General features: G+C 39.6%; 2 protein-coding genes across 5 annotated transcripts; one reads left to right on the top strand and one right to left on the bottom strand.

Annotated features, from left to right (window-relative positions):
* The first annotated feature begins 24538 nt into the window (after positions 1–24538).
* LOC120729471 (protein arginine N-methyltransferase 8-B) lies at positions 24539–51308 on the top strand. The gene is made up of 10 exons (XM_040025046.1): positions 24539–25428; positions 29098–29343; positions 30457–30612; positions 37433–37496; positions 39225–39367; positions 40507–40594; positions 41803–41918; positions 45284–45434; positions 49153–49274; positions 49733–51308. The coding sequence occupies exons 1-10, from the start codon at positions 25360–25362 to the stop codon at positions 49814–49816; spliced, it is 1239 nt and encodes a 412-aa protein (XP_039880980.1). The 5' UTR covers positions 24539–25359; the 3' UTR covers positions 49817–51308.
* Positions 51309–52530: 1222 nt separating this feature from the next.
* Positions 52531–68610, bottom strand: cracr2aa (calcium release activated channel regulator 2Aa). Of its 4 annotated transcripts, none has more exons than XM_040025044.1 (19): positions 68424–68610; positions 67278–67417; positions 65681–66076; positions 64117–64228; positions 63856–64036; positions 61593–61739; positions 61254–61344; positions 61051–61146; positions 59853–60040; positions 59294–59365; positions 58210–58255; positions 57973–58052; positions 57515–57860; positions 57253–57385; positions 56901–56982; positions 56531–56645; positions 56278–56379; positions 55547–55623; positions 52531–53889 (listed from the first exon to the last, which is right to left on the bottom strand). In XM_040025044.1, the coding sequence occupies exons 3-19, from the start codon at positions 65888–65890 to the stop codon at positions 53802–53804; spliced, it is 2166 nt and encodes a 721-aa protein (XP_039880978.1). In that variant the 5' UTR covers positions 65891–66076; positions 67278–67417; positions 68424–68610; the 3' UTR covers positions 52531–53801. The 4 variants fall into 4 exon arrangements, with proteins under 4 accessions (XP_039880978.1, XP_039880979.1, XP_039880976.1 ...); XM_040025045.1 differs by having other exon boundaries at positions 67278–67388; XM_040025042.1 differs by lacking the exon at positions 67278–67417.
* Between the last annotated feature and the right edge of the window lie 3479 nt (positions 68611–72089).

Raw genomic sequence — 72089 nt, 5'->3', positions numbered from 1 at the left:
TAAGAAACTATACTGCGTACTCATTTGGGCTTTGAGGGAAACAGTGTCTCCCAGACCTTTAGACCTTTTTGAATGCTGACAGCTCTTTTTTTCCTTATATAGTGTTTTTAGTGGTATAATATTAATACATATGTGTGTATGAATAAAGGTGTCTGTTGGTAAGAACACTTCTTAGTTCCATCTACAAAATTTAAAATGCTACAAGGTTTTCTGAAAAGTCAAATGACACCTGAGCTAAGTGATAGAAATAATAAGAATGAATTCATATAATTTGTTTTTGTTAGCACGTTGCAATAATAACTTGGTCATTTTGACTCTCCTAGAATATGTAACTAGGGGGGAAAGATTATGGGCTTTTAAATCCCTCATACAATTCCTTTTTCTCATCGTACTGCCATGAGCCAAACAGGAAAAGAGCGGATGAACTTAGTGTTACCTCACTAATGATATCTGTGATCAAAGACGTAGGCACTAAATATTTTACACATGGCATATAAAGAGTAGGAATGTTCCTTTATGAGAACAATCTATTCTTCCTGCTTGGCTGTGCTGTGCGCCTGTGTGTATGTACATGTGTGTGTGTGTGCATGTGTGTGTGGCAGTAAAACCTAGAGCAACGCCTCCTTTGTGGGTCGTAACTGCTGGTAGGCCTGCAGGTTTGACAGTCTGTGCTGACAGAGCTACAGCTCTGTGAGTCTCTCGTATCAAAGGCGTCTGGACCTGAAGCTGTTTTCTCAGCTCTTGCGTTGTCTGCTCTCTGGATCCGTGTTTGCTTTACTTTCTCGCACCGTGTTATCTTCCCAGCACCATCTAGCCTTTCATTCTGTGCACTCGTAATCAGTCCCTGTGTCACAGCTTTTCATCTCCCTCTTTCTGTTTCTCTTTCTTTATAGTTCCCTTACACGGTATAAACTATAGTGAGAAATCTGCTCTCACTCAGCTGTAACGCTGCGAGACAGTCCCAGCTTTCTAATTTCCTGACATGAATGCTGATGACTGCTGTGTGCACCAACCCACCAGGCTGTGGGAAAACAACCTTGAAGCATTGCACATTTCCAAAAATCACACTACACCCTTTTGTCATTTGGATCTGAACAAGGAGCAAAACTGATTTATAGATAATGAAACTGAAATTAAAAAAAAAAGCTCAGATGATGTGACTTTGTCAGAGTGAGAGAGACAGAAAGAGAGAGGGTGAGAGGTTAAATCAACCTCATTGTGAAATGTTGAAGTGGCCTGACTCATATCACCTCGGTAACAGGGCAGAGAGAGTGTTTGTTAAAGCTTTAACAGAGATGCAAGGCATAATCATCCTTAAAAGATCACTGTAATATCAACATAGACAGGTCGGATTCAAAACGAAAACATAAAAGTCTTATTTTTCCTACAACAACCAACCAACTAACAAACCAGCCAGCCAAACAAATAAAGATGCACACATATTAGAGGAATGCTGCAGACGTGACAATGAGTCAGCTGAAGAATGAAACCTAGAACTAGAAATTGAAAAATGATCGATTGAGTCCACTAAATCCACTTAGACACTGTTAGAAAACTAAAAAACAGTTAGAATAGAAAGACTCTCGAAGCACTACAATACATTGGGCTATTGTTTAACTTCAGTTTAATGAACTACTGCAAACTATAAAATGTCAAATTAATCATATTTAATTTCAGTGACATATTACATTACAAACATTAAAAGCACTGTAAGCAAAAAAGTAATTAAGGGTCTAATAAGGTCTGAACAAAGGTCCAGGTCTTCAGAAGAGTTAGCTCAGGCTGGTAAGACAGAGTTCTTACCTCGGCTTGTGTCCATGAAGCATGAAGTCCAGTGCTCCTGTAGATATTTATGAATATTTGTCCCTGTGCATTTATCCATCCAACCATCAATCTTCTTCCACTTATCTAATTCAGGGTCGTGGGGGAGCTGGATGCTATTCCTGGTGCCACAGGGTGAGAGGCGGGATACATCTTGCCAGTCTGTCCAGGATTTACCCTGCAGGGTGAACACATAGAGAAATAGAGTCAGACTAATGATCACAAACACATTCACACCTACAGGCAATTTAGAATCACGAATTAAGCTAATCTTGTGCTGCAGGAGGAGTTCCCAGAGAGAATATGGGGAGAACATGCACACTGTGCACAGAAAGCCACTACAGTACATCACTGTACTGCACCTTGTTTATTCCTACATCTGTTGTTTTTTATTTTTAGACAAAGGAGTGCTTTCAGCTTACACTAATGCCACTTTAATTCTAATGTAGAAAAAAAGAAACTTACTGTCATCAGAATGTGCATAATGTAACTAAAAATATCACTGTACTGTGTTATCAGAAAGTGTTAGTGTGAAATATTTGCCTGAGGTTGGCGTGGTGCATTAGTTAGGACTGCTGCCTTACTGCAGGAGGATTCAGAGTTCAAACACCTTACAAAACTGATTATAGATTTCCTAGTTACAAGTTTGCTGCATAGTTATGTAGCACTAATCACATAAAACAATTATACTATCAGTGTGTCCTAGCATGGGGGATTTGCCAACCTGTCCACTAATTAATTACAGTGGGATAAATCTCCCATTGAGGTATGAACTCTGCTGGTACCGTGGACACTTCACCGTCTTCTGTTTCACAGTCATAGTACAGACAAAAGGATAGAAGCCACGGGATCATCAGAGAGATGTTTTATTTAAGAGATTTTCCTCTGACTTAAAGAGAGTTCATCAACTCTATGTGGAAATATTTTAGTAGACAAACACAAGGCTGCATCCCTGAGAGAGTTGTTGCTAACATGGCTGATGGATACAAAATTTTACCTGCACTCAGCTAAAACCCAGCATCACTGGATAAGTGAGGCTTTATGAAAGCTTAAAGGTTTATTTTGAATGGTCTTGACAATGTGCGTGCTGAGAGGCATTTTTGTAACTCTTTTTCTTTTGCACACACACACACAAACACACACACACACACACACACACACACACACACACACACAGTGATGGCTGTGTACACATGGGGCCTCACAGAATGGCTCTGTTTTCCTCAAAGGCTGATGAGGCATGATGTAAATAAATTACGAAGCCATTAACTTCATTAAGAACATTTGATTAACAGTGTTTGAAGCAACTGCAGTGAATAATAATGAAAACATGACACATAATATGGTATTTAATACATGTTTTTATCCACTTATATTCATAGATATAAGTGGGTACTCCAGCTTCTTTCTATCTATCTATCTATCTATCTATCTATCTATCTATCTATCTATCTATCTATCTATCTATCTATCTATCTATCTATCTATCTATCTATCTATCTATCTATCTTTTGGAGATAGATAGATAGATATTGTGGAGACGAGGCATTTAGTGCTCTGTCGCTTCTTCTTGGTGCTCCCCATTAAGACATTTAAGTTTGGGTGAAACATGCAAAAACAGTAGAATGCATTTAAAAGTACAGTGTTTTAGATAAATACACACTGGAAAACTACAGAGAGATGTCCACAGCACATCCCTGCACTTGTGCATATTTCATTCAACTTGTCTTTTGAACTCCTGTCTTTTAAGGTTTGAAATTAATGCAAACACTTAATGTCCTCTATCGTTCTGATTTTTTCACTGGTGCCACTCACCCCAGTGGCATTTTGTGAAATTGTGATCAAATATAACTAGTTTGACTGCAGACACATGACTTAAAACTATTGGGTCGGGGATAGCTCAGTAGGTGGATTTGACAGGAATAGTCAACCAAGAAAATGCAGGGTTCAAATATGTGGTCAGTCTATGCTGTGATCTCTTCCTAATCCTAACCAAGTATTCTTGTTACTTAAACCCAAGCAAACAATTTCATTGACAAGGCAGTTTTGTACCTACAATTTTCACCAGTAGACTTAAATCTGCAAACAACTTTGAGTCCAAGTTGTAAATCCTTATTTCAAAAACATCTGGAAATGCAGCCAATGGTCACATTTTCCTCTGCTTTTCATTTCTAAAATTTGCTACACCACTTTGCGCTAATTACACCGTTTTTTTCAGTCAACCTTTGAGGCAGGCTGTCAGCACACAGGAAATGAAAACAACCCATAAGCCAACATCCCAAGATCATTTACTCCCGCTCATTACAAATGTGTAAAATGCCACATAGAAGCTGAACACAATTTATCGAATGTAACATTAGTTATGACTAAAAGTCTCCGTGCAAGTGCTCATATGTTTGTATGTGACCATGAAAATAGAAAAGAAGTTCTCAGTGACATCTGTGGACAATGCTCGAGTTATTTGTCATTGACTGAGCTCAGTAGACGTCTCCCTGCTCCCTCTTCTGTTCACACGCTCTAAGTGACACACACACTATTGTCATTTGCAAAATGAATGTGACAGGACATCCAGACTGCTAAATCAGTTTTTCATCCACTGTGCCAGAAAGAGAAAGGTCTAAATAAACCACAAATGGAGACTGCCCCAAGGAAAGAGAAACAGACGGTGGGGTAGAAAGGAATGGAAACCGATAAAGGACAGATTTAATCACAACGTGTTTCCACAAGCTACCAGGTGGTGCTGAGGCGAATAGGAATGGGTGGATGATAGATTTTTGCAGTGGCTGTGAGGAAAACTCAGAAAAGAATGATCTACTCCCGAGGACACAATTGTAAGCCTTTTTTCAGATTCGAGATTTAATCATTAGAATGTGTTCGCCCTGCCCTGGATTCAACTTCATGGATGTTTAATAAAAAATAGATGTGTAAAAATGCAGTCATGAGTTTTAATGAAATTATGAGCAATCCAATTACTAGTGTACTAGTACAAGTGTTTTTAATGCCAGGGGCAGGATTTCCTTTTCATTAATGAAGAAATTGATGTGGAACTGTACGTATCTGCTTGTCTACCAAAAAATTAGATTTGAACAGGTACCCAGAGGTTACCGATTGTAAATATAGTTCATAATTTGGACTTTAGTGAGTTGTTCACTTGGCAGTAAGTCAAGAATCATTCTTCCAGTTCTTCCTCTGTTATCTCCTTTTATGTGTCTGCCCATTCTCTTGGTCTAGTTTAAACCTTTTTGGCAATGACGCCAGTTCCATCTGTACTCTCCAATCCTCAAGGGCTTCTTCTTGTAATGAATTTGTTTCCGGTGGTTTTTAGACTGAGCTTCACATCAAGAATACCAGCAACCAGCTAGAAAGCACAATAACTGAAAAGGAATGTCGATAAAAGGGAGACAGAAAGAGAAAAACCAAAGTTGTTTTTCATTGTGGCAGACCTTTTAAAGATGTGCAGTGTAATATATGGCAAGATGTACAGAAGCCCACACGAGCTTCTAAAAATGTCAGTCTTTTCTTTTGAAGCCTAAATATTCACCCATTTACTTATTCCATTACAATCATGTGTGCTAACCTACAGTACACAAGTAAATAGCCAGGCTTAAGTAGGCTTACGTTGTAACGGCAGTCTGACGAGGGAGGAGCGGCTAGCAAGTGGCTGTCATTGCCAAATAAAGGCCTAGTGTTTTGCCTGCCTGACTAGTTATCCAATTAACTTTCAGACTGCACACCTGCTAGACTTGCTGGCCACTCCTCCCTTTCTGTGTGGAGTTCCACACAGAAAGACGCAGGAATTGAACTCAGGACAGTCTTGCTGTGAGGTAACAGTGCTAACCACCGTGCTGCCAATGTTAAGGACGTGTTTGTATTAAATGAAACGAAACAGGAAAGCATTGCAACAGCAGATTAATTGACGTAGAAGATGCAGTAAACTGTTTTTTTACCATGCAGTGGTAGGAAAATTCATCTTCTGTCTCTTTTGCAAAGTCAAGAGACTTTGTTTTGATCTGTAGGGATTTAGGTGAGAATAGTTCTAACTGCCCCATAGAGACCCAGTATAGTTTGATCAAGGTTTTTTGGAAAGAAGAAGAAGAAACTACTTTGTCTAAATCATTCTTGTATTCTTGTATCTTGCATCTGTTGTGACATGCAGGCAACAGGTTGTTATCGCATTTTGAGTCAATTTTCACAAAGCAGTGATCTTTAAAGATTGTCGTGGTTCTTCAATGACCGCCCTGGAGTGCTGTACTCTCCATGTTCACCAGGGCGGCATCCTGTGGTTCACCTGACCTCCACCCACGCACACGCGGCTCATCACGACTGATGAATCGAAACTGGATTTAAGGCCATGTTGGAGTGCTGTTCCTCGCTGGACCTTTGTTAGTTTAGCCCGGCTCGCTCACTTCCCTAGTGCTTTACTGACATCACCCTCCATCTCCCCGGACCTGCGCCTGTTTTCCCTGGACTCGACGTGGAAGAGTGTGAGTGCGGTCACGGTGTTGGACTGGACAGCCTGATTCTTGGTATGCTCTGATTGCAACTGAAAACATCTAATATGAGCAACTTTTCTTACACTTCTCACTCTCCCAATCCACCACTTTTCAGATAAACACAGTGCTAGACACAAACAATAAGAACTGCAAGAAATGATTAAAATGTGATCGGCAAACAGCTGAAAATTGTTTGTCGGGATGATAAGACTGGCATTAAATCCCAAAGATCTAATAGTGCAACACAGAGTTGGGAGAACTGACAGTTGGCTGGATGTGTAAGAAAACTTGGATGTATAACTTTAACTGAATATGAGTATGCATATCCAAACTGTTGGAAAAAGATTAAATGTGGAGGCACATACCAACTTGGCAAATATGCCAAAAACGTTGCAACAATCACACTAAAGTTTTAAAGAAGATAAATAACTGTAAGTACCAATGGAATACCTTGGCAGTATTGTGAACTCAAAGGTAAAACATCTTTGTTGTACTGAGGGGCAGTTTGTTCAATGTAGAAAAGAATGGTTGTAAAATGATATGATTTTGAATAACAGGACATTGTATTGATATTCCAAAGTTGGGTATTTGTTTTAATATGCAGGTAAATATGCAGCTCCAAGCTCCTGTCTCTGTCTAACAAAATCAAATAACTGTGAAATCATGATAATGAAATGTGGAGGGTAAGAGGCAACAGATTGGATCTGTCTTCTGTCACCACGAGTAGGAAACTGGACTGTTGTAAAATCCCGTGTGATAGATCCAGAGGATGCATTAAAGTTCACTCGATACCAGAGTAAATTTCTATTTAAATAAGGAACCCTTTTAAAAGATTGTTTCACCAGAGTCCTAGACAGCGAAGACTGATGGTGCAAGACTCAACATGCTCTTCATCTCAGAGTCCCAAGATGAAGAGCATGTCGCTTTATTCACCCCAAATGAGTGTGCCGCATCGGTTTGCCAAGGCCTCACAGAGCCAAAATGGCTGACTGATGCCTTGCCGCTCATTATGATTCAACAACATTCTTGGAAAGCATTCAGTCAGCTAGAATTAGCTGCACAGCATACCTTGTTGCACACAGTGAACACAGAAGAGCTTCCTACATGTTCCTGTGAAGCGAAGGTGCACGTATTCACCCAACAAAGATGTTATGGCGCTGGTGAAAAACGATCAGTTTTCTGTTACCCGAGCACTTTTGATGTTCTGGACAAATTACAGACAATATTCACTTGAAATGGGAACCAGGCGTTGGACACAATTGTCCTTTGTAATTACGTGTCACAGGAGATAACAGACCAAACAACATTTTTTGTCAGATCTATTCAGGCATACACCAACAGAATTAGAATTCCCTTTTAACAAGAGGGGAACAATAACAGCGTTGACGTTCACACGGTGTCAATGTGGAACTGCAGAAGTGACAATTAGGTGAAGAAATGAACGGGAGCAAGCTGTCTCATCACACCCGTGTTTATGTGTCTCTTTTGCCTTTAAAGATTTTGATCTCTCGTCTGCTTTTCGTTCATTGTTACCTTCCTATTTCGCATTTGTGCTTCAAACTCACTTTTTCACTCTTTCCATCACTGGATCTTCTACTCGATCCCTCGCTGCCACCTGTCCCCCTCCTTAACCCCCCTCTTTTCCCTCTTCTACCCTCTCAGACTAATGGAGCATATAACAGGCTTGCTAAAAATAGCCATGCTGCAAAGTCAGTTCATTTTTTTCTTTCTGTCTTTTTCCCTTTCCAATGTTCCTATTTTTTTTCTTTTCCTTACCTCCCTCAGGAGGGAAATGAGCAACGGGGAGAAGGCCTGTCAGCTCATTTATCAGGTGGCAGCCCACGTGTAGCTCTCTGTGCTATCGGGGCTGAGCGGCTGAGGCTGTGGGACCGAGGGCTGGGGACCAGGCCCCTGGCTGCCTGTCAGGGTTGTTGCTATATGGCCATAGGGCTTGGGGGATTGAGTGAAAATGAATGAGCAGGCTGTGTTTATGGGGAGTTGTATGCACCATGAACATCACCTTCTGGTCAGGCCGGGGGCCTTAAATCTCTGGGCCAAACTGTTGGCAGACAGTGTGCTAAGAGAATACATCACAAGGTGAGAATGACTGAGATTCACTGGAGGAGAAAAGCCTCAGGCAGGTACATGAGTAAGGACACAAATTTATCCTTTTTATCCTATCGACTGAGAAAAAACAAAACAAAACAAAAAAAGCTAAAAAAAAATGTATTAAAGGGAAATTTTGATTAATAACCTTTAGGCCTTAAACCTTTAAGGCTTAAATATGTTATTTTACACAAAACCCAGGTTAGTTGGAGAGCTCTCCATTGTAGTCTACTGTAAACAAGCAGTGTGGTTTTGTGTGCAAACAGGGGTTATTACTGATATTTTGACATTGCTTTTGATTTATCTTCACATATTTTAGTGCTGGTGATCTAAAATGCATTTTCAAGGTTATCTTCTTTTGCACCTCTGGACTGCTTCCTGCTCTGCCACTACTTTTAAATGGATGACTGAAAATCCTATTGTGATGACTGCTCATACCTGTGATATCTGCTGAATTGTCTGCATTGCATCAAAAAGGTATTCCTTTAAACCAATTTTATTTTACTACAAAGTAGCAGGAAGCCAAATCTGAAGAGTAGGGCTGATTGTAGAAATGGACAGAGCATGCATCCCTTTTCATCCCGCTGGTGCTTGCTTAGAATAAACAGCACATTTAAACAGAAAAAAAGAAAAAATGTATGTCATCAATATATAGCGATGGAGAAGTGTTTTTACTGCATGTATATGCAAAATTGCAAAATGTTCTTGATGTCTGAAAGCAAAATAAATGTTTTATGGTCACGAGTAGCTAACTCAAGCTCATGGTTTAGATCATAGATGTGTTGTCAGTGCTTTGAAAGATTCCCTGAACAATGGCACGTTTACTTTATAACGTTTATGTAAAAATTCATGGTTGAAACATCACAGAAGCTCAGGGAGGAGACGGGAAGCATCAGAGGTTAATGATGCTAATCGCGGAGTGATGGCCAGCTCATTACAACCATCGTCTGTGTGTCTAATGATTCTGTGAATATCCTTCATCCTCCATATCTTTGCACAGTGTAAACAGAAATGGTTTCCCACACACACAAAGCATCACACACAGATACGAATGCACAAACGCACAGGAAGCAGAGCTTTCTGTGTGGAAATACCCCAGCACAGTTCAACACATCAACCCTTGTTGTGGGTCAGTGGGAGTTTCTGTTTTATTGCAGAGTCAACCGGCGGCAAAGAGCTCATGTCGAGAGAACAGGAGAAAAATCTAATATATTTAAGAAACTGTCTCATGTTCAATGAAACTCTTGCACACACACATTCACACACTATCTATTTTTACATTGCAATAAATTCACATTAATTAGAAAAGGATTGAAAACTCCTGGAAATAGCTTTATGCAGAAGATGGAAATTGGATTCCTTCCTCTTTTCCCTGTTCTCTTCTTGATGGTGAACATTAAAAAGCACTCTTTCAGAGATAAGAGTGGAGCATTACTGTCTGTAAAGTGACGGATGCACAGTCATTGAGGAAGGCAGTAAAGCCTGCGAGTTAATGGTATTTGTCTTTTCAAAAGCCTCCTGTAAAAGTTTTAATTCATTTCAACTAATATTTTTCTGGCTGATGATGTAGTTGTAAGATATTTCCACTCATTCATCATGTCTTCAGATTTTGTAGCTGTATGGTGCCCCGTGTTTTCTCAAAGAAAGGGAAGACTGCTTCAGCGACTCTCTGTGTTGTCTCTGCTGTAAAATCATCCAGTGATGCTGCCACTTTGGCAAACAGGCATGGCTGTTACAGCAAATGAGCCGCCGTCATTCCATCGCTTACTTCTGTCTGATGGATTTGTTCAACTTAGCAGGAATAATCGGAGCAGCAGCTACGGAAGCAAACGGGGAAATGTGTGTGTGAGCTAGTCCTTCGTGTTAGAGGAGATGAGAGAGCATCTGCCGTGCCCTAGCTGTTTCTCCGCGTCCTGTGAAACCATGCATCAACATGGAGATGACACAACGAACGCTACGCTCACCCCCTTCTGAGCCACCTGCCTCCCTCTTACCCCGCGGCACCTGGCAGATGCTTTAACAGCCAAAACGATGCAGAGCGAGAATCACAATGACTAAATCTGATGCGATGAAATGGGGAAAAAATCACATCCTGAAACATTTCTGAATGAAGGGCGATTAAATGTATAGCCAGTCAGTTTGGGGACTACACTGGCTTCTTTGCAGTTCATTAGATCACACAAAGTAGACAATAATAGGGGCGGGCGAAACGAATGGAGCATGACTGCACATCCTTAAATGCTGTCGTCATGTCTTTATCTTTCCCAACAGAGACACAAGTAGATGAGGCAGAGAAAAGACATGAGGAGTGAGCTCTCGAGGCAGCGGACATTTAAAAAATGGGACGTCCTTACTTACAGCTGTCATTTTCATGCGGTATCAAATAAACATGAGGTGTGGCACAGCTGCATCATTTGTTTATTGCTTTACTACAGCAGATAAACACAAGTGTTCAGGACAGCTTAGATATTTATGGATGCTTTTAGAGTTTAACTTCACAACAGGCCATAATGTGACAAAATACTACTGTTTTAGCTCAATTTTAACAAACATATGAAAGAATATAGAAGAACTATTTTTATTAATTATCTCAAATAAGGAGAATATTTCCCCAATAAATGCACAAGCGTTTCTTTAAATAAGGTAATTTGGCTTAAGGTTTTATGTAACATAGGATTATAAATAATTAATTAATTAAAAATACATTTTTAAGCTTCTAAGTGGCTGTTTTGTTGTTCTCCTACAGGATAAACTTAAGCAGTGAGCTCAAACATTTTTCATCAATATTTTAAATATTCAACAGTCATTTTCACAAACACAAACGTCTACGCGGCACCTGGTGTCAGTTAGAATCAATTTCCTCCAACCACAGAGTGAATTCAGATGCAGCTTAAAAGCTTTTCTCAGAACTTTAATCATATTACAAACAAAGTGCATTATCCTCAGCAGGTAGCAGCGGGAAGTGGAAGCACTCAGTCTGAGCGCTTTGACTGAGAGATCACAGCTCACTGTCTATCGTCTCTTTCCCCCCTTGCAGTCAGATAGAGTTTAACCTGATTAGAGAAGATTGGTAAGATTGGTTAGGCGCTACTGATGGAGAAAAAGCGCTTGGAGCTGTTCTTGCCGTCAGCACCACTTTCTAATTAACTCACGTAGACCCGCGTGCTCCCGCATGTGTCTAAGACCGGCTTTAGGCTCGATTCCAGCCCAGACGTTTTGTCTGTTTGTGTTTGTGTGCTGATACCCGATCCCCACAAGACTGTGTTGGTTCTTTCCTGTGTGTCTGAAAATAAGCCAGACAACAACAACGTACCTCCAGAATGTAGCACATAACAATAATATGTATGTCTTTTACCTTTGAAGCTTGAGCAGTCGTCTTTTTCTTTCTTTTTTACCCTACTAGAGTAATCAATGGAGCTTTTCTGAGTGGGTGTTTGTCTTGTATAATGGAAATTATACTTTGCTTGCTGGACTTAGTGATTAAATTCCTCATAGACTAATCCAATCCAACTGAATGACTGTATTGTATATAGCATCTGACATATCACACTTAAAATATGATACATTTGTCAGAACTTTTGCAGGGTCATCATTTTTGTGATCATGATTTTAACTGAGTTTCTGCAAGGTTAATAACACAACGAAGCCGAGACTGAAGTTGGCTACAGTTTGATTCTGCAGTTCAGTGGAAAAGTCATACTTTAACCTTTAAATTCATAGATAAATGCATCTTAGTAGGAGGGGCAGAGAAGCTCTAACTGTCACCACAGAAGAAAATATCAACTTATTTTTAGCCAGTTCAGGTCAGGTGGCCACTGCTTCACAGGGTGCACTCTTCTTTTATGAGAACAGTTATGTGCAAGCAACGTGGCCTTATCACTGAAGTTCATGGTGCCAGAATCAGATTTAAGAGCCAAGGAGTGGCATTCTGATCCTGCAAGATAAATGATCCGCTGTCAGGTAAACCCTGAGATCGCACGCTGTCCGCTGCAAAGGAGAAAAAGATAAAACTCTGAACAACGCAGTAAAATCCGGCGACAATATCAATACAAATATCCCGAGGTAAAATGCTCAAAATAGATAACATGCACATATTTAGTATCAAACTTTCATCTGAATTCAAACAAATATGAGCCTTTACGATCACATTATGAATCATCAATCAGCACCAATATTAACAGTCTGTGTGTTATAGTCATTGAGGCTTAAATCAAGGAGAACTCGACGAAATGACAGAAGCAAATCCCAAACCTTGTTATGCAAACACAGGACTCGGGAATACAGAAGGACTGCAGACAGCTTTCGTCAATGCCCTCCGAGGCCGGGCGTCTGCTCTTCTGATCTCCCTGATCTGAATGTCAAATCCATAATAACGTTTGCTTTCCATCACCCTCTGTCATCTGTAGTCATCAAAGTCATGCAGATAGCAGCCAGTTAGCTCTTATCTTGCTGCACCACACCTGGGCCCTGATATACAGCCCTCATCGCCACTTCTTCTACGGGGAGACGCGCATCAATCAGTACACGCACCAGTAGTTCTAACTCTCACCAGGCTTTATTACCACTTCTGTCAAAGGCTCCAGATTTGGAAAGTTTATAAAATAACACTTTTATATTTGTCATTAATTATCACCAGAGATGGGCAGTAACGCGTTACTGTAATCCGATTACTTTTTTCAAGTAACGAATAAGGTAAGGGATTACTATTGCAAAAAAAAGTAATTAGATTACTGTGGCTTTCCCTTAAGCACGCTGCGTTACTAAACCGTCATTTTGTTTGTGAGAGCGTCTCGCGACGATGACGTAAGCGCGTGCAACATCCGTGTGCAGATCAACAACGGATAATATGGAGCGCGGGGGTGAATGCGACCATGCATCACTTAAAGCTTGGAAGTACTCACCTTACATTAGCTTACATTAGCATCACTGTACACTCTACATGGGAAGAAAACTTCTTTCTACGGTGAAAAATTAAACTTCAAATCTGAGCAAGTACCGAGCACGCTGCCACGTGAATGTGAAATTCACAGAAACCCCCGGAGCCCCCCACTGACATGTGGCACCGGGCAAACCGCGACGGGACTCAGTGACGCTGAAGCTTTGATTTTATTTATTTTTGCTGTGTTTCACTTGCATCACATTAAACATAATTTTATTTTATATGCTGGAATATGCAGAAAATAGGTTTAAATGTTAAACAAATTTCTTTTTGCATATAATTTAATTTTTTGCTTGATGCATAAAGTTAATAGATTAAAACTAATAAAACAAGTTTTAAAAATAGACTTTTTCCTTTGATTCAATTTTATATGGTGGATTATGCAGCAAAAATAGAATTGGGCTGAAAGGTCTGGTAACTAAGTAATAAAGTAACTAATTACTTTTGAAAATAAGTAATTTATTATTAATTTAGGCTCTGATATTTCCAAATCTGATACATATATAGATTAAACCTGCAAGTACAATTCTAGGATAGCTTTCCTTTATTTGAATCAACACTAATCCATAATTGCTTTTAATAATCCATCAAATGAATCTGAAAGGACGTTTAAAAAAATATTAAAGTCACTTTTGCCAGTTGAGCTTTTTGCCTAAATTAAACACTTTTTACCAAAGCACTAAAAAGGTTTTCAGATTCTTGCTCATTTTGTGTTAAACATGTTTGAAATGTAGCTCTTGGTCTGTTGCTATATTAGCAAAGTTGGGAATTGGAAAGACTTGTTCTTCCACCTGCCTGCAGATGTCCTTCTTCCTCTTTGACGTTTTCCTTTAAAAACAGTCTTACGTTTTATAATATGACTCCACTTTGAGAGGGAACCACTCTCCCTGATGTTCATCTTCTTCATTCTCTATCCAGGCCCTCTGCAGTTGGTGCTTTGCTCCCAAGACTCCAGCAATAATTAATCAAGTCACACAGGAAAGCAGCATTGCTGATGGAAAGCTAGCTAACTGAGAAACAGTTTGGATCTGCGTTTTCAGGCAGCCTCAATCAATCTGCCATGTTTTGCAGATGTGTGAGAGTAATGAATATGAATTGGTGCTCCAGAATGAATTAGTTTTCAGTCTTTATATTGGCAGAAGCCCTCAGGAGGATGTCACCTGCAATGAGCCGTTTTATAGCCCCCCTTGCTCCTGCATACCAAGTAGGGCCAACTGGTTGTTGGAGACTGATGGATGTTCATATACGTTGTTGCAGGTTTTACACCATACTGACTGTGTGTGATAATCACGGTTTAAATGAATGTTGATTATTTTAGCTCTTTTGTAGGAGAAAGCACACCAAAAGGTGAAACTCAGCGATTTGGGTGTTTATTGTAAACTACAGTTTAAGGCAGACGGTTGTGTTATATACACTGACTTACAGGCTGATGTAACCCGTACTGCTTTTCTAAATGTTTAGGTTGCTGCATGTTAAGCCTGGGGACATAACACCAAGGTTTACATCACAGCAGCAGCTAAGAGTTGTAGCAGACATGGCGAGCGCCTGCTGCTGCTTCAGGCTCTGATGAACAGGAGAAATGTGTTTCACAGCCTGGCTTTGGAAGGATTTATGCACATTTTACTGCATAGATGCACACGTGACCAAATAAATGGTGCCAGTCTCACCTGACAGTTAAAAGTCCAACAGAGGGGCCGATGGCGCGATATGGCAGCCTCGCTTCTGTCAGTCTGCCCCAGGGCAGCTGTGGCCTCCACCAGTGTGTGAATGTGAGAGTGAATGAATAGTGGAATTGTACATATATATATATATAAATGCAATCCATTATTATTATATTGAGTCAAAACTGACGCTGATTGTGGCAATTACAATACTTATCGTGCTAGAAGAAAAAAGTAAAACATGCAACATCAATGGAAAGTTTTTATTTCCCTAAACTATGATATGCAAGATGTGGCCAAGACAAAATTTAGAAGATAAGAAGTAGGATTTATCCATGAAGAATGAGGGTGTAGCAGAGGTTTATTCTTTCATATAGGTTTGAAGTATTGTTATGTATCATTCCAAAACTTGCTCTCTGCTTTAATCTGTTTCACTACAGTTTTTCTTTGCTCGATGAGGCTCAGAGGCTCAGAGGTCAGTGGTGATAAAGCTAATGACAGAAGATTTTCATAGCTCGTAAGAAGTAAAATTTAAAAAAACCAAACAATCTGAACTAAAGTAAACTTCACTTTTAGTTTAAATTTTATTTGCACTGACAGTCTGGTTAATCGCTGATATTTAAACTTGAGTATTTCACGAAAAATATCAGCTCGTTTTGAATTCAGTGGCAACAACAAAAGGCTGGAAAAGTAAGTAGTACTAAAATGGAACAGCTGGAGGAAAGATTTTATGACAAATTAGGTTAAGTGGGAACAAGTTCGTAACACGAGTGGATATAAAAAGAGCAATAAGACAGAAAGACAGAATTTCTCCGATGGAAAGCTCAGCAGAGGTTGACACCAATCTGTAAAAAGAAATGCATCTACAAATTGTGGAGTAATTTCATAATAATGTTCCTCAACATAATTCTGTGAAGGGAGAAAGCTATGTGCATGAGGGACAGGGCTAAAAATCCATGCTGGATGCCCATAATAGTCAGGCCCTCAGGCAGCACTGTCTTTAAAACTCCTGTCATGGAAATCGTTGCATGTGCTCGGGAACAAAGACAAAGCCCTATGTGAACATGATGTAGGAATGCTGCCAGTTAACATGGGAAACTGTGGGCAGACAAACTTAAATGAACATTAAAAATGATTTCCGGGAAACATGTTTTGTCATCGAACTGTTGAAACGTTAAAACCTCACCTCAGCTAAAACCTCACAATAGTTGCCCCATTGGGTAACAGATGTGCATGCAGTAAAAAAGTCAGCTGACGTCCTAAAATATCTGCGCAGCATTATAGGGAGGCATCGGGCCCATTGTTGGGATCTACAGTGGCCCATTTTCATGCAGCTACTGTTTGGGTCATTAAATATGGATCATCTCCCTAGCGAGTGTTGCAACTGCAGAAACTTGCGCGAGAGAGGAAAACGGGAGTTAGAAGGAAAGAGAGCATAAATCACAAACAATTAACCCTCTGTTGCCTGGCAACAATTAGATGTCAAATGATAATGTTAGATCATCTCTATTTCCCCCACTTAGTTTAGCTTAGTGCAAACTATGTTGTATTCTATTTTAACTCTCTTTTCAGTTTGTCTGGGTGCTAAAACTGTGACTTTTAAGGTAAATATTATCATAAACACACAAACTAATAAATAGAATATTTAAGAGTAGAATTGGAGGCAGAGCCTTCAGTTTTCAGGCCCCTCTTCTGTGGAACCAGCTTCCAGTTTGAATTCAGGAGACAGACAATATCTCTACTTTTAAGATTAGGGTTAAAACTTTCCTTTTTTTAAATTAAGCATATAGTTAGGGCTGGATCAGGTGACCCTGAATCCTCCCTTACTTATGCTGCAATAGGTGTAGGCTGCTGGGGGACTCCCATGATGCATTACTCACTATGTGTTAATAGACCTCTCTGCACTGAATCATACCTGTTATTAATCTCTTCCACAGCATGTCTTTATCCTGTCTTCCTTCTTTCACCCCAACCAATCACAGCAGATGGCCCCGCCCCTCCCTGAGCCTGGTTCTGCCGGAGGTTTCTTCCTTTTAAAAGGGAGTTTTTCCTTCCCACTGTCGCCAAAGTGCTTGCTCATAGGGGGTCATATGACTGTTGGGTTTTTCTCTGTATGCATTATTGGTATTATTGTAGGGTCGACCTTACAATATAAAGCGCCTTGAGGCAACTGTTGTTGTGATTTGGTGCTGTATAAATATGATTGAATTGAATTGATAAACACCACAAAATAATAAATTTTAGAATGAAATGACTTGAACTGGAAGATGCTGCATGAATCTGGTGTATCCATACATAAAGTCTTTCACACCTTCAGACCCTGAAGTTGCTAAACTTATAAATAAATATTGGCCCATCACCAAACAGCTTTAAGTCAATGCAGGTCGAGCCCCGAATGCCCTCCTACGTGGCTGTAATCAGAATCAGAATACTTTATTCATCCCAGAGGAAATTATGTGGTCACAGCTGCTCAAACACAGTAAGAACAGTAACTAAACTAAAGGCTGTTAGAGGCTGTTTATTATATATTGCAAATATCTTACCGCGTGCTCAATCATCCAGGTGAATTAATCCCAAAATGTTGATTCTGTTCATCTGGACGTTTTCAGTGGGAGAAACGTTTCGTCACTCATCCAGGTGACTTCTTCAGTCTCAGCTGCAGGTTTCCCCAACCTTATAAACAAATTAGCCCACTGAATGAACAATGATCATTAATATGCAAATTGTCATGAACATTGATCGACAACCTCTGATCAATGGCCAGATGAACAGAATCAACCTTTTGGGATGTATTACAAATTATTTATTTCTCTTTCTGCAACCTTTCTACACCAAAACCACTCGTAACAACAGCATAGAGAAAATAACATTAAACCTGAAAATTAGTCACTGGCTTAAACTCGACTTCTCTTGTGTGGTGTGGCTAAAGTAGGGGCTAGACTTGGGGCTGGGGCTATTTATAAAAGAGCCAGCATTGGCTTGTGATGTTTTGAAGCAGCAAGCTAAGTATTTTCTTCATCACAGACTTGGCTTTTGGAAGTCAGCATGAGGAAGAACTGAGCCCATACTTAGACCTTAGAAGTTAGACCTGCCCTATAATATTTGCCAGGTTTTCCTGTTGCTTGTATGTGAATCTAATAAGTACAGTCTAGCACCTTGTACCACCTTGCCTCATCAAAATGAAAAAATAAAATAAAAATGCAACAGTCAATTAATTCAGTTGGGTCTGTTTGATCCATTTCCAATGCAGACCTATCCAGCACACTGCTCCGCGGAGCAGCCGATAATGAGTTGGAAACACAAAGCTTTATCTTTTAAACAGCACGTCTTATGTGAGCAAAAAGTCTGCAGAAGTATGATACACATAATTAGCCCAGCTTTCTCTCAGTGGAATATAAAAATACACCAGCATGCAGCTTATGCTCACTGTGCCTCGAGCAATGGTCAGTCATTTCTGCATGGAATGATTGATGTGGTTATCACTGACGAGGTTTTCCACACTGATTTGATCCCTGTCTTGTTAGGCTTGTGTGTGAGAGTTAATCAGAAGGTTCACTTGAAACATCAAATTTCCATCAAGGTATAATAATAATACTCGTCTTTATTACCTCTGTCTGGGAGTTGGAGTCTCAGAGGATGCTATTATTTCATTGCTATTTGCTTGCTTGTTTGTCTGTCTGTATGTCAGCAAGACTTTGCATAAACTAGGAGGTCAAATTTAATTAGACTTGACGGAGAGGTGCAAAAGTGGAAACCATACAATTTTGTATAGATCGTTTTTAAAGATGCTTTTGGTAGCAATGGTGTGAAGTCCTTAACTGTCTGTAGAGTTCAGACCATAATTATGGTTTCCAGCTTCTTGTTTATTGCTTTACACCAACATGCACCAAAACAAATGGCTCCATTGTTGGCGATAAACCTCCAGGATCACCACGACTCTCCTTAATGTCAGAGCAAACATATTTCATCATCTGAGGGGAACAACTGTCGGTGCCACAAATCTATGACCACAGGGTTTTAAGAAAGCAGCTAAAAGCAATGAAATCCAGTCAACACAACATTTCACAACAGCACACAGTAAAAGCTTAATAAGGTTCCCAGTCTGCCTGTCATATGTCAGTCATTTAGCCATTCACTGTGATGCACTAGGCATGAATGATGGCTACATCCATCCTCATCTTCAGCCTCATTTCACAGCACTGAGGTGCAATCATCGCAGGACAAAAAACGACTGAGAACGCTAATCTGCAATGTGTGGATATTTTGCATCTTAGAGGATTAACACTACAGTATTTGTTCTACCGCTGCAAGAATTGACAACACATATCGAGGGCCTTCAAAGAAATTTTTAATAATACGTTATCAGGTCTGTGGGTGCTTTGTGTCTTATCAGTGTTTGTGGACGAAAGCGGGTATGGCGTGAGTATGCCAGTCTCGCAAGAGACAATGATGAACAGTGGAAGAAAGCTATCAACAAAAGAGTTGATCAGAAACAACAACACTGATGAGTGGCAGTAATGAGGTCCTGGGTTTACATGCCTGACTGTCAACTGTCTGACTTTTACTGCACAGTGTATACTGGACATGTGTGCATTTTTGTGTTTGCTTCTAAAGACATAAATCTATGTTTTTGCACATTATGGGGACAAAAACCAAAACCATTTAAAGTAACTGAGGATGAGTAGACATGGTTACAGTTACTTTAAGCATTAGGATAAGCATCTGGCAATTAGGGTTAATGTAAATCTCCAGGAAATTAATGCAAATCATTGTAATCTGAAGTGGCAGAAAACAGTACGTTGCTGTGTTTTTGAGCTTAGTCCAAATTCAAACCACTCCCTGTACAATATGTGCAAAAGGAGGACAAAGTGTTTCCAAGCTGGGAGTTCCCATTCTCATTGGTTATAGACTTACCTGCTGCAATTCACACACACAAGGTATCCTTTGGTGTCGGTGCCCTGATGCACCAGGTCACAGCAATAGTGACAACTAGTACTGAACGGATCGTTGAAAAGCATCATATTTAAATGCACTGGGTAAATGCAATATTTGAACATGCAGAGTTGAGTTTCTTTTTCTAAAAATGTCTATATCTATTCGTTTATTTGACCAAATTATGATATGTGTTTATATGATCATGAATGGGTTTAGTGCCTACACTTAGCCCTTTGGATAGGTCATGAGCTGCATCACAAAACTGTTAATATTAACGTCTGAAAATGAAAGTACAACTACACTTTTTACTCCAGTGCTCGGTTAAAAATCACCACTTATTGGGAGTCCTGTACCGGTGCCTTGAACCCTGTGAAGGCTTTATAGTTTGCCTGCAAGATGGGAAATAGCTGCAGTAACTTACTGAAATGTGTGCAAACATAGATTTAAATACAGTATATAAACAAACACAAATCGTAGTATTTTAACAAGCTTGTATTTGTTACGATCACCTTTATTCTTCCTCTCTGTCTGAGCTCTCGTTATTCAAGGTCGATAAAAAGAGAGAGTAGCCTATTACTCGTATCTTTACATGGGCAGCAAGTTTTATACAGAGTTTCAAGCTTATATGGTTCATTTTTAAAGCTCTCCATGGCTTGGCTCCAGGTTACATTTCAGATCTCCTGCACTTACCCGCTCCAACTGCATTCCTCCAGTCAGATGCTCTTACTGGTCCCACGCTCCCACTTAAAATCTAAATGTGACTGGGCTTTCTCCGTCACTGCTCCAAGACTCTGGAACAGTCTTCCCTCTTTTATAAAGTCCTCTTTGGAAATCTTCAGACTGAACTTGAAGACCTTCCTACACTCACAGGCTTTAACAGACGGGTCTGTTCTGTCTTAGTTATTTTGTTTTTTATCTTATTGAATGATGTATGCATTTGTATATGTATATATGTATTCATGTCCATGTGCATACCTGTGTGTGTGTGTACTTGTATAGGCATTTGTATATAAGTGTATGCACATATACATGGATTTCTTGTCATCTTTTTATCTTATTTATTTGAATTCTTTCTTGTATTTTGAGTACATTGTCCGTCTGTTCAGGCTGACACTTGATGTCTTTTAAACCTGCTATACAAAAACTCGACTCGACTACAGAAACATTTTATACCTGTAAAACTGTTATCTTTGGCATTTTGTAGATTCAGCTAAAGAAATTAGAATAAATCGTTTTTTTGTGATAGGCTGCAAGTAACAAAGTGCTAAAATATATCATTTAAAATTGGTTCCTTGCTAACTTGTTTCTTATGTAAAAGCACAACACCTGTTGTTGAGCCTTTTTCATGTTTTATACTTAACAAAAACAAAACAAAAATTATTTGAGCAAACTGGAAATGAGTGAAATCACCGCCAATGTCAAAAGGAAAGCTTTGAAAGATCTCTGGAAAACCTGGAGAGCTATCGCTGAAGAACATGTAAGAGCTCCTTGGAAGCCAACTATAGTGAAATGAGAGATAGCTCAAGACTTCTGCACATTACTGTATAAGCAGATGTTGAAAGAAACCCTTGTGTATTAGAAAATACCCTGTTCAACAGTTAGTTAGCATTCAGTGAATTGTTTAAATCCCAAATCAAATGAAATCAGCTTCATACAGGAAGAAAGCCAAGGTGGAATAAATATAACTGTTTTACATATAAAGTACCACCGTCACTGAAGGAGCAGTTGATGAAAGAAGGAAATGGCATATCTCCCCTCAGCAGATGACATTAGAAAAGGCTTCGAACAAATATCTCAGAACTTCAAACGAGCGATGTTGAGAATCAGAGTTGAAGAAAATCCTCCAAAGAGCTGCTGTGAGTGAAATGTAACACTCGCTTCAATGAATAGTGTTTTACAAAATATCACTAAATAAGATGAAGTTTTTCTTGCATTAAGTAAGCTGTGAGTGTAAACTGTGACTAAAGATCTGACTGGCCTTTGTTACTCACGCTGTGAGAGAAATACAGAGTGACATTAACCAGCAGATCAGCTGACAGCAATACAACATCGTACAAGTGGATACTTGTCTTCCTGCAAAGTAGCGTCGAGAGGCCGTGTTTAAGTCGTGATGACAATGTTTCCTTTATCATAGAAAAAATAAAGGGTCTGACTGCCAGGCTAGATATGCACACTCCTCCGTCGTTACATGGGAGAAAAATTTATTTACTGCAAAAATCAACATGTGGGATGCATGTCATCCATCTCAATTGGTGAAAGGAGGTTTATAAACATTACATGGACACTATAGCGTGTTTTCATAAAACATGAATAGCAGATATTCAAGCAGCAAGTCAGAAATGTGACTGAAAATCTGGCATGAAATGAAGACATTAGCCATTGTATTTCAACCATTCATGAAAATGATACCAACCTGTGCTTTTATTCTTTGTGTTTATCAAAACTCCACATCTTATCATTTTAGTTAAATAATCTGTCAAATTTAATGTCGTCATCAAGGCTACAAATCAAACTTTGTATCACAGGGAAATGGGAACGAGAAAAGCATTTCATGGACGAATGTGAAACAAAGAAGCGCGAGGAAATCCATCCAACTTTGTCTGTCTGTACTCCTTTTGCCTATCAAAGCCTCTGCTACAATCTCCAAATTTAAACTGGCACAATACTTCTGATCATTTATTATCAGCCCCTCAGTTTATATTCAAATTTTTATTTGTTGACCAATAAGAAATACAGAAACACTAAACACTGGCATTGAAGTCAAAATCAAACGAAGTGAGATGACTGTAAATGAAGTACACTTTTAATATGTATTAAATCTGACCTGCTGTGAACTGAATAGATGCTCTAACAGCTGCCAAAGCTGAATTATAAACACAAAAGTACACAAATGAGAAATATCGAACACTTCCTATATCTTTCATTCAAGTTAAGCCATTTGCTGCTTCTGTTACTTTTGCGTGTTTGTAACTACAATTCAGCAATTTCATGTTCACATACAAGAGGTGCTACTGCCTAATGAAGTTTCACGAGGCTGCAGTACCCCATCTAAAATAATGTCTACGGTAGCTTCTTAAACACCATAAGAGAGGATGAGCAATTACTCTAACTCCAGACAGCGGGCTATTACCATTCCTCTTTTATCAGAAGAAGAAAAGTGAGCATATTTTCAGCAGCAATCAACCACGTGATGACAGCTAAACAGAAGATATACATCAGCGGGAGGCTGATGAAGTCTGGTTGCTTTCTTCTCAAGCACTGGAGACTAGCATGACCTGGATGACTGAGAGGCTACACGCACATCAGAGAGGGAAAATGAGGTAATTGAAGTGATTTCAGTGCATCTCAAATTCAGATCCTGTGAGAGCGGAGAGGAGCCACGACCCAGTGAGAAAGCCAAGTCATCCACTGCCATTGTGAGAAATGGTACAGCGTATTAGAGTGAGAATAATTACACTGAGATCAAAGAACATCTTAGCAGTGATCTGCCTGACTGCACGGTCAATGGTCTATGTGGTGAATTACTCATGTTGGGACCCTCGTAGGACCCAGAATTTATAGGTTTATCAAGTCCTCGAACTATATCAGTCTAGATCCAACATCGAAATATCTCAACAACTGTTACATAGTCATGAAATTTAGCACATGCATCAATTTTTGCAGAGATTTAATGGATTATTTTTTATTTGACCTTTTTACTGAACGCTAGATCAAAATTTTAACTTGTCCACTATTCTGTGTTATAACCTGAGCCCTTTCAGGCTCAGCTGCCTTCACGCTTTCAGGATACTGACATAGAAAACTAACAGACTGTAACAAATTTGGTGGTTATTCCATTTATTTTCTCTTTCTGCTTTTGTTTGTAGACAGAGAACAGTGTTAGGATTTGTCTAGCCACGGGCCACCATGAACAGTTCTAGCAATTGATTACTTCTGACCATCTTCAGGATGGTTATTAAAATGTTCAATATGGCGATATTTCCATTACTATGTGACGTGAGCAGTAAAGAAATTTCAACAAAGCTGATTCTTATGAAAGTTCAAGAAGGACTAAAGGAACTGTAATTTAGCTGGATTTTTAAAAATTGTGTGCAACCATATACACCTGCTAAACATCATCTTAGGGGTCTAAATAAATCCGTGACGTGTTAGCACACATTGTGGGCAGAAAATGCTCAGCTTTCTGTATCGGTGTCTGCCTGCCTACTGCGTGGTGAGTGTCTGCCTTCCCTCCCTCTTGAATAATGTAACAAGTGGCCAGTGGTGTGGGTGGTATGGGGGATGGCCTCTCCTCAAAATAGACTCTAGAGCAAAAGCAGAAGACTTCAGAGGTGATATACAGTAGCATATGCCTGCATTATTAAATTGCTCTGAAGGCACTGGGTTTATGTTGTCATCACATCAAAAAATGCTGTAGCAAGAATTAAAGGTGTTATAAAGTTACAACTATAACACTGCTGTCATCATTTTTGGTAAAGGTCAGATTTAGATGTATGTATATGTGTGTAAAGTGATGGATGTTTATGGTTTGTTTTCTTTCCTGGTTCATCTCAGAAGTGAGCAGGAAAGAAGCACGTAATAGATGTGCAAACAACAGCCAGCTCTGAAATTACCCCTCCGGCCAGTGAGACAGGAGTGGTCACTTCCTCGCACTGCGTGTGTGCGCGCGCGTGTGTGCGCAGATCAAGCACAGGGTGTCCTCGCTCTGCTCGGAGAGCTGGTAAACTCCAACTTTGTCTGGGCTGGCGGCGTTCGGCACTTTGTGCAGATGGGGAACGATTTAACTGGAGCATAGACTTTGATTCTGGGGGAGCTCTGTTACATTAAAGATGACAGCATGAGTGGTGCCATGTGCTTATAAGAAATCCCCCTGCACGTTTTAAGAGTCATCACATTTCCGTGCGTGCACTCGGCGGCAAATCTTTCCACTCTGCGAGGTAGCGGCGGCTGCGGTTCTATTTTTAGAAACAATGTTGCGGCAGGGGAATCAATCAAACTGGCGCTAAATCTTTGCATTCATGACAATCTTCTGCTGTTAGTGATGCAGTCTTAATGCATTCCTGCCTGCGCTTGCTGCGTTATAGGACAGGATGGTGCATTTTTATCTCAGCTGATGCCAAATTCCAAATGATGCCTTTCCCCCTAACGCTCTCCAGGAACGCACACCGGTGGACTGCAAACTTTTATACCATGGAATCCAACGCACTCTGTGGCGAGAGTGGCTGCAATGCTTTTGGGACCTCATGTAGTTTTGGGTTTTTTAGCAGTACTGGAATTTCTAAAGAACTGCACAATTTGGGATGTAAATGAGAATTCTCTGATGTCAAAGGACTGAAGGGACTGATAATCGCCAAGCACACGTTTTTTCTCTTTTACTTCTGAGTGCACATTTTTGCTGGCCCTTATGGGAATTAAGCACTCGTCCCGCTGCATGCTCCTCAGGAGAAAAATGGCGGAGTCTGAGAACACTGAGGTAAGTGTTAGAGACAGCTTTAATATTCCTGACAAAAATCAGAGTCCAGTTTTTTGGAATCTATCGGCGTCCTGGATGCCTCCTGCAGTAGCCTGCGTGTTCCACCTCTAGTAGAAGTTGCATGTCGGACAAATTATAGGATGCCGACTGTCCAGAGAGTGAGACTGACCGGACTGATAGTCTCCCTCTTTGCAAGGATGTTTACCCTCCCGAGGAAACAGGCAGTCTGTGCAGAGCAGGGCAGTTCAAATTAGTATTCCCAACCTCAAACGCACTTGGAAAAGTCTCGTTTTTTGTAGCTGCTAAAATTAGGATGCTGTACGATGATCGGGGTAAGGAGCAGGATCGACTCATCCATTCTGTTTCGCAGACGTTCTCCGGCAAGAGTCTATGAGATGAAGTCTGAAAAAAAATATATGAATGTATTTGAAGCTCTGGGTGTTACGTGTGAAAGAATATGCTGTGAGCAGCGTGAAATATAACAGGACAGTGTGTAGCTGCTTCACTCTGCGCGCGGTGGGGATTAGAGCTGTCCAAGGTACTGCAGCACCTTGCAGAGGAAAAAGAGAACGCTCAGACTTCTGGTGTGAAGCAGTTCTGCAGAAAGTAGAGTAGGTTGCTGAAGATGTCATGTCTCAGCCACTTGAACTAAATCTCCCACCCCTCACTCTAACTCTAATCGACACTAATTGACAATTTAAAGGTCGATACAGGAGGGATGCTGATTGTAATACTTAAACACCCTGCGATGTGTGCGTCACACCCCGTGATGCTCTGTTGTAATTATTAATCAGAAAAAGTTCATTCTAAGCAAGTTCATGAAAGAAGCCCTGCACACACTCATTACATCTGATCAACATTCTGACCTCTGAGAGCAGATGGTAGGAAATACTTCATAATAATATCCCTGCCACTGAGGCTGTATCCTGTTTGGGAATCAGATATCCCAAAGTGGCATAATGGCAGAAGACCAAAGGTATGCTCTTTCCTGTTAGAGGACTTTTTCAGTGAAATGCCTTCACCAATATGAACAGCCGACTAACATACAGCTACTACAGTTAGTGTAATTTTAGTGCATTTATTAGAATAAATAATAGTTCATCGCCATTTTCCATTATCCTAACTGACTAGAAGCAACAGCATAAACTCACAGGCTAAACTTCAGCATTCACGCAGCTACAACGTGGCTGTGGGTGTCCTCTCATGTGTAAGTGTGTGTCCTTCTCGAATAACAGGTCTCCCCTCAGTGTAGAGATGAGGATCCAGTCTGAAATAGAACCCTGAATGTGTTTATTTGTTTTGAAGGTCAGAGGCAAGGATGTGCTTCACCCTCTCTTTCCTGTGTCAGGAGATCTCGGTTACACTCACTGCAGCTGCTCTCCTCCGACCGTACCCCTAACTTCACGTTAATCTGTCCCGCAATGACTCTTTCCCCCTGCATTGCACAGATTCTGTATTAAACTTGGCAGTCTTAATCGCCTCTTCTGCGACTCTGTCTTATAATTATTGACTTGCTCAGTGCTCTCTTGGTGCCAGCTGTTTGTCAGCTCTTTTTCTTTTTTCACCGTTGCTAGTAATTTTTTCTTAACACGGTCTCAAGATTTAAATTGCATCTATGGTGTGCAGCTCTGAGCTGACCATAGTGTAACTTTAGGCCACCGGTCGCCTCGGTGATCCAGATGAGTAACATGTGAGAAAATGAATCCTTCACGCAGTATGGTAATGCTCTGCAATGAACTAGTGTCTCCTCTGCAGATCAACATCAGAGCTGAGAGGATTAAGTATTAAGTTCAACAGTTGGTCTCTCCTCATTAAGAATGCGGTCTTGTATGTTATCAACATCCAAAACCCTGTGAACCTCACTAAGCAGAGACAGTAATGACTTTCAATGCTACTCTTGTGCTGCAGAGCAAGTGCTGCTCACATTTTCTTTTTTTTAGATATTCAGTCACTTTTCTGGTCAATTATAACCAGATAGAACTCTATTTAATAATAATAATAATGATAATAATAATAATAATAATAATAATGATGATGATGATGATGATGATGATAATGATGATGATGATGATGATGATAATAATAATAATATCCATAGTCTTGATTCTCTTAACAAAAAATTTAAGATGTTTCATGTGATTTAAACTCTTAGATTTTGGATCTTAATCTCTTATAATTGGCCAAGTTTAGCTCATGGGATCATCTTTTCGTCCTTTGTTTGTGTGTGGTGGCAAAAATAATCAGGAGCTCACCAGTTTTATTGGAAATCACCCAGACTACGTCTCCCTAAAAGGCATACAGTAGCTGATCTGACATTTCATTGAAAACTTCAAAACCTTGATGGGAAAACTACAGAAGAACTTAAAGGATCATCAGTCAATGGAATTTGAATAAATAACAGACAGGTAGCACGGCTTCTCGTATGCCTCAGTAGTGAAAACCTGACATTTGACTGATTCATATCAGCTTCTCTTTGAATTCGTGATTCAAGACCCATTATTTACTTTATTTTCATGGTAACTACATTCCAGTGTGTGCCATTTAAGCCCTGCGGGACAAAGGTGCAGGAGACATAAATACTGTATGATGGCCATTTTAAAGAGAGAAGAGAGAAAAGGGGACCGAAGAATCATTTCTTTCAACCAAGGAAAAGCCAGTGCGGCACATAGAAATCTATTTTTTATACTTTGCTTTCACTGTAAAGGAGAATTGAATAATTTCATCTGCCAGGGAAGTTATCCACCTCATTAAGTCGTATAGATGTTTACGATGTATGTCACTCCTAGAAGAATAAATTAAAGGACTGATGACAAGCTGGGCTCATTTAAAAAAAAAAAAACTTGAAACAGTTATCTGAATAACCTTCAATAACCTTGTGTAAATACAGATGGGCTTCATACAAGATAGTTTTGTTGTAATCTCAATACTTAATCTGAACATGGCATCAAAATAGATTTCCCAAAATCAAATGTACAGGATACAGAAGCATAATTAAAACTTAAATTAAAGCTGTAGAATTAAACTGAAATTGCTAGAAGATCCGACTGAATGAATGCAAACTGAATGAGGCAATAACGGTGGCAGAAAACACTCATAAAATATCGTTAATATTATGTAGAAACTGAGTGAGAAAATGTCTTGCAGTCTTTCACTATCCTTTCCTTCTTTGTTTCTTATCACTGTTGTCTGAAAATGCCTCCTATTTTTGGTGGCATTACCAGTTTTATCATTTATTTTTAGACGCCCATGTTGGAATGAGAATAAACACCAGAATGGCTTATTGGCTCAAAACTGAGATGTGAAGTTTCTGTTTCTCCATGCACATCGTGGTTAGAGCTTCCCAGCAGGCGTTATAGGTGATAATCCGGGCATTACGGGTGTACCTTCTGTGCTGAGATGAGCTTTCTTGCCATCTCTGGCTTTTGTTGACTCCATGTCAGTGATCAGCATAGCCTCCAGACTCACAGGGCTCTCTGCACTTTGTGAACTCTGTGCTGGGAACATGAGCTAAGAGTGCAGGAACAAAATGTAAAGGAGAAAAGCTTACGTGTAAAATCCCTGTTTATGAATGCAAACCACAACCTTACTGCAGCCTGTACTTATTTTGTTTCTTACGCCTCAGGCCGCGGCACTGAAGAGGTGTTTTTCTTCTTTATCTGTGTTTTTTAGCAACCACAGTCGCAACCAGAGCCGATCCGCATAATTCCATCGCAGTCGGCGCAGCCAACCGCGTTACCCAAGCCTGTGCCTTCTATCCAGCATGCGCCTCGGCCTCCTCTTCCACCGCACACGCCCCACGCCGCCAGCCTCCCTAGCTGTCCAGGGAGGGGTAAGATGGCCAAGTTTCTCAACCCAGAGGAGATGACCTCGCGAGACTACTACTTTGACTCCTATGCCCACTTTGGCATTCATGAGGTACGCCTTGTCATCGCAGTGTGGATGAAAATCACATATGTTAATCAATCAGCTTTATGGATCAATAAAGCATTTTTTAATAAACAGGGAATTTTAATTTCCATTATTGCTGCTGCACATTTCACAGAACCAGAGCATGCAATGCCCTTGTGTACTTGCAATTAATTTTAGAAAATTATTAGATTATGCATCATCCTTGTCTTAATCATTTCATATGCTCTTCTTGCTTTTTCTCTTTTAGACATGTTCTTGCCTCAGTTTGCCCGTGTGTGGGCAGGATAGTTTAACGATGATTGTGTGTGACTTCTTTTTTTTTCTTGAAGTGAACCCCTCCGCCCTCTAAACCGAGAGCTTTATGTCATAGATGGTTTAGGCCATGCCAGGAGCTACAATCAGCCAGTCCTTTCAAAGGACAGAAAATCCTAACGTTCCCTGACAGAAATGTTTCCGGGGAAAACTCAGGTTTTTGCAGGTGCCCCACAAAGCTCTATGTACAGTTGTTAATTGATGTAGGATGGTGATGAACTGCCTGGAGCAGTTTTAAATGTGGTGAAACTTTTGAAAACTTGAGGAACAGAGAGCCACTTTTGAACACATTAAACGTGTGTATTGTGTATGCCTATTTGTCCACACGGTTTCCTCAGAGTTCACAGAGTTCATCTGCATTTTAGAGAGCAGATGCAGGAAGCATCTGTATAAAAAGAGTATGTTGCGTGCGTGACCTGTGGGATGTTTTTTTTTATGTATTTGTGGAATGTAGGTCAGGTGTATTTTAGTCATTTCTGAATATTCTTTGCACTCACACATGCACGCACACTGTGAAAGAGGTACAGACAGAAAAGAGATGCAGACAGGCTGAGCCTGCAAGCTCACAGGGCTTATTCAGAAACACTAACAATGGATTTGAATGTAGAACCACAGGGCTGACAGGGAATAGAGTAAGATTAGGTGAAGGCTGTGTTGTTATTTGTAAATGCTGCACTGTAGATATCGGAGCTATTCAGACCACTGACGTCCAGCCAATGTTTTTAATTTCACACAACAAACTGTCGCTTTCTGCAGGAGTTCGTGTTGCCAGGACCTTTCTTATATTTTTCTCACATGTCAAACCAGGAAATGTTGAAGGATGAAGTGAGGACACTCACCTACAGGAACTCCATGTACCACAACAAGCACATCTTCAAGGATAAAATAGTGCTGGACGTTGGAAGCGGGACTGGGATCCTTTCTATGTTTGCGGCCAAAGCAGGGGCAAAGCATGTATATGGGGTAAGATGTGTTTCCCTTCAGTAAACTGCAAACATGTGGACCAATTAGGATCTGATCTCCATGTAGCTCAAGCCTCACAAGGTGCTTATATTGTCAGCATGTAGTGCATATGTAGGTCTGCTGCTGTGTGGGTTAGAACATACAGTACATTTTAAACCATCTAATCTTGGGTAATATTTCTTTTGACATGCAGGTGATAAAACTGTGTGACCTCTCAGGCAGGTTGACCAGCTAAACCACAGAGATTTGAAAGCTATTAGTGTTATTGAGCACTGGGGCAGAAGTAATTGCAAGTCAGAGCATGTCTGAGAATGCCTGCTGCACACACACACACACACACACACACACACACACACACACACACACACACACACACACACACACACACACACACACTGCTAGCTTGGGATAACCATGTGGAACTTATTTTTGCATGGTGGGTCGAGACGAAGTGCTTCAGGGAAGGAATGATTAACTTGGAATTGCCAAGAGACTTGTTCTGAGCCACTGAATGACATTATGTGTTTATGTGTGTGACTATGCCTTGTGTCATGTGTTTGCTTGCCTTTCCTCTCCTGCTGCCTCAGTCAGTTTTTGTCTCCCTCTCTCTAGCATCCTGTTTTAGTACTTTAGCTGATTTGATTCAGAGTTTTGTTACTGCGGTCCATCTGGCAGGATTTTATCCACATAAATGGGGACAGGAGTTTCAGGATTTTCTTACCTAAAGCTTTTGAAGTTTGATGTGAGGGCCCGGGCTCACGAGCTGGACGAATATACCCCCGATCATTCCTTATCAATAAGAACAGTACATGACAATGTATGTGTGTTTAGTGTAGTCCTTCAACAATTCCAAGTAGCAACAAGACACTTAGGTAACATGTCCAACCTACGCATGACCTGTGCACCACAAAATCATAAAGGGTCAAGGCAAACTAGACTTGTACTAATCTATTAGCACACTATTCACTCCCTTTTGAATTTCCTGCCTGCTGCCGGCTGGATTCCTTCGTTCTTTTGGCTGCTGTCCTCAGTTAGCAGAGGAGGGTCGTATTCTGGATTATTCGTTTTCATATACTTCACTTCCTCAAGCTCACTTTTATGTGTGATAAATCTACTCATTAGTAACACTGAATGAGCAGTGAGATGCCCTTTGATTCTGTTCACAACTTTTATGTACAGACTTTCTCGGAGGTGGAGGGCGTCCAGTTCAGGGGTCTCAGGATCACATCTTTGGTTTTGCAGATAACAAAGTACTGGTGGCTTCACTGAGTGGTGTCCCATTGAAGCCTTTGGCTTTGGCACCATCAAGCCCGAGGCTCTGCTTCCCAGTTAGAAAAGACAAAGGCTTCAATTGTCCACTTTAGGTCAGGGATGAGATTCTATCTCAAATTCAGGAGTTAAAGTCTCTCTGGGTTTTGTTCTCAAGTGAGAGTAGAGTAGCGCTATATAAGAATCAGTCCATTTACCCATGCAGCGGACAGGCTGCAGACGTAGCCGTGCCATTCCAGGGCTTGGTTTTAGCATGGGGGTCTAGCCAGGACCCTTACTGGATACCAGGAGGTGTCCCGCTCCACAAGGTGTGTAGTCTTATCACTACACTATCCAGCTGGATGCCTCCTAAACTGCAAGTAAGTGAAATAGTCAATGTGGGAGAAGGTATAGCTCTCTGTTGGCCATTCGTCTGGGTAGCTTTGTTTAGAGCGCCGTCCCTGTGACCTGGATAAACTGTAGAAAATAGACGAGTAACACATGAAAAGCCAGGCACTGTTTTTTCAGATAAAAACAATACATTGTTAAAAAAACTGGTTAAGCTCAGTGTAGCTGCTTTGATTATTCTAGGAGTGTTTCTAATGTCTTTATGTTAGTATGATGCAGAGTTTAGTTTCTGCCCAGTAATAAAATGCTTAAGGTTGCTAATAAAAAGTAAAGAAACTAAACTATGTGTAAGTCACAGGTTAATAGCTCAGATAGAGGACAAAAAGTACAGTGATATCTGGGCAAAGTTAGAAACTTCTACTTGCTGTGTCTCCAGAGTAAAATACCAGCAGGAGCCTGCAGGGATGTCTACGGTGACAGTGACACTTTCTGACACTAGCGAGAGGTGCGAGAGGCAACCTGTGCGGGGGTGCCTCTGTCAATACACCCTGAGGCTTCAGTGCGCTCCTACTGGATGGTGACTATGACAGACACGTGGCTAATAGCTGTCTCTTATGACTTTGACTCAGAAAGAGATGAGGAAGATTGCCAATTAGAACCTGTTATTACACATGAATAGAGCAATACAGTTACATGCGTCTCCGCAAGTGCACAAACATGTTCACACCCGATGCAACATTAGCCTTTGCTGGTTATTTATGGATTTGGTACAGTCTTTTTAATGGGCACCAGAGGCAGCAGAAGCCTCCTTCCTCTTTCTCTGCTAATAAGCAGCAGAAAACAAGGCTGCTCCGGGGAGTCAGTGCTAATGTGAAGTCCCTACAGCCTATATGCCTGCGGAAAAACCCAAAAAGTTTATGTTCTGTATTTGAGTTACTGCAGTATAATAAGCAGAGATTGGAGCATTGGAACATTGGTTTTATGGCATGTTTAACTGGTTTCTTTCCTGTAAATAATAGCCCTCAAAGACCTCATTCTTCCATGCCAGTACAGGGTCAACTAACACCACACTGTAAAATGACTCTGTCTTACATGCGTAACTGTGAGTTAAGTAAAAATAGGCAAGTACAAGGAAAATATACTTTAAGTATAAAATAAAAAAAGCTGGCCATACTATTGAATAGTGCAGCACTTACAGATTACAAGTGCTACACTATTATCTCTTATAGCATTATATTATTATTAGTGACAATTTGATGTAAAAATGGGGTTTTATTAATTTATTTGGTTTAATGGGTTGATTTAATAAATGGTTGGAAAATTCTCTGAAAATACTGAGAAATGCCATCAAAAAAATCTCTGAACTAATATAAGTTTTTGCGTGAAAGTTAGAAGGTGCTTCATGGCGTGAAAGGAAGCACTGTATGAATGTACCCTACAGTAGAAAATTCTTTAAGTGTTCAGAATAGGAAGGAGCCGGGTGAGTAGCTGCCCATCTACAACCTATTTGTTTAAAAAAATGTACATTTACATTTTTTACATTTATAATTTTTGTATAAAAAGTCAAAATTTTTAATGTAACAAATTACTTAAACTGTAAGATAAATAAAGTAAACAAAAAAAAGCTGTACAACTTACCTCTGAGAGTTAGTAGAGAACATGCGCTTATTTGCACTGAACAAAAATAAGTGCCTCGTTTTTGTGGCTACCTTATCCACAAGACCCCCAGCCTGACCGGCTGCTTTGTGACACAGAGCACCCAGGGTTCATTAAAGGGTCTTCTGTGTGACTATAACCAGATGGGTCGGTTGCAGCATGCAGCAGCAGTATGCTGCACAAAAACACTAAGCAAATGGGACACAGTGTTCAAAGGTGAAAATCTATGCTCTCAGATTCCCAGTGCTGTAAGAGCCTAGTATTGATTAATGTATTCTGCTGAATTATGTCCATATTTTATTTGAGAGAAGCCTTAGTGTAGTTTGATGAATCAATGAGCTTTATTATGTTATAACAATGATATCAGTGGCAACTCAATAAATCAGCTCTGAGGCAGAAGAGAACGTACAAAATATGCCAGGACCAGCTATCCAACTATTTTGGCCTCACTGGTTGAGCGCTGTCTTCACTCCTGCTTTCAGGATGCATTATGTCACCTGGACACCTACTTCATTCTCTGCTCCAGTGAGTCAGGAAGGACTTTTCATCTCACCCCCTTGTTCAGATCATCTTCCACCATCGACTAAGCTTCCATGATACGCAGTTATATCTAAGCACTAAACCCTCTGGTTAGTTCCCTGCTTTGTCCCCTATCAGCAGTCTAAAACTATTTAACAATTCTCTCAAATAGAACAAAATAAAATTGAAGCCTTGGTTGTGGCTCCTGCGTCACTGCTTTCAAAGCTGTCTGATTTGGGCCTTAATTTTGAGTCTTCACAACCTGGGTGTCATTCTGGACTCCATTCTTTCATTTTCATCTTATATTAAACCTATCTCTAAATCTGCCATCTACCACATCAAGAACATCTCCAGACAACAGCTTATACCCTTAAACTCAGCAAGCTGCAGTATGTTGCATGTATGTATCAATCAATCAATCAATCAAGGCTTTATTCGTCACGTGCAGGTTGCCCTGCAGCCGTCAGCCTCTCCAAGATCTTATCCGTGCTGCACTCAATGAGCCCATTTTGAGAAACTCACGCCTCTTCCCATCGTTTCAATCCCAGCGGGCAGCCTTGTGGGGGTTTGAACAGCCGGTTCTGCTTTCTTAATTCTTTGATAAGTCAGGGCCAAGCCAGCTCCGAACAGCCGGAACCCTGTTATCATGGTTCCGAATAGGTAGATATCTTCAGCACTCAGGCTCACCCAAGCCCAAACTTCTCGTTGAGAAAAGGGTGTCAGTTGCATTTAGGGACCATTTGATCAAATCCATAATTCCTCTTTTAGGTTTTAGAGAACAGACTGTGAGAGAGTGTTCCAGGGAAAAGTAATACAAAAAACACGAGACTAGACAAGGACATAAGAGGCTAAGCAGGGAAGCTAAGGGAGAGGAGGAGGAGGAGGAGGAAAGTGCGACCGCCTTCGTCAAGAGCAGAAAAAGAAAGAAAAATGTATCACCCCCAGTTTTATGCACTGGTTCCCGGTTAAGTGTTTCCTAAAAAATTCTCACCTACCAACCCATTCACTGCTCCACAGGACCTACTGGACTTTCTACCTTACACCTCATCTTGAACTCTGTGTTCCTCAGTGAAATACTTCCCATGCCCCATACAGGACTGCAGTCCTTTAGGGACACATCCATAGTTGATTTTCTTGTTGTTATTGTTATTAGTATTATAGAGACTAGGTTAACAATTCTTTCAGGTTTAGTGACCAGGTTAAATTTAACCAGGTTAAAGCAGGTGAAAGCCTTCAGGGTTTTATTCTGTTTTATTTAGGAGTCGAATGCGCAGCTTCAGCTTAGAGATACTAAACAAGGATGACCTTGTTTTTACCCCAGACAGCTTTATGGATGGTTACACTGTTACACAGACATTTCTGCCTGTAGCAATGATTCAAATTTCAGTCTCAGTTCTGTATTTGTTTTTAATCTCAACTCACACGGTGAAATGTGATTATCAAGTATAGCAATGTCAGTGTGACCAAAGTCACTGTCAGTGTCTGTAAGTGTCAGACAATATTCTAAAGTTTAAAAAGAAAAAAGTGTCCTTGTGTGTGATCAAATTTTGATCAGCTATTAGCTGTGGTGGACACATATAATAATCCTAGACAATTCACTGCTTTGTTGTGGAACAAACTGCTTGTCTACACGAACTTGTGCCATCTTGCAACAGTGCATCAAGAGGTTGTGCTTTCTTGTTACATTATGAAACTCTATGAACAGTTCCACCAACTCCAAAAAGGTTGGAATGGTCATTTTTAAATGATAGATTAAGATGTTTCAGTTATATTCTTTGATTATTGTAATTCGTGGGTTTTGGTTGTGCTTGTGTTATATTTTTAGTGCTAGGATTTTGGTTTATTTTGGCTTTCTCGTGTCCCTCGTCTTGTCACGCTTGTCTTCGTGTTCCCTCTGTCTTTCCAGTCAGTCGTGTCTCCGTCTCAGTGTCAAGTCTGCGTCTCTGTGTTATACTTCCTGTTTTACTTTGACAGTCTGTGTCCTTTGTCAATTATTCTGCTTTGCTTCCTTTGTCTCGTTAGGTCTGATTACTCCCAGCTGTGCTGCCCTTTGTCGCGTCGTACCCTCACAGTGCTGTGTTTTTCCAAGTTTACAGTTCCTGGTTTGTTTTCTAGTTGAAGTTTCTTGTTTCCAATTTCTAGTTTAGTTTTGTATTTAATGTTAGTTTTTTCCAGTAATAAAAGGTGCTGCTTTCAGTTACATTCGCGCGTGTGAGACTAAATAAAGTGTGCTAAGTGTTTGTTTACACTCTGGAAATATGTCCCGCACAAAAATTAGCACAACTTTAACAAGTTACATTTGGAAAATGCTGCTCAAGTACAATTTTAAAAATATCACACAAAATGACATATTGTAACAACCTTTATTATTGTGGTATAGCACAGCCAGTGTGTGTGAGTAAAGTGGCGTTACATGCTGCTCGTGTGTCTGTTCAGAGAGACCTCACCATTGTAACGGGCTGGCACCGGCGACTACCGATCTCCGTGCATGTATGTACGGACAGAGTAGAGCCGTGGAGACCTGGCTTGTATGGTCTTATGTTGCTAACAACAAATAAAGATCTGTTGTTCGATTTAACTGACTGGCTTCGAGTTATCTGGCTAACCTCCACAAATGCTGGACCTGCTAGCCGCTCCTTCCTCGCCAGACTGCTGTTACAGTATCAGGCGCAAGGATGAAACTGAAGCTTTTTGGTTTTATGCTTTGATTTATTGTTGTTGCCAATATGTAATTCATCTGTATTTGCATGACTAAACGGATTCAAGAGTTTCATAAATTTTTTGTTAGAAGTTTGTTATTTATTTTCTATCTACTTTTGTAATTTATCATGGAGCATGCATGTAACGTTTCCAGTTTCTGCAACAGCAACGTAACATACAGTAACATACGGTAACATGCGGTTGTTTGGCTCCAGGGCTTCCCAGGCAACATCAGTAGGGCAGTAATATTTAAAATCACCTGCATTATAAGTGAAGTCATGTTATTGTGAGTACAGGCAAAGTGTCTGTGAAATTCTTCACTTAAATAGCTTTTCTTTTTTTCTGCCAGATTGAGTGCTCCAGTATATCGGAGTACTCCGAGAGGATCATCAAGTCCAACCACCTTGACAGCGGTAAGAGCTGCAGCTGTTCCTCGTCTCACAATTCTGATGACACATGCACTCCATCGTCAGTGAAGAGAGCAGTAAAGTAGGTTAAAGTCATGATAGTGAATGAAGATAAATGAGGGAGGAGTGGCAGAAGAGAACAAGAAGAGATGTGATCAAGTCAAAGACTCAGCGGTCCTGTTGCTCTATTTTCACCTGTAAAGCAGGAGTGGGGTAGGCGGAGGTTTACCCTGGTGCAGGTGTGCCGCGGTCAGTGGAAGAATCCGCGAGTTTCTCTGTGAGTTTCCCATTACGTCGTAGCTACTCGGTGCTTGTTTGGAAGTTTAGGGATTTTTCGCTGTAAAAAGAAGTTTTCTTCCCACGCACAACGGACACTAATGTTTTTGTCACTTTTTATGGAATCAAACTCAAAGTAAGGTCAGTACTTCCACGCTTTAAACGCTGCACGCTCATACTCTCTCTGCACTCCATATATGATCCATTGTTGATCTGCACACAGCTGTTGTCACTAACGTCGCACTCGCTTACGTCACTGTCATGAGACACTCTCGCAAAAAAATCCCGGTTTTAGTAACGCAGTAACGCAGCGTTCCTACGGGAAAGTAACGGTAATCTAATTACCGTTTTTGCAATAGTAATCCCTTACTTTACTCGTTACTTGAAAAAAGTAATCGGATTACAGTAACGCGTTACAAGTAATGTGTTACTGCCCATCTCTGCCCGCGACAATATGAAACAGGAAAATACCGCAGTGTAATCCATTTCTTTCAACAAAGTAACTGTATTCTAAATACCACCTTTTTAAATGGTAACTGTAACGGAATACAGTTACTCATATTTTAAATACGTAACGGCGGTACATGTATTCCGTTACTCCCCAACACTGCCTGTGGCCATGGAAGTGATTGGAACACCGTTTGTGACCCAGCACATTTTTGAGTGGACATTCCTTCATCTTTGTTCTTTACACTGGCTCATTTGTATTCATTAGCAGAAATATGCTTCCATCCTGTGTAACTTCAAAGTGTATGTTATGATCAGAGCACCTGCTGTGCGTCAAATTTCCTGCCAAGCCCCTGACTCTGCACCTACCAGATAATGGAGCTATAAACCACCCTGTCAGCAAATGCCCCGTTTATTTCTAAACCTATGAATAACAAGTATGCTTAAGTAACCGAAGAAAAGAGTTATCGGTGTGTTTACTGAGTTCTGGAAAGCAAATAAGCAATCAGCAGTTGGAGTAACAGGGTTGACGTGTCATTGTGAAGACATCTGTATAATCAGGGAAACTCTTCAGTCGCTTCTTTCCAAAGCAGAACAAACAAAGCTGAAGTCAGCTAATCTCAGGCAGGGCGAAGATCGACTCCTCCACCGCAGTCCCCAGCTGGTTTCATTTTCATAACAACACAATGGCTGCTGTGTTAGCCTACAAAGCATGAACAGGTGTGTCACCACTCACAGTTTCTTTTCTAAAATTACTAGTAATAAACTACGTTTTTGTTGGAAGTGGTTTAACAGATGGTGCAGCTATTCCTTCACCCAGCAAAATAATAAGAATAATTTTAATAATAATAAAAGTAACAAACAACTAATAATACAACTTCCATACGTCCCCTAAAATATACTTTACCTTATACTTTTTAGCCCCCAGAATTCCCACATGTTATTGTAAAGACTTAAAGATTCATTTAAACTTTATTATTTTACGGTTTTAAAATGTTTTGTGTGTTTCAGTTATCACCATTTTCAAAGGCAAGGTTGAGGAAGTGGAGCTTCCTGTTGAAAAAGTTGACATCATCATATCTGAATGGATGGGCTACTGCCTCTTCTATGAATCCATGCTCAACACTGTCATCTTTGCCAGGGACAAGTGGCTGGTAAGACGTCTGGATTGTGTGCGTTTGTGTGTATCCTACAACAACACAAGTCACCAAGATACCTGATACGCTTATGAAGAACACGTAGGCAGATGGAGTTAAATAAACACGAGCTGTTGATCATTGAAGAAAATACCAGCAGCACAACAGGGAGTATTAACAGATGATCTGGCAAGGAGAAGATTAGGGACACAGGTGAAAACAATCGTGAAGTCAGGGGGAGACAGACAGGAAGCTCGCATAAGATGCTTCAAAGTAAAATGTTTTATTAGCGAGGGAGACACGAATACTAACGCTAAACAAGAGGCAAGTAAACAAAAGGGACCGAGGCATCAATACAGTCTGAGACGGAGGGAGGTGTGACAGAAACAGAAGCAAAACTAAAACTCACGACTAGAAGCCGTAAAGTAAATCAGCAAGAGACTCCAATGTAATCTGAACTTTGAAAGTCAAAGCACGAATCTAAAAAAATACAATAAACACAAAACTCTAAACTTCACACAGAGGAACAACAGAAGAACCTCAGAAACTACGAAATCCAAACCAAGCAACCACCACCGACACAAAATGTTTAAAGTAATAAAACACAGAAAGTATAAAGCTGGAATTATAATATTCTCAAATGTTAGGACAGTTGAACAGATTCAGGATTACATTTCTAATAACACTCACAGCTGTCTGCACTCGCTGTTAACAGATCTCGGCTGAAGTCCCGGGTTGATTCCATTGCACTGTTCAAATCACAACTAAAAACCCACATATTCAATCTTGCCTTTCCCTCTAGTTAATATTTCTTTTATCATTTTATATTATGCACTTTTATGCTCATTTAATTTCTTGTTTGCTCTGTACCTGTTGCTTTCCTATGCATCAGTGACCGCTACCTGCTTGCATACTTAGTACTTGCTTTGGTCCTATTTCTATTATCTTCCTTCTATTCTCTATCTTACTTGTTAAGCACCTTGGCATACCCTTGGTTTTTAAGTGTGCTTTATAAATAAAGTTTATTATTATTATTATTTATTTATTTATTTTTTTAAAGATCTACATGTTAGTTTTCAGTTAATTTTATTTTATTTTGGTCAAACGTTTTGCAGTTTCGATGCATTCCTAATTCATCTCTGTTTTTTTTTTTCCAGAAACCTGGTGGATTAATGTTTCCTGACCGGGCCTCCCTGTATGTGGTGGCCATAGAGGACAGGCAGTACAAAGACTTCAAAATACACTGTAAGTGCAGTTTAATGCCAAAATCATGTTTTTGCCACTTACTTGTCCTGTACATAGCGTGGGTAACCAGAAATACGACTTGCTGGATGGATGCAGAAAGCACCATCAACACACCCACGTTCTGCTCTCCACTGTGGGCACACACACACAGCCTTTCCAGCTCTGCAAATAATTTTAAACTATTCCTGAGGTACAAGACTGGGCGTGATAATTGATATTATAAGTCAACAAGCCTCTCCATCTCTGTATGATCCCCTGTATAAACCCTGCAAGGAGCACTGTGGGCGATTTATTGCTGCTGGACATAAAGCAGCATAAAGTCTGCGCACAACCCAAAATGACAACACAATTGTCAGTAGGCCTCCTACTCACACTCCTCCATACATCTGGGAAATTATACAACCACAGTGCACCAGATAAAATCTAGCCAATCATATCATATTGGCCTTCTTATGTCTGGCTAGTTCAGTTAAGCTCGCTGTGGCTCTGAAGTGCTCTATGCACAAAGTCACGCTGAGACAAGTGTACATATTGACCGCAAACTTTTTCCAGTGGCACGGAGCCAAACACGACCTTTATCTCAGTTGGAAGTGCGTTTCTGTAGCTCTCCAGCATTCTAAGAGCATCCTGCAGTCATTAGTGCTACTCTGGGCTGCAGAGTAAGTTAAGTGGGCAGCAGGAAATGCAAATACACAGCATTACAAAAGCCCCCGGGGGTTTGTGACCTGTTCATTATCACCAGTATTTCAGCGCGTTCAAGTAGTTCTTCCCTGCCTCTTGGGCCACAACAGAGATGTTTGCTCACACACTCTCTTAAGGTGCTTTGTGAATAATTTATGCACCAATTTCACTTGAGCAACGAGGATATCCAGGGCAAGAATGCTGCCTGTGTTCAAGGGGCTCGTGTTGACGATTCATCGCCATATACAATGTGACTTTCATCTGTCAAAATGAAAATCATTCCAAAATGTCAGGATATATATCTCTAGGATCTTAGATGAGACTATTCTGGGACGAGCAAAGCCCCCAACCAGAGATTTTTATTTATTTATTTTTTCATATTCAGTCCAAATGTTTACATATCCTGTGGCTTTTGCCGGCTCTATAAACCAAATAGAAACTTGGAGCAAATACAACAGAAGAAAATATTGATTCTAAATATGTTTAGAATGTGATAACAAATCATTTTGTGACGCTGTATTTACCAGGGTGGGAGAACGTGTATGGCTTTGACATGACGTGTATCCGTAATGTGGCCATGAAGGAACCCCTGGTGGACGTAGTAGACCCAAAACAGGTGGTGACCAACTCCTGCCTGGTCAAGGTTAGTACTGTGAATCATATTTTGGCTCATGGGTAATGTTCCCTGCCTGATCAGCCAATATGCAGCGCTGCCATTGCTGATTATTAACTGAAGCAACAATAAAAAGGGTTTAATGCCAATTCTGAGCTTCAGATTTCATTTCTTGCTCTGGAAATACAGTTTAGCAGTTCTGTTTGTGACATAATTAACCTGGTAAAACACACCAGGGTTGCACGTTAACTACTGATTAACTACCCAATGACATTGTTTGACTGGCAAACGTATTGTCTAACATACCGGGGCTGTTATGAGTGCCACCTCGATGTTGTTCTGTCTGTGGCTCCCTCTGTGTTTATTTGCCTGATCACACTGCCATGCATGCCAATAGCAGTCTGTCTAGTCTCCCTGATTGTGCTCCTTGTCATAGTGACCTTCTTATCGCTGGCCTTGATTAGATGGCTCTGCCCTGTCTCACCTTTGTCCCGGTGGAATATTGTTGTGCGGTTATACCTTCATTTCAGTGTTGCCTCTTTCATGTTCCCCTTTTAGCTCATACTTTTGTCACCTTACAAGTCTTTCCTCACCGCTTTGAGTTCAGCTGTTTTCAGTCCTATTACCACGCAGGCATCCCATTTGCCCTTACAGACATTTGTGAAAGAAATAATTGCTCGGAAGAGGTCGGTGAATTTGAATGTGTTACTGTAATAGGATGCAATTGTTGCAACAATTTAGTTTGTGAAATTATTGACAAAAGGAAGCATTTAGGAACCACAGCAACTCAGCCACAAAGAAAATTTGCAGAGATCGATGAGCGCTGAGGCACATGTTAACTAAAGAGCCACAAAACTGTGCTAGGAGCATCGTTCCATGGTTTCCATTGCCAAGGTGTAACATGTAGGTGGGCCAGTACTTTTGCCCATATAGCATATACTGTGATCTGAGAACTTTCTAGAGTCAAAGCTGCTATGGTCCCATAGCAACTATATGACTATGGCGAGTATCACAGAATTATAACGTATCACGGTGTTTTGAAATCTAAATGCTATGATTTTCAGCACTATCAGCACAATTTCTGCTTCCAGTCAAACTGACGATGTATTATAGAGCATTGCAGTGCACCCACTACAAGAGTGCAGTCTCCAGTATTGGTAAAATAAGCTGAGCTCAGAGAGCAGTGAAAGATGACAACTGCAAGTAGCAAAAAGAGTGTTTATTGTTAACTCTGTTTTCCTGGGTCTTTTCACGTGTGTTATGAATAAATCTTCTTTTTTTTTGGTACCAGTACTAGTTTTATTTTGTTGTATTTATCCGCGACACCTTAAAGGCCGGTCCGTGAAAATATTGTCGGGAATAAACCGGTCCGTGGCGCAAAAAAGGTTGGGGACCGCTGCTCTACCTAATCACATGAGCCAAGGTGTGAAAACAGGTGTGGGTCACAATCAGCCAAGGTTTTGGGTGAAGCCTAGCGCCACCCTATCATGTGACTTCCTGAGGTCAAATGGCCCAGGATGTGATTGGGCCTTATGGTGTCTGAAGGGATCTCAAAACTGGATTCCAGATGGCAGACAGTTGGTGTCGTAAGCCACCGCCTCTGTTCAAAGATGGACATGGATGGCTTCTTTCACTCCTCTTTCTTGAATGGATGGATCTGTCTTCTCTGTCCAAAATGTGAACATTGGCATCCTCGAAGGAGTGACCTTTGTCCTTTAGATGCAGGTGAACAACCGAGTCTTGTCCTGCTGACGTGGCTCTTCTGTGTTGTGCCATGCGTTTATAAGCATGTTAGTCTTTTTAATCAAAGCAAAGGTCTGTTCAATACTTCTTGTGCAAACTAGTTGTTCATATGAGTAGTTCCAGTAAGTTAAATCACTGCAGCTTAGTTTTTTAGTTTTAGTTTTCCCCCTCTGTATAAACTGACTTAGGCAGACAGCCCTTGAGATAAAAAGTGTGTGAGGCTGATGGGAATAGGGGTTTTTTGCCTCTGGGATTTTTTTATATCAAGGCTTTACACCATTGATACCACACTGAAAAGAGTGGTATTAATGGTGTAAGGCCTTTTAAAGACATGCAAATCCATTCAAAGTCACTGTGTTGACTTTAAATTAATTACTGATTGACCTCATTAAAGTTGTATAACCGAGGAGTAGCACGTACAGGACCCCGTGTTATTAAACCTTGACTGAAAACTACTGTAACGATACTCGGGGAGCATCATTAGCAAGTATGATCGTGAAGAAAACAACCTGTATGATGGTGCTCTTAAAATGTTTATTTTGCCTTAGGAGTAATTGCTAGAGGATAAACATTGCAATGCAGTATATTGCTGTCTTAAACTTTGAAATGTGACTTTGAGAAGTTTATACTGCATGACCAGAGTAAACATCTCGTAAATGTGTTTATGGGATTAATTATTTTTTAAAGACAGCCGGGGAAATCTGATATTATTGTTGCAGTGTTTTATTGTCACCAAACATAAGGCTCATTCCTCTGCAGCAAATGTGGCATCTGGCACCAAAGCCATCAGTGAATATCTATTAGCACTGATGCCACAGTGAAATGCCTTCATGTTTATGCTGTGGTAGCAGGTTTCAGGTAAGCTTTCCTCTGTTGTGCAGTAATCATAGATAATTCTTTATGTTGACAGTAAACCAGAATCAGGAGGAACGTGCTCCACACTTAGCATGACTCACTGGGATGATATGGGAGACCTTGTAAAATTGATTGGAATCAGGGGACATTTATAGACTTGGGTTGTAGAGCCTTGCATGACATGATCCCCAACACTTGGATCATGACAAGTATGGGCACAGCTCCTTCTTCTTGTCTATCCTACACAGCGGTTACTGGCTTCTACTTGTGGAGGTAAATGGACTGATTCTTATACAGCGCTTTTCTACTCTCATGGAGCACTCAAAGCACTCTATACAACATGCCTCATTCACCCAATCTCACACAGTCATATGGATGCATCGGAGAGCAAGTCGGGGTTAATATCTTGCCCAAGGATGCTTGACATGGGATGCCAGGGATCGAACCACTGACCTTCTGATCAGTAGGTGACCTGCTCCTCCTGAGCTACAGCCACCCAAGTGGAAGCTTTCCTGTAGGCTCCATCTTAATGTTGGTCGTTTTTTCCTCGCTGTATTGCAGATTTATTTTTTACAGCCTTTTAAAACTGGTAGGTTTAATTTCTTGTTGTGTGAATAAATAAAAGGTCCGGTGAAGGTAAGAGCAAAGCGCTCTATTAAAGAATTCATATACATTTCTAAAAGCACACTTCTGAGACTTTTCTTTGAATCACAGTGAAAGGGAGAACTTAATGTAATGACTCACATAAGAAACTTGTCATTTGTTTATGTAAAAAAAAAATTTTTTTACTTTTACAGGAAGTGGACATCTACACAGTAAAGCCTGAGGACCTGTCCTTCACATCATCTTTTTGCCTGCAGATCCAGAGGAATGACTACATCCACGCACTGGTCACTTACTTTAACATTGAATTTACTAAGTGTCACAAGAAGACAGGTTTTTCCACAGGTAAGATACCCAGCACTTCTGCTTACTTCATATTCTGTACAAGGCGTCTTCATCTATCTGTTTGTTTGCCAGTTTATGCACAGCTTCAGTAATCGAGCTGCATTATATCTATTAATGTGACAATTAAACTTTCTGGTCATCATCAAGACATAAAAATTTGAGAAAAATAGCCTTACAGCCACTAGCAGTCTGACTCCTGGCCCTCTGAATCTGAGGTCTGTAGAGCGAGAGATGTAGTGTTGTTTTTCTTTGCAATTTCTCTGAGCATTGCACAGTCTGACCTCGAGGTGAGTTTGCCTTGGTGTCCACTCCTGGGAAGATTTGCAGCTGTCTTGAATGTTTTCCACTTGTGAATAATCTTCCTCACTGTAGAATGAAAGATGTCTTCATTTTATTTATTTATCTGCTTTTTTTATTGAAAGGGCCTTATAACTCTACCAGGATTCATTGCTTTTGTCTTTCCTCCTGGGCATTGTGATAAAACACACACACATAATTATTACATATCAGAAACTTCTGATCATCTAAAAGTGATTACCAGCACCTGGTTGCTACTTTACCTTCTTAATTAGTGTGGAAACAGACTGCATAGAGTCCTGTGAAAAACGTGTTGCACTTTTGATAGACATGACCAGTGTTGGTCAAGTTACTTGAAAAAAGTAATCAGTAACTAATTACCGATTACTTCCCCAAAAAAGTAATCCCGTTACTTTACTGATTACTTATTTTCAAAAGTAATTAATTACTTAGTTACTTAGTTACTTTTTAAAAACACGATTTACAACCTGAAGAAGTGATAAAGCGATAGATCTTTCAGCCCAATTCTACTTTTTCTGCAAATCAATCATACAAAATGTAATCAAATGGAAAAGTCTCTTTTTAAAACTTGTTTTATTAGTTTTAATCTTTTAACTTTATGCATCAAGCAAAAATGTAATTATATGCAACATTCTCTGACTGGAAGAAATTAGTTTAACATTTAAACCTATTTTCTGCACATTCCAGCACATAAAATAAAATATTTTTTGTGTTTACACTCAGTCTTTCAAATAGATGCAAGTAAAACACAGCAGAACATAAATAAAGTCAAAGACTCAGCGGTCCTGTTGCTCTATTTTCACCTGTAAAGCAGGAGTGGGGCAGGCGGAGGTTTACCCTGGTGCAGGTGTGCAGCGGTCAGTTGAAGAATCCGTGAGTTTCTCTGTGAGTTTCCCATTACGTCGTAGCTACTCGGAGCTTGTTGGAAGTTTAGGGGTTTTTTTCGCTGTAAAAAGAAGTTTTCTTCCCACGCACAGCGGACACTAATGTTTTTGTCACTTTTTATGGAATCAAACTCAAAGTAAGGTCAGTACTTCCACGCTTTAAACGCTGCACGCTCATACTCTCTCCCGCACTCGATATATGATCCACTGTTGATCTGCACACAGCTGTTGTCACGAACGTCGCACTCGCTTACGTCACTGTCGTGAGACATTCTCGCAAAAAATCACGGTTTTAGTAACGCAGTAATGCAGCGTTCCTACGGGAAAGTAACGGTAATCTAATTACGGTTTTTGCAATAGTAATCCCTTAGTTTACTCATTACCTGAAAAAAGTAATCAGATTACAGTAACGGGTTACATGTAATGCGTTACTGCCCATCTCTGGACATGACACATAATTAGAGACTAATCAGCAATTAATAGAGCACAGACATTATTTGGAGATAACCAGATGAAACCATCCAGTTATCTGCACCGTTTTTTCTTAAAAAAAAACAAAAAAACAAATTAAATAAAGACAAATCTACATAAACAGATCTAAAACTATTTTCTAAAACTAGTCTCTTTTATTCCATTGAGAGAATTCTGAACTTTCTTTGGAGCAACAACCTCAAAAGGCCCGGTCTCCTTTTGTCTTGAGTGTGGAAACTAACAATAAACTCTGATAAGAAGACCATGGATTCCTACTGGTATTATGTGGCTACAGTTGCAAGAAGAATGGAATCACATCAGGGACAACCTGCCTTTATGTTTAAAAAACCCAATCCCTTTCATAGTAGGACATACAAATAACACAAGTCACTTTCTGCAATCTAAATTAGGAGTGATAGATTCAGAAGACCCCAGGTTAAAGAGTGTCCTGTTTCTGAAGCCCTGTGTTTCATCACAGTCCAATGAGAATCAGAGCTGTATACTTTGCCCAGTGGGAAAGGGAAAAACCACACTTCCTGTCAGGTTTTGTGTTCCTCATTGTGCTCACTTCTTTTCATAGATGGCAGACCAGTGCTTTCTCACCTTGCATGTTTGGAGGCCCCAATTTGTGTGAAATTAGGCCAGTCCAAAGATTTGAGATTGTGGCGTTCTGAGAGAATGACTGCAATTTTAAAACCTGTGTGTGACTGACCTCTGTTGGTGAAGGAGAACATTGAACTGAAATGTAAAGAGGAATAAACTGTCTTAACTGTTGGATTAACAAATATATCTTTTGGCTCTTTTGGTTAAAAAAAATGTGTGTAAGCACAGGTCACCTTTAATTTGTCAAGTACACCATCATCAAGACCTTGTAACTTTTACTCAAAGAGATTTATTGTTTCCTAACATTGGCTTTTTCTGCCAAAGCACAGTCCCGTCTATTGATTTTCTGTAAGTGTGTCTGCCAAGCAAAGTTTCCAGTGTCAAAACTTGGGCCTTTCCTCCTGAAAAGGTTAGACAGATTAAAAATTACACACAAAAGGCTAAAATGGGCCATCAGTCTTTCACGCGGCCGTGAAGGACAGTGTATCAGACACACACACAGACTGTCAGGTGAGGAGGAAAAGGTTAGGTCAGTACAAAAATACCATTTCATCTACTGCAGTTGCAGAATTAGATGAAACAGAATTAGTTTCTCACTGCCTTTATTGAACTATGCCCTAAAAAAAGACCCTGGCCTGCGTAGCAGTATGCTGATTGGCAGGCCCTTTTATCTATGGACTCACAAAGCACAGATCCACCAAGCTGCCACACAAAAGCTAACAAAAAGTCTAATTTATTTTAAGTGGTATTGACAGCAATGGTCAGAATCCTGGCCAATGCTCACATTGGTTTTGGGACTGGGATTTCAGGTTTTACATTCATGCAAACTATATGAATGCAGATAAAGAAAGACTACAAAGACACAAAGTGAAATGGTAATGGGAGAAGTCTGACAAAAGTTTTAGTTGAGAGGCAAGAAATTTGTTATCTGCATTTTACTTCAGAGCTGTATTCTGGATCTCAGGTGAAGACACATGCCTTTTTTTGCACTTAGTTAAATTCACATCAGGTAGTTAGGCAGCTGTGTATCGGTAAAAAGTCTCATGATTAATTTCTTGTATGCTTACATAGTATTCAGATCTTTGGAAACATTGTAAAAGGGATAACTATGTGGAGAAATGCACAGCTGCATTGGGATGACTGATTGTTGTCTTCAGTCTGGGTTATTTAGTTGGTGTATTTCACAAATTAAACACCTGAGATATCTGCAGCTGTTCATTAAAGTCAGTAAATAGTAACAAGACTTTAATCCAGACATGTGGCAATAAACACCAACTAAAAGGTCTTTTTCCAAACTGCCAACTAGTCAACAGTTCCTTTAAGTGATCAATGATTTGTTTATCATTACGAAAGTCATTAGTGACATAAGTCATTTATGATTACTCTTGATTTTAGGCATTCATTGTGAGTATTGTGAAAGTGTTTCTCTGTGTGTGTTGCAGCTCCAGATGCTCCATACACCCACTGGAAGCAGACAGTATTTTACCTGGAGGACTATTTAACAGTCCGAAGAGGAGAAGAGATCGTTGGCTCAATTGCTATGAAGCCCAATGAGAAAAATGTTGTAAGTACTGGTATGGATATATTTTGAAATTAGGAGGGATGGATGGATGGATGGAGGGATGGATGGATGGATAGATAGATAGATAGATAGATAGATAGATAGATAGATGTGTAAATGAGTCATCCCCTGCCCACAGCAGGCTGTTTCCTCTTCAGTTTTGTCTTCCTGTCATGCAGGCAGCAGCCCTGCAGTGACTTCAACAAACAACAACAGATTCTATTGTTGACCTTGTCAGTGTCCTCTCCTCCCCTACGGGATGGAGAAGCGGCGCCTGCTTTCTCTTCACAAACACTCTGCTTTCGTAATACCATGTTCTGCACTCTGGTCAAAAAGGAGATCTCATCTCTTGTCTTACTTGTTATTTTCTTTCTTTCTTTCTGCTGTGTATTTGATCAGTTGTTGTCTGAAGTATCGCTGAACACCATCTTTTTTATTTCTGTCTCTCTGCTCACTTGCAGCGTGACTTAGACTTCACCTTTGAGCTGGATTTCAAAGGGCAGCTGTGTGAAGCAGCCATATCACATGACTACAAGATGCGTTAAGTTTCACTGCGGGGACATTGGTGCCCCGCTGAGTGCAACTCCTGAGCACCAGAGGGAGACAAAGACGCTCTCATGACCACAGACAGATGCACAGCGGGACCGAGACTCACAGAGGAAGAAATTAGACCGGGCTAAAGACCCGGTTTAGCTGGCACCACTGACAATATCAATATGGTTGCTACTTGTATGATGAAGGCAGGATGTTGACTGTTAAGCAATTCTGAATGTAACTCTGACAAAATGTGTTAAGAAACTGTTCTAGTCTTGATGAATGTTAATTACTGACGTAAGTATATGTGAGATGGAGTGACGTACTTGTGTGTTTTCTTCAGTATTTGTTTTTCCACACTAACCCGGACCTTATGGAGCGATATTTGGCATTTTTAAAATACAGTAATGAGTTACTCTAATGTCCACATTCTGTTACAGTAGAGAATACATTTAATTTAATTTTTTAAATGTCATGTACTGTAGCAAATGATTACCAGTAAAATGATTTATTTATTGTTGTATCAGTTTAGCAATGCGAGAAAAACTAGAAGCGACTGAACACCACAGCCAGGACAAAGAAACGTGTAATGTGAAAGGTAATGTGTTTGCATAGTCAGTGTAGTAGTGGTTTACAGTGCGTGTAAAATAGAAGGTGTCAAAGTTCACACTGTTAAACTGTTTGGACATCAGGTGTGCTTTGTGTTGTCAGTTCGAGCTGTGATGTTGACCTGCCAAAAACATACTTTTTCCATCCTAAATGCCTTGACCAAGTGCCGAAGTGTACCTAGTTTTGTTCCACACTGCTGAGTTTAGCTTCTTACAGTGGTTTCATATGTAGACACAAGCCACTCTTATTCTGTTGATTTAAGATTAAGCAGTTCTTCAAATCTAGCCTCAAGCCATTTAGTCTATGCCTGAGCATAATTCATGTCAAGGAATCAAAGGAAAGCCTGCGTAACTCATACTGTTAATAATGCAGCTGGATCCTAGACAGACAACAAAGAATTATTACAAAGGGAGTCAATAAAATATTGATGACCTGCTTTAGTTATATCCCAATATCTTGGCTTCAACCAAACTGACGGATACTGAGGTTTCTTCTAGCAAACGTACGGACCACAAGATATGGTTCTTTGGTTTTTACCTCAGGCTCCCCCTGCATTGCACACTTTTGATTCACACTGGATTCAGTGTACTGATGGGGATCTTTTCATTTCCCTGTACTCTTACTACAGTCATTGCCAAGGTACCCGGTGAAGAATTTATTCAGTAAAGATCTGCAGATATTTTACATATCTGAAACCTCGCATTAGTGCTCCGGATCGCCTCACGCGTCACAGATCTTGACATTGCCAAATCCAGCCTCCATTCTTAAAACACACAGATGCCCTTACTTAGGGTTGGGCGATATGGCCTAAAATTCATATCGCGATATAATTTGAAGCATGTGCGGTAACGATATATATCATGATATATTCTTTTCTTCTGTATAACGTATTTTCCTCACTATAAGGCACACTTAAAATCCTTTAATTGAATTCTGGTTGTGCTTACTGACCTCGAACCAATTTTGGCGTGCAGAAATCTGTTAAAAAATGTTTTAGTACAACTTTGGTAAGCTGCACTGCTTGATGGATCATCAGAGCATTACGGCTGCCGTAGTGAGGAGCTTCGCGGAGTAATCTGGGTCCAAAACTCCGTCAACTTCAGGTCCCAAAGTCAAACGAACACTAAGAGTTAAAAACGGTCTAAATTCTTCCATCTTTAATTAAATCATCAGCGTTGCTGCTTTATCGGGTGTAACAATTAAGTTTAACATCCATGCATCCATGAAAACTGAATTTATTAAATTTAACGGAGTCAGAAGTTAACAGGAAGTTAGCTCGCTAGTTTACACCTAAACATTTCATACCATGTTCTGACTGAGAGATCTTTGAAACTAATTAAAACGTACCACTTCCAACATAAATGAAGACAGAAAACTAAACAGCAGTGAGGTTTGTAGGGTTACTGAAGTTGGACTACCTGGTATATAATGTGCTATGTGATTGCTAGCGACACAGCTATGTTAGCATAACATTAGCACAGTGAAGCTGGAGGATGAACGCCAACTTTTTTTCCACTCGATAAAAGTTAATGTGAGGGATTCTGGTGGTCAGGGACAAATGCAATCGCATAGCAGGATGCTATACACGGAGCTGCGAGAGAATTCAACATTAATGATAATGGTTGTAGCCGCTGCTTTCGACCAAAACAGGCGCAGCTTGATGACATCATCAAGATGCGCTATCGCGATAGAGTCAAAATCTCTATAGTTGGCCAAATTTATATCGTTTCTATTGTATATCGTTTATATCGCCCACCCCTACCCTTACTACCAAATTCTAAGCAAAATGTACAATGTGTGCATATGTTGGTAGTGAATGAAGATCATCATAATAAAATCCCTCTGAGAGCACACGGTTTGATAATTGCTTTGATCGTGTGCATTTTATACAGGATCATCGTGTGTACAGGATCAAAGCTATTGGCACAAATAAGCAATATCACGAGTCATTTATGCTTACAGTTAATTCAAATTAAAGGTTATTTATCTATAATAATACTGCATCGAAAGAGCACCTTTAGATTCAGAAAGAAAACATATTCGGACAAACATCCGACTTATTAAACACAAACATGGCGACGGAATAAGTTATAAAAAATCTATTAAATCAGCATGCTGATTGCACATATATTACTTTTTTATTGTTGAATATATTGTTTCACATATTGTCATGTACTGTAAGTTTGAAAACTCAATAAACTGCAATGTCCAAACATATCCACCAGGTGATGCTGTACAATATATTTTTATTTCATGGTGCCAGAAAGGAAACAAAGTCCTCCCGTGCTTTTCACATAAACTGTACACATAGCTATTATTAAGTTATCGCCATTTCCATTTTTTATATACATATGTATGTCTACATTAGAGTAATGTGCAAGATCCTGGCAGTAGTGATTCACTGTTAGTGAGAGTACTTTTTTTTTTTTTTTACCAAAACCACATTGTTACAAATTACATATCAAGTTACAGGAATATCATTTTCATAAATACTTGGCACCAAACATAATAAAGTGAAAAGTTGAATAAATATTTGTCAACTGTCTGGTCTCTTGGGAACAAGGGTGTGTCTTTCAAAATAAAGCTGAGATGAGTTGTCATGTTAATACACAGGTAGCCTAGTAACTTGCAGTACTGCTATAACAACACCTGTAATATAAAATAACATCAACAATAACAGCTGTGGGACAAATACTAAACGACATTTTTTGTTTGTTCATTAAAAAGACATAACTGCAGTTCACCAAGTGGAGCAACCATAATATCCCGAAATGTTATTTAACACCACAGTTAATCTTGGTCCAAAGACTAACCACGAACTTAAAAAGCGATCTAAACCTGAACACCAAAGGCTTTTCAAAAGTAGTGTTAAATGCAATGTTGTTTGACAATGCTACAGTTATTCACACTATTAAGTCCACCTGAAATGTTTGAAAAAGATGTAAAGACGAAACATTTAAACACTGAATTCATATATTAAAAGCAAAAACTCCACAAAGCCTTTGGAAGATTATTAAATATTGGAAATTTGTGAGTTACATTCAACTGTGAGTAAGTATCCTTCATTAAAAATGTCCTAGTTTGACTTGAAAAAGAGTGAACTTAGCTTAACATTTGTTCAGTGATATTTACATCTGACCCACGGAGGGAAATCCACATACTAGCTATGACTCGTGTTTTACTTCATCCTCGTGAATAAGTGATTTTTAAACTGTCACTAGTTTGGCAAATCACACATTTATAACAGAGAACTTTTAATGCAAAGAGTAAACAATTTTGTGATGACGATCAGCACGATATGTTCTCGCTTGCACACGTGATCACACTTTTACAACGTGTATCTACGTAAAGGGTAGTGCTTCTGTGTAAGTGTCAACTGTTTATCTGTCAGCAGCAGGATCTCTTCTTCTCTGAGTGGATACTGACGAGATGGACAGTCTTCTCCTTTTCTTGGTCTTCTTGCTCTTTCAGAATTCTACGAGACATAATGAGACAAAAATGTAGCAATTTCTAACAGGAGCCTTGATGTGCATCACGATGCGCTTCGCCCTTTGGAGTTGGATTTGCTATGAAAATGCAAACGTGCATATGCATTAACTCTGCTCTGTCTTCATCAGTGATTAGTTTGTTCTCACTATGGGAAGGGTCCTCTGGTGAAACCATGATGTAAATTCCACTTGCATTCATTTGGGTTTGTTTTGTAAGTGGTTAAGATGTCGTAACAAGTTACTTTATTTGACAGCAAAAATTGCAGACTAGCACGTCAGAGTACCTGTGCTAATAGTGCTGCTATATGCAATGCATGGCAGTGGGTATCTCTGACGCTCTAGTGTTACATTCGTGGTCTGTGGCTGCTGCTGACACTGTGCATGGACTCCCCCCTTGAGGACTGACAGAAACCACTCAGGATACTTGGGTGCTAACTACAGTACACGTTTGGCTCATAATGGTAAGTGCTGACGTTTGAGAGATGGTGTGAAGGAACCTTTTTTTCATTGTTGTGCACGGCATGCATTATCTTCCTGTGTAATTTGCCAGATAGTGATAAGGCGCTAGGGATGTTTGAAAAGGTAACCAGTTCAACCAGTCCATGTCCTGAGCTCTCACTCGTGATTTTTTATTTTCCCCAGGAGCAGCTGGCTGGTGGCGTATGTCTGCCAAGGACTGAAACCTCCTGTATAACTGTGAGTGCATTCCATCAGACATAAGGCTACTCGTGGGCCCTTGCTTACAAGTGCTGGTGTTATCACATACTTTTATTAGACTCTACTGCCTGCAGAACAGGGCTCCCTTTGGACAGGCCGCGTGATACTGGAGCTTCAGGGACTGATCATGCCATAGGGCCCTTCGCATGGTGAGATACCTCACTGCGTTTTCAGAGAACGAAAAATATTCTAGTAACCATTTTGTTATCTTTTGTTTCTTGTGTCCAAGACCAGAACCATAATCCTCACTCACACCATAATGCTGTCTAGATTCACAAACCTACAGTATCCTGATTTTTAGCAGTAATTTCATAAAACGGGTTACTGTTACTCTTTTACTTTCACTTGGGCATTTTACGTGACTGCTTTCTTATTGTTACAAACATTTGACTTAGGTCTTTATACAGTACTTACCACAGTAATTACCAGTTAAAAGTAGTGGTAAATACCAAATGTTTTATGTTTTTGTAATGGTTAATCCAGTAGTATGCTCAAGCTGTGTAACTGAAACTATATTTTTAATGCCAAATTACAGTTATTTATTTACCTTCACTGAACGTGTAAAGCGCTATACAAGTACAGGCCATTTGCCATTTCATGAGCAGAAAAATAAGTTTTAGTGATTAAACATTAAGCTTGATTAATTATTGACTTCTCATAAGTAAGAAGTCCGGTGTGCCAACTCAAACTTGGCTATAAAAATGTGGATTCATTTTTTTTTTTAAATTAAATAACATGTTTCTAATATATTTTTGTTTTCTTGTTTTTATTACAGGTGGTCTAATAAATTTGTTAAGTAGTGTATTGTCACATATAAAGATGTATATTGGTGCAGGAAGAGTCTCACTGATAATCACTCCACAGTTTGCCAAACTGAAGTTTTCCTGCAGGGCAAAATGTTGCTGAAATGTCATTATTTTTGCTCACCTGGCTAAATGAACCATGGACTCCACGACATTGTACCCAGAGCAGGCGCTGCACTCATAGAACGTCATCTGGCAGTCCTGAAAGAGCCAAAAGGTGACAGATTAAAAGAATCTTACAAGAAAATCTAAAACTTTTGACTAAAACTAAAACTGCTGGAACACATGAATTTCCCCAATGATCCAATGAAGGACAGTAAAAGAAAGAATGTGTACTTTATTGACCCCCTTGGGGAAATTCCTCTCTGCATTTAACCCATTCACTCAGTGAAGCAGTGGGCAGCCATTGGGCGCCCGGGGAGCAGTGTGTAGGGACGGTACCTTGCTCAGGGGTACCTCAGGGTAGCTGTTCAGTGGATTCGAACCACCAACCTTCCGATCATGGGGAAATAGGATATTTCTATTCTATTCTACAATGACTTCTGTGCTACCTTGAGAAATGTAGACGATAAATCCTACACTTAAAATTGTAAAAGCACTAAGAAAGAAACATTTCTTATATAGCAATATTAGTTCACAAGACTCTGTCCAGTAACTATAGAAACTACAACACTCGCTCGAGATTAGAAGGATAAAAAAAAAACTAAATTATGAATATTAATTATTCATTCATGCTTCTTTTAATTCTTTTCTTTTAATTTTTCTTCATGTTTCTTTCATTTGTAGTATGACTGACCAGAAACTAACAGTGACTAAAACAGAATCTCATGCTTAGCAGCAACAACAGACACAGACCTTGGCTAATCTTTCGCCGATACTTTTCTGAACTTCTCTTTGAGTCTCCTTGTCTGTTTTGTTTCCCAGGAGCATGACGGGGATGTCCTCACCCGCCCCTTCCTGTGAAGCAAGTTAAGGGAAGAGCACAGGCTAAAACAGCCTTGTTTTTTTGTTTTTTAATGTAATTTGTTTGTTTTTTATAGCAGGTAAGCAAAATAAAGCAAAACACAAAAATGGGATTGTGGTGTTTTTGTGACTGGTACTGCCTTACCTTAACACTAGTGAGCCACTGTCTTACAGCTGTGAAACTCTCCTCGGCAGTGATATCATACATCACAACCACACCATCAGCCTTACGAAAGAACTGCTTGGTGATGCTTCGATACCTGCAGGACAAGCAGCAGGAAGTAGCAAATTTATGGGTACAGCTTACATAACGGAAAAGTACTTTTTCTGCCTCTTTACTCAGGGTAAAAACATGCGAATGTTTTGTCACCGCATAAGAAAAAAAACGTTTTGCTTGATCATTGCTCTTCTGTTAGTTGAGAACATTTGATCACATTAGAGAAAAAAATAAGAACTGATTAGAAAGTTTAAAGATCTCAGCCAAATCCACACCTGACAGTGTCTGAAAAGCTCACCTCTCCTGTCCTGCTGTATCCCACAGCTGCAGCGCCACCTGGCTGTTATCCACAGTTATTGTTTTTACACTGTAGTCTATACCTGCACATTCGGACAAAACAAATGACATCATAAGCATATAACGCCAAAGGTTATTATACTTTACAGTTTGATCGTGTTTAAGGCTATTTCAGCCCTGGATTGAACGTTCATTGCTGACAGCACTGCACCCCGAGGAGAAAAAAACTGTCATAACCAACTGTTACATTTAGTGCTGTGCAGGCAAACGCATACAAAGCTCGAGGTCAACCACAGAGCTTCGAATGCTTTTCTTAAACCAGCTAATGTCTGTTTACACTATAAAATACGTACCCACAGTGGCGGAGGTGCCGGGGTGGAAGGCGTCATCACAAAATCGTCGGAGGAGGCAGGTCTTTCCAACACTAGAATTTCCTACCAGGACGATCTTGAAGAGGCGTTCAGGTGCTAAAGTGCTAACTTCCTCCTAAAGAAACAGGACGAACAGGAATAAGACCTAAAGAATATGAGAACTCGCTTTTTATTGCCAGTCAGCAAAGGCTCGCATATTGCACGTGTGAGAAAGTTGACGCTACAACAGCGTGACGAAGCTTACATTCATGCTGTTCTCTTTGCCAACAGGCTGGCCTCTCGGAGACGAGGGGGTTTCCATTTTCTCCATGCTTTGTTGGTGCGAGGCTGAAGACATGCGAGCATGAATATCACTCATCACCAAGTCTATATTGTCTTCATTATCTGAGACCTTCTTTCCTTCATTGCATTCTTGAAGTGGGGTTTGGACTTGACAGTCAATCAGGAAGGAGGGGAGGTGGTCCTCCTCAATTGAAATGATTCTCTGGAGATGTCCTTGGCCTCTTGCTTGTGCTGCACAAAACGGCTGGCATGACCCATTGACTAAGCGGTGCCTCATAGAGCTGGAGGTTAGTTCCTCCTCATCCTCACTGCAGATAGAAAGTAACATTGCACATACAATAAACATTAATACATAAAATAAATAGCCAAGGCTGTATAAGCTTTGGCTTGCCTTCCATTCAAGGTAATGACATTTGTTACCTTTTGAAGACATCTGTATTTATGCGTTTCCCGACACCAATTAAAGGCTTCAAACCCGATGTTTTAGAATTCTTTGGTTTCTGCAGAGTCACAGTGTTTATTTGCAATATGGCACGAGAGTCTGATATTTTTATATATATACTGTATTTGCAATCTTTTTAAAAAGGGCAAAAATAAAATGAACTGAGAGGATAAATTTAAATAATCAAGGGAATGAAATTCACACACGAAACACACCTGATAGCAAATGTCCCTTTCATCTCGTAAATGTTTGTTCATCTCCCTGAAAAGACAGAAGGGATAAAAAATAAAGACTGAGAACTTCAGTCAAAGTGGTTCAAACATTCAAATATATACAAGGCGCAATTTCTTTGTTCTTCAAATTAAATCTTTTTGAAAAACCTTCTTTATACTTAAATCATCAGCAGAAACTTTTCTCTGTTAGATTCAGTTCAGACACTTCAGCCCATGTGTCGTTGTTGTTGCGACTGCTGCCGTTTCGGTCCACAGCAAGTGTAACGCAACTCGGTCAGATTAAGATCAGATTAAATTCACCGGTCATGATTACGCCACATCTTCGCCCTGATGATTAGGATTCTTGTAATGCTCGATACAGAAATGTTGTCTAATACGTTTTAAAGGAGCTGGCTGAATGTGAGCATGCAGAATGCTCCTGCATACTTTCCAGTGATCCAGATAACAGGATAAAACAGTGTGCCATTTCATATGGAAGCCCACTGACTGTGCAGGATAACGATCATGCTGGACGTAAAAATGCAATACAAAAAAAGGGGTTGTCCCATGTTGAGTTATTTTCTTGATGCATTATTCATTCATTCATTTCAAATTGTTGGTGCTGCAGACAGAGGCGTGAAACCGTCCAAACACGCGGTCTGGAGCTGATACAGAAAAAAGCCTTTGGATAATCGGATAGGAATCGCTGTCATTTACTGTAAAGCAACATTTCTTTCAAAAGCAGCCTTAAATGATCAAAAACTCATCTTCTGAAAAGGCTTTGAGGCTGAGAAACTAATCAGTTTTTCATTGTTATGGGACTGGTACACTTGTAAAAGATGAATTACCAACTGAGATGTTTGCTCCTCAGTGCTGTTCTGATTTAGTTAAACAACAAATCTCACATGAAAACAGAAAGAAATTACTTTTTTCGATAACTTGTTTCGGTTGCGAAAATTGGCTTTGGAGCTCATCAGTGGGAAAGAAATAGAGACAAAACACCCAAAACTCATGTAATGTTTCTGTACACTCCAATTCTTTCTAAAGCAGACATGTACAGCTGTACCTTCTTTACTCTGATCCATACCTTAGCAGGTCCAGTTGTTTAAGGAGACTTTCTCGCTCTCTCTGCAGGCCTTCAGTTATTCTGTATATTTCTCTATTTTAAACAGCAAGACATCAGTGATTATTAATACTCTGTGATTGCATTATACTGTATTTTGCATTTACACTTCTCACATATGACTTGAACAAGTTTATAGTGTTTCGAGACAGTTTTTACAGCATCAGTAATAAAAAAAACTAAAAAAAACCCACAACTGACAGACTGTGGGTTCATACAAAATTCAATATATAAGAATAAATGCCAAAGAAATCAGAAATACTTACAATATGAGTAAGAGTATGAGTTCTACGAGTTCCTATACTTTTGTAAATATTTTTAGATGTTTAATAGCTTATTAACCGTCGGGTTTGCATGACGGCAGTAAAAAGTATGGTGGACATTACTTTGTTTTTATAAATTATATTTATGTCTTCAGTATCAAAGTTTTGCATCCTAATCAATCAGCAACAGATAAGAAATTGAGAGACCAAGAGCTCGAGGTACCAAAACATCAGATAAACCGAGATCAGTCATCGCTTACATCTCTTTTTCTTCATGTAGTCGTGTGGACTGCTCTTGCAGTAAACTCAGCTGCTCCTGTGCCAACATCAGCTCCTGGGAGGTGTTTTCCAGCTCCTGTGCCAACTCATCATTTGTCTGCTTTAACTTCACATTCTCCACCTTGGTCACATGCTGCTCACTGTGTAGTTCCTGGCACTGACTCTCCAACTGGAGGTAGGTGGGTAGCGAAAAAAGAAAAAAGGAAAAGAAGACACCTCAGATAAGATAGATAAATATAACTGGTTACACTGTCTCCTTAAATACGACAGCATTTCATGAATACTCATTATAAATGCCTGATGCAACTTTAACTTCTATTAGCAGACAGCATGAAGCTAGGATACAGTAACATCAGATATGTTACTGCATTAAGATCAGATTAAATTAGGCAGTCATGATTATACAGCCTCTTAACCCGGCTGTTTAGGATTCTTGTCCTTATAAATAATGTGACGTTGTCTAATACGCTTTAAAGGAGTTGTCTGAATGTGAGCGTGCAGGATGCTCTTGTATACTTTAGGCATTTTTCCAGTTATGATTCAGGTAACAGGATAAAACACTGTGCCGTTTCAACTAGAGGCTCAAAGTCTGCGGAGAATAACAATCCCACAGGTGTCAAAAATGCCACAAAGATGCACAAAGAAAAAAATAAAATTGGGTTTTCCGCGTTGTAACTTTTGGACACTGTGTTGAGTTATTTTCCTACTGCATTATTCATGCCTTCGTTTTAAAATGTTGGTGCTGCTGACAGAGCCATGTGAAACTGCCCAAACACTTGTGGTCTGGAGTGCATTCGGTGCATAAACCAGTAAAAGAGAATAATCAGTAATATCAGACTGGATGCTGCCTAAGCTTTAGCAGCCATTACGATGTGTGGTTGATTGTTCTGCATAAACAGCAAACCAGCATGACCAGAACTAATTTTCAGCTTGGTAATTAATCATAAAAGCATAAAGATGTGATATAACCTGCTACTATCTGTCTAGCATTTATGGTGAAGAGTGAATTACTTTATGACTCCATTCTGTTATCTGTCGCGTCTCACATGTTTTAACAACTGAATTTACCTCACTTGGGTTAAAGAGTTTCATCTGTAATTTATTTTCTCTCTATTAGATTTCATCTAAATACTCCAGCGTGGGACAGTGGAGGAAATCATTCTGCTAAATTCAACTCACTCTTTTCTGTTTCTGGAAGAGTTGTTCCAGCTCCTTCTCCTTACGGGACAGCTGCAGCTCCAGGTCCTGACTGCGAGACAGAAACCGCTCATAGTCCTTCAGTGGACAAAGAACAAAGTTGAAAAGTCAGATTAAAATGCAAAACATCTGACAGAGCAAAGGTAAGTCGACTCTAACAGAAAACACCAGTGATTGCTTTGTACCTGCAGCACAATTCTCTCCTTTTCACTTTTTATTTGCTGCTCCATCTCCTCGTATAGTCGCTGGATCTCATTATCATGTGTTGCTGCTTTCCTGATTTAGATATAATAGTTAGATATAATATTGTGCAATGTATATAAATAACCCTGTTGACATAACAGATCTATAAAATTGGTCACTAAAATAATAATGCACTAGAGAGAAAAAGCTTCTGTAAATGATTTACACAGTGATTAAGGAGCTTTGTCGCAGCACTGTGAGTCATTCAAATCTGAAAAACCTCCAATAATATTTCAACCTTTCATGACGACTGCATCAAATATACATGAATGTTTTCTGACCTTTTGAGAGCACTCTCCATCTCCCTCTTCTCCTGGTTGGCCTCTCGGATCTGGGATGTCACTCTACCTAGGAAGTCCTCGAAATTGGATAAAAGGTGTGGTTCATCCCGGCGCAGCTGGGCCCACAGACTGCGCACTTCAGCAGGACTGATGGGACAAAATTAAGCAGATAATTGCAGAGGCTAAGCCAATTCATTTACTGATATCAGATGTCTTTGTCACAAGGGTTCATGAGGAAATAAGTACCGTTATTTGGAAGAAAAATAGAAGTAATGCGGTGGGGAACGTTAGAGATTTTACCACAGCAACAGCACATGACAATAACAATGAAGAAAAGCAGCTCCTCCGTAATCACATCATTTTTAAAAGGATATTTTATGTTTAACCTTGAGAAATCGATAATTATTATTGCACTGTAAGAATCTAACTATAACGCTCTTCATGCTGGTTTAAATGTTTTTTATGTGCTTCAATGTCTACAACCGATGCATTAAGAAAACAGAAATAGCATTAAGTCTGAAAATCAGAGTCAGAGGTTGTTTTTACACTGTCACCTCGTCCATATAATAAACTCTACAAACATGAAAATTTAGTATTTTCTAGACGAGAAGTTGCAGCTGTTCACAGTGAAGGAATTCTTACGATACAACTTTTGATTTTTGCTTGGAAAGCATTTGCTTCAGAGCTTAAATTCTGTTTGGCGAGCTCTCTGTGTCTGACCCTGAGGTACACAGAAGTGTATGCCACCCCCAACCACCGCCACTGGCAGGAGTCGCTATAGTAACCTCTCCTCACAGATTTTTACTAATCAGCTTCTGAGCAGGTCCTTTGCTTCTGATTTGGTCTTCATACAACCTGGTACGGCCTATTGTCTTCTGACAACTGACCCTGTAGTACCATATGCACACTCAGAATTTCTTCAGAAATGTTCCCGTTCCCCTCTGTTCCCTGGCAACGACTACATGCCACATTTATACTGTTAGTTCATCTCTATTTCCCTCATTTAGTTTATCTTGCTATAAAATTTGCTGTATTTTATTTTAGATCGCCTAACTCTATTTTCAGTTTATTTTATCTGGGTGCTAAAAAACAAACAAACAATGACTTTAAGGTGGGTATCATGTAGTTGGTGCAAAATTATAGCATTTGACTTGAAATGGGACACTAATACTGAAAGTCACAAGCTGCTGTGTGAAGGTTCTCCATCCTGAAAGTCTTTCACACCTTCAGACCCTGAAATTGCTAAATATTGGTCAAAGACCAAACAGCTTTAGGTCAATGCAGGTGGAGCCCCCAATGCCCTCCTAAGCGGCTGTAATCAGAATCACTTTATTCATCCCAGTGATATTATGTGGTCACAGTTTCTCCAACACAGTAATAATAGCAACTAACTAAACTAAATTAAATAATACAATTTATTATATATTGCAAATATATTACAAAATATGGAAAATATAATAACAGCTCTAATAAATACAAAAAGCTGTAATTATAAATATCCCAGTACATTACACAAAATGAAAAATATATTAAATAAAAGCAACAAGTGTTGATTTCTGGAACATCTATAACCTGTTACATTCTGTTCCTACTATGGAACAGAACAACAACAGCTTATCAACATGCCTTTAAGTTATTAGACTAAGAAAGTCAGAAACATTTTGAAATATTTATTCTCCAGGTCTGCCCAAAATCAATATCAGTTAGTGCTGCACAAATTCATCTGAACTAAAACGTCATTGTTCACCTCTAACCAGGTAGGTGGAAGCCAACAGGATGTGTAAGTCTGGCATCCACCTCCACTACTGTTTGCTTTTATTGAGTTAGAGTTGCTTGTTAAAGGTTAGTCTAGTCATGCATTTCGTAAGAGTCTGTCACTACATAGCTTTCATGCTAACAAAGAAAACTCTAAACAGACCTCAACAGCAGTTACAAAGAAGCAGTCATGAAAGAGGAAAAAACATGAAAGCTTACATTAATGAGGTTTGTGAAGGCAGTTTTAAGTATAAAGATTTTGAGAAAGTCAAGTTTCTTTGAAAATCTTAAGGCGTAACACTAAATTACTATGTTTTTAATGTAATCATATAAAAATGACTTGAAATTTTAAGCAGACATACTCTACCAAGAGGCAAGAGGTTTGCTTATAAGAGGAAACAAAGTTTTTCTCATGCTGATTAAAGTGTCAGGCTTTAAATAGGTTTTCATTTCAAATTTAATGTACAAAATGCACAAAGGTGTGCAAAGACACTCATACGGTACTCACTCTTCAAAGACATTGTTGGCTCCAAGGCTCTCCATAAGCATGCAAAAGTGTTTTTCCTCCTCATCCTCTTCTGCTTTTGCCAGGCCCTCTTCTCTGTGTGTCTGGTACAGGACCTCTGGCAAGCTGTTCTTCTCCCCCATGACTTCCTCTTCAGCAATGGTATTACCAAACAAAAAGGAACCTAAAAAAAGATCAAGAGCTTAGATGATTAATAAGAAGTGTGATGCTCCTATTTGAACATGAAACAGAGAGAAAACGTACTAAAGCCGGAGGAGAACTCTTCCAGGGTGAGGTATCCGTTGTTATCAGAATCAAGGGTATCAAATACATTCTCCAACTCCTCCGCACTTAGAGGAAGCTCACTGTTCAGCCTCTGTTAATCAAGACAGAAAATACAGCAGATATTCAAGGACATTATTAGTACTGAAACTTTACAGTAGAGTTTTATAAGGAGAAGTCGTGCGCAGTGGAAATTGTGAGCTAAGGAACAGTCAGGTTATTTTCCTTTTATTCCTGGTGATTCTAAATTGAACCAAATAAGCTCTAGAGCTTCTTTAACAGATATATATCTTGTTTAGCAAAACACCGTTTCACACTCATGCAGTGAAACAATCTTTCTCGTGTAGCTACAGCCTTCAGTTTGTGACCATTGGCATCTCCACTGGAACTGATGGCGATGCAAGACTATCAATCTCTCATAATCTTTCAGAATTTAAGGGCTTTAAAAGGTTAATCCAAAGGAACGTGGGAAAGAGAGATTCTCCTAAAGAACTGCACATGACAGCAACTTCTTTTCTTTAACAAAAGCCAACACAGCCACACCTCTGCAAGCAATTTGAGTTTATGTGATGTTTACACTGTTGCAAATGTTGACTGATGCTCACCCTTAAAATCTAGGGCAGGGACACAGAAATGATACCATCTTTCTACAACTATCAGCTGTTCCTGTGAAGTGTTATCTGAAGAACATATCCCTTATGTTGGCAAACAGTTCAACTGTAAAGCCATCCCCTTCGTGGTCGTGGTTGGAAATGTATTTTAAGCTGTGAAACCAAGTGAAAATGACTCAGCCACTGAAATGACAATGTCAACAGTGAAAATAAACTTAAGCAGCGCTGTTTATTTAGCCGTTATATCGTCACAGTCGTTGTCAGCTGAAAGCAAAGTGTGAAAACAAACCCTGTAACACGACAAGTATTGCCTTTAAGTAGAGAGCAGTCAGTGCAGATGTTCATAGAAATAATTTTGAGGACTGGACTCTCGTCATCATTACTAGTTAAATTAGAAACCATTATCATAAACCGCAGATCAAAGCTTATCTTCTATGTGTTTGTCCTCCTCAGAGCAAGAGCCTAGAAGTGCTTCATCAAAGTGTAAGCCGTGGCCTGGATGAATATCTGAGGGGCAAATGAATCTGCACAATAATGTGAGTGGAGGAGCTGCATGACAAAGCTTCCGCATGGCTCTCTGTCTCTGAGTGTCTATTATGTCGCTTTGAAAAGGGTGTGCATGTCGTATCCGTGTCCTGTTCAGCATCATTAATGAGTGTGCGGACACATCCCTGCATATTATTCTGGATAAATGATGACCTGTTATCTTTAAACACAATAAAAATGTGATGTGTAAACTGTGGTTTTAGAATAATGATTGAAACAGTGCAAAAACGTAACTGATTAGGAATGATTAAAGTTGGTAGTAATGATGTTTTCTAATTCTTCTGCTGGCTACTATGAAATAAATTATTTTTAGTAATGTTAAAACAGATTATAACACTAGTTTAAAGATAGCAGAACTTTATCAGTCGTCCTTAAACCAGAAGCCTCACCTGCATGTCCCGTCGGGTGATGAAACCCTTGTTCTCGATGTCGCACATCTGGAAGAACTCGTGGGTTTTCTCCAGAATAGTGTTCTGTCCAACGTTCCCGTTCCCACTCGTACTTGCCTCATCATTGCTTTCTTGGCTTTGCCAGGCGGTATGGGCCAACATGGAGTTCATGGCACTGGTGTTGGCAAATGGAGCAGTAAAAGCTGCCATGGTAACTATGAGTTTGTTGATAGAAGACCGTTTGCCACGTCCTTCATATGAGCCAGGTACAGACTGAGGCGTGCAGGAAAAAGATCCCAAACGAGTGGAGCTTCAGTCTGCTGAACATCTGAGGCTTTCACCAATGTCACCGACTGTCATCTCTTAGCAACCACCTCTTTAATTACCAGCTCAAACCTATGAGAGAGACAAAAAGAGTGTTCAGTTATGACTGCTTTCCCATTAAATATATCTTTTTTTGTTGTTCTATATGCAAAAGTACATAAAATTGTATAGAAATTAGAGATTTGCATGAAGTGCAAACATGAAAACATGAAGTCTATAAAAGGGAGATTGTTTGATACATCTAATTAAACTAATATTAATTGGTTACAATCGTATAACAGACAAGAATCACTCATTTAAAATGTGTAGTTCCTTTCTCTCTTTCTGCTACAAATCCTGATTCTGTTTTTGACTAACATAGTACTAGCTGCACACCTAAAACTACTGCTGCTCTTCTCTTTACATTCAGGGATGACGGCTGCTGCTGAAAGTAATGTCATCTGACAAGTAAACCCAAAACTGCAGCTGAAACTTGTGGTATGACGAGGGTGGTTTTTACCAGGAAATATTGACTGATTACTCTATTACTGGTGGGTTTTATGCAGACAACAGTTCTGTGTGCATTGGTTTGGAAGACTGCCTTCAACTTGTGCACCGTGACTTTGCTCAATCGATTTATAAACGGCAGCTTCTGAAGCTGTGTGTGATGACCTACGCAAATGCAGACATGTGGAACAGACAGAGGAAAAATCTGACATGCATGTAGGCAGGTAAAAGAACAGATGAGAAAGCAGGTTCAGACACACACTGGCAAACCCACATGGAAGGACCTTCAAACTTAAGGGCAAGTCAAATGATTCATATTTGCTTTGCTCATAAAGTTGACTTAAAAATGTCTGTATTATATTTAATCTAAACTGGTTTGGCAAACCTTGACGATAAAGTAAACATTTTACCACAGATTTAACTTTTTACATTTATCTATTACAGCATTTGGTGTTCAGCCATCTCAATGGTTGCATAAACTGGTAAGCAATATTAGCTATTGTTTAATATGCAACAATTGTGTAACATTTAGCATGTCAAGCCTCATGAGGTCTATGCAAAAGACAATGATTAAGAATTTCAGAGGAAACAAGAAAGAGAACTAAGGTGAATTGCTCTTTTTTCCTCAGGCTCATAATATCAACAATAATATTGTCTATAATCGTTCCAGCCTTTAACCACATAAGCACACAAGGTTAATGCCTCCTGTGTTAAAACTTGGAAATGTTGTCAATACTTTTAGAGAAAACAAATAAATACTTTTTTTTTTTTTTTTAAAAAAACCTACCTAAGTAATGCCTGGATCCTTGTTTTCACTGCCAGAAAACTGTCCTTTTCCTAAGATCCAGTGTTTAAACACATAAAAGGTACCTGCTTTGCATAGCTGCCTTATCTGTCTCTGGGGTTGGCATGTCACAGCTGTTAGAGCTACCGCAGTTAGCAACATTTAAGCAAACATTGTGGTCAGGGCTAGACTGAGACAATTTAAGTTGTTGGTCTCCAACTAAACACAACAGTCATAACCTTTATTTTCCATTCTTTCAACTAGCCTGTCACAGATCAATAACTGGCAAAACTGAGGTGCCATTTCTCAGACCTGTTCATGACAACTACAATTAAATATAAAGTCTAATAATAATCCTCTTGAGAAAATTTTTAACAAGTTGACTTAAAAAAAAAGTGGACTTTTTTTGCAACACATCTTCAGAATATTTCACAACATGTAAACTGTCCTCTGCTTTCTTCCTCTTATAAAAATTGGTTAAGTGTCACACTTATTTTGAACCTGTATTTACAGAAAATACATTTTAACGCACAGCTTAAAACTAATGACTGGGACTGTTTTTATTTAAGTTCAGCGGGTCATAACCTCCTGTCTTCTGCCAAGTCAACCAATGTTTTTATATCGCTGCATGTGTCGGCAGAATATTTCACGTATTACAGGCTGCCAAACAAACATATTCACTCAACTTCCTAAAAAGTCAACAGCATCTAAATATAACAACCGTCGATTTTCCGCCACAGGGTGGAGTGTGTCCAACTTCAATTTGTTAAATAAATACCAGTTACACCTGTCAAGCAGTCAAATTAATCGTCACATGCACATTGTACATATAGCGAAAAGAAAGCGACGACAACGCTTGTGGTAAACGAGACAAAGCTAAGAGAAAAGAATAGCTCAGGTTTCAGTTCACGTGTGGCTTGACAAGTTAAAACGTAATGTTTACTTCATTTCCGATGTTGTAAAACTTCCTGCGGCAACTGAAATCTTCTCAATATAAAAATACTGCAATAACAACAGTGCAAACAAACGTACTGCATGAACATATTAAAAAGTCTTCCCGAAAACATACAGTTGTAACGTTTGGCTAGCAGCAACGACAATGTGCAACCTGTTACTAAGTATTTAGCGGGGGATGGGTAAAGTACGTACCCGTGACTAAAAAGTAGAATTCAAGTAGAAGAAAATAAATATCTTGCGCTGTATCAGCCTCATCCGCTTCATATGAAGTTCACTGTTTACTATAAACTCCCTTGTGTGGTTGGGTGTGTGTGTGTGTAAAGGAACTTGAGTGAGCAGCACTGACGGGGCAAACTCGGAGGGAGGGACTTCAGCCAAGTCATCGCTGGTAACCGTAGCAACGGTAACAAGGAAGTCCACACGCGGTAAGCGGCCACTCAGGAGCCACCGTCATCCGCGAGGAAACTTATACATCTTGTAAGATGTGTTATCTTTCTTGGTAGTAGTAGCAGTGTTTCCTCATACTACACTAACTTTGTAAAGTATGAGGAAATAACCCAAATTCGTAAGAGAATGTGCCCTGCAGTCGCTGCTTGTTTTAAGACACAAAAGAGAGGTCGTGTCGTTGTGTTACAGGTTGTGTTACAGGTTTTACGTGTAACGAATCCTTATGTCTACACAAGATCCATCGTATTGTGTGAGTGATATTCACATTTTTGTTTATGGTAGACACTGATGAAGGACTTTATTTGGAAAATTATCAAGGACAAAATTATAAACTAAACACAATCATGATTCTATTTATATTGGGCGAGTTTAACTAGACTAGGGTAGGGACACCATATTGGCCAATTTATGTAAAAAAAAAAAAAATAGGCCTGTTTGTACTCTGAAATTCAAGGTCTTGAGCCTCAACATATTTTTCACTGAAAATCACCTGAATGAAGCTAACCAGATAGCCGTGCTAACTCCAGAGTGACAGTCTGGCCTCTCTGTTTCAGAGCCCAAGCTGTACATTGAGGTTAACCTTACCTATATATACCTTACCTATATATACCTCAAGCACTAGCTTGAGGTTGACAGTATATATAGTACTGATTCGTACTGATTCGGCAGCAGAAATAGCCAGGTGATTGTCATGTCATTGGGCGATTTAATCTGTATTTTCCTTTTAACCACTAAAAGCATTGGGTAACTTTAAAAAAAAAAACATGTAATCGAGTGTCATGTAATGAAACCTACCTCTGAAATGTAGTGAAGCAAAAATAGACAAAAGTACCTCTAAAGTATTTATTAATGGTAATTGGTAATGGTGCTGTGGTTCTTTTTTGGTTTTTTTGTTTTGGTTTGTTTGTTTTTCGATAACTTGTGTATAAAGAAACTATACTGTGGTGGGGCTTGCTAATTTCTTGTTTTTGATTTATGCATGTTTTGTTTTGTTTTGCTTTACTTTTGTTTCATATGTTGTTTATATAATTTAAGACTAAAAAAAAAAATTAAATGAATGAGAGGTAAAACTTGAGGGGGTAGGGACAAATAAGTAAATACTTCTGCCTACTCCTTTTCAAACAAATAATGGAATGATATTTTGTAATGATTGTGAAGGCACATGTTTGAAATGTTTGAAATAAAAATGAACTGAACTGAATTAAAAGGAAAAAACAGAAATTAACCTCATTTCTATCTTCTTTTTTTTGTAATACCAATGAGTAACAGATGAGGGCACTACAGGATGTGTTATAGATTTGCTGACATGAACTCAAACACTTTTCAACACCAGCTTTGCCATCATAAAACAGGAAACTTATGTTTATTAAGCTGGTTTTATAAAGGATATTATAGTAGTTATTGACCTTTCAACACACTCCAGCAAGTTCTTGGCTGTCCATCTGGCCTGGTGTTTTCTAATAAATGGTGCAGATGAGTTTGGACCTACTTTTATAACTAGTGAGTCTAAGCTGCAGGGGGAAGCCTTATAATATACCATAAAAATGTGTCTGTGCAGCAGCCAAACAGGTGTGAAAGCACTCTCCCAGGCAATGTTTGTCACAGTTTCCAATTTCACTGACTGAAACTACATGGATGTTCCACATGTGTGACAATGATGAGAGCCCTTGAGCTTTCAGTGTCCTCCTCTTGAGGATGTTTTTGAAAGGCTGATTTGCAGCAAGCAGATGCATGCAAAGTGATGCTTCAGTTGAGATTTAAGAGCCAGATGTGTTTACACTGGGGGACACTGAGTAATGATCAATGCCATAGCCCACATTTCTTCCATGAATGAAGATTCCAACATAAATATATTTCACAATGTTTTATGTAGTTTCAAGTCTGTATTTGTATGTGTTTTTATGCAAAGTTGATACCTAAAACAAAAATTAGATAGTCTCTGTTCTCATAGCCATGCAGAAATCTACTACAATAGGAAATCTAGGAGCCAGTTTTACCAGTACAGTGAAGAACTAGTGCACATTCACAAAAAGAGATGACTGGTGGAGAAGAGAGGATGACGTGTATAGTCACTGTCACCGCACAGCTCTGGTTTAAGGTCTCGGAAGGGTTGACATCACACTTGGAGACTTTCATTCTGTTCTGCATCTCAAAGTATGAGGGGGTGTGTGGTCGGGGGCCTGGAGTCATCTGTGCCACTGCTTTAGTGGTCTTTCAATGTCTTTGGGATTATGCTGGCTATGATCAGAGATATCCTTGTCTCAGTGCATGCATGAGGACAGCATTTCCATTTAAAGCTTTGGCCTTTGCTGTGTCTTTGAGACTGTGGGTCTGGGTTTTTATTATGTATGTATCCCAGGAAAAACTGAAAAACACATTTTTGTACTGCATCAAAAAAAAAAAAAAACTTTATGGAGAGTACTTGATCCTTATAATTTCACAATCACTGTCTGGATAAACAATTCAAAACTCTCACATCCATATTTTAAAGGGTTCTTTTCCCCCCATTCTGATCTAATGATTTAGATCATTTTTGACAGCTACGAGGTTCAAGGTTCAAGGTTCTTTATTTGTCACATGCATGGTTATACAAGTATAACACACAGTGAAATGTAGGCAGTGCATTTGCCTCTTTCATTTAAGACTGGCATTCAGGCTTCATTTCCTTCACTGCCCTTTTTCTTAAGGTTCACTTGTATTTTTTGTCATGGCCTTGACATGACTTTAGCTTGTTTTGTTTTTTAGGTTTAATTAAAAGATAAGTCTGTTTGCAACAATAACTGGGGATAGTTCCCTGACTTCTTTTACTATAATTCATGCCATTGCATTGAACACTCTGCTCAAATTATGTGATGGTGTGTTTATGTCTGAATAACCATAAACACATCTTCATCATCATCACAACTAATCACATCACAACTAATGCATCTATTTTTTTAAATAAATTCTTTTGTCAAAACAATTGCCAGAAAGACTTTGGCACAGGGTGCATCTTTACTCGTAGCTCTCTTTCTTCTCATCTGAAGACGCAGTATAGGATTTGAGTTATCTGTTCCAGGAAGCAAGACTGAGACAAGAGAAAATAAAGTGGCAATGTAATGCCAGAGGGCACTGCAAAAATTGATATTACAGTATTTTCCATTTTTCCCCCCCACAGATTTCGATATAAATGTCAAACGATCTTCTCACCAAGCATCTCAGGCAAGTTTGCACTTTGTAGCCAAATGAAATTGCCATTTCTTGTTGCCAAACACAAAAAACAATCGGATTTCAGCAAAACATTTGTATAGCTGTTGACAACAAAGTGGTGAGGACCACAAACTGTATTTAAAAGATGAATTAAAAGACGAACATAGCCACTGTGGCATCACTTATTGAACTCTGCATGCAGACTCATCTTTAGTGTTTTTT

The sequence above is a fragment of the Simochromis diagramma genome, unplaced genomic scaffold (genome assembly GCF_900408965.1).
Source record: "Simochromis diagramma unplaced genomic scaffold, fSimDia1.1 OVJJ01000293.1, whole genome shotgun sequence".
NCBI classification, from domain to species: Eukaryota; Metazoa; Chordata; class Actinopteri; order Cichliformes; family Cichlidae; genus Simochromis; species Simochromis diagramma.
The sequence above is the reverse complement of the archived record's forward strand: the minus strand, read 5'-3'. Positions and strand labels throughout refer to the sequence as shown.

Bases quoted from the DNA above. Each gene is read 5' to 3' on its own strand.
- cracr2aa (XM_040025044.1), bottom strand. From the start codon at position 65,890: ATGGCAGCTTTTACTGCTCCATTTGCCAACACCAGTGCCATGAACTCC. The intron at 64,229-65,680 runs GTGAGGCTTCTG...CTTGATTAACAG, and splicing joins TCACCCGACGGGACATGCAG to AGGCTGAACAGTGAGCTTCC. The intron at 59,366-59,852 runs GTAAGCGATGAC...TGTTTAAAATAG, and splicing joins CTACATGAAGAAAAAGAGAT to AGAAATATACAGAATAACTG.
- LOC120729471 (XM_040025046.1), top strand. From the start codon at position 25,360: ATGGGAATTAAGCACTCGTCCCGCTGCATGCTCCTCAGGAGAAAAATG. The intron at 41,919-45,283 runs GTTAGTACTGTG...TTACTTTTACAG, and splicing joins CCAACTCCTGCCTGGTCAAG to GAAGTGGACATCTACACAGT. The intron at 45,435-49,152 runs GTAAGATACCCA...TGTGTGTTGCAG, and splicing joins GAAGACAGGTTTTTCCACAG to CTCCAGATGCTCCATACACC.